Here is a 71,076-nt window from a genome sequence, read left to right as displayed (position 1 = left end):
TGCCAATGAAAAGTTCAAATGCCCATTTTCCTACAATTATCCAGGCAAGGTTTCAGCAGACAGGTAACCTCAACCATTAAATAATCAAAATCTCTACAGATATTTATAGGCCCAGTCTTCAGGCTATCTCAGACCAGTGCTTCTCAACCTCTTTCCAATCTTGGCCCCTTTTAGACCTTGATTTCCCCCTGTGACTTCCCCATCCTACTGCTTATTCCTCTAGTCTCATGCCATGGCCGCCCATCTATACATTTTTTCAACTGTGGCTCCGTTGAACTATTCTAGGGGGTCTACTAGAGATCACGTGACCCCACTTGATAAATGCAGCTCTAGACAGCCTTGAATAGAGCAGCGGTGAGCTCTCCCATCAGGTCCTGTGAAAATCCATAAGCAAGAGCCCAGAGTTTAGCTCAGAAATAGAAAAACATAAGTTGCATGTAAGAGATCCTGAGTTTTCTATCTGGCACATACAATAAAAAGATTTATAAGCAAAATAAATATAATTGCTGATATTAGTCCCTTGATTGGGTGATTTGTTTTGCTGCCATAGTAACTTGTTTCAGTAAGCTTTGGAATTTCTGTCTTCCTGTCTGTCCCTTGTTGAATACATGACCCCTTGATTTCTGATGACCCCAAAGCTCTGCTTCCTTTGTCTGGTCTCTTCATCTCACTACTACCCAAGCTGAGCACTTCTGGAAAATCAATCTCTCATTTATCACGCAGCTTCTAATCCATGAAGGATAATTTAGAACACTCACATCACTTCCAGAAAATGCAATGGGAGAGAAAATACCAACATGTATACACCAAGTGAAAAATATAATGAACAGCCAAAGATGAAGCTATTCTGTTGGGTCAAGTACAAACTTCTAAAGTTTTATTTTCATTTATTGGCACAATGAAATGTGGAGGGTCAAATCTGAAACATCACCCTCTCACTGCCAAATCTTAAATGTAGAGAGTCATTCAAATGCGCTATTGTCTGGAACCATGTAGACGTCATTCCTTCTTGAATCATTCCTATCCAAGACCTGTGAGTACTTATATTTCCAGGCACACCCTAGAACGCCATTGTGGAGTGAACCTCATTCTCCATTACCAGAAAGTTGGCAATATGTACTCTCTTTCTTGGTACATTGGCAAGAGGAAACCTCTTGGACCTCACCCTATTTTATTTTATTATTTTTTTATTATTGGAGGGGCCACACCCAGCAGTCCTCAGACCTAATGGCTCTCATAGGTCACCAGGGCCATACCAAGTGTACTGAGAATACACGGGGCCATTTTGGTGTTGGGATCCAACATAGGGCCTCACACATGCACGTTCTGTGTTCTCCCCCTTGAGCCACATTTACAGCCCTCCCTAATTTAAAACTTCACTTACTCACTAGCCAAAAAGTTTATTTACATTTCCTATTTCTAAGGAGTGTTAAGAAAGATCCTGGACAAACATCCCTGCAGACAGACTACCTTATCTAGAGCAACAGTCCTCAATGTGTAGCCCCTGGGTCAGTAGCATGAACATCATGGAAATCTGCTAGACATACAAATTCTTGGGCCCATCTGGTCCTACAGAATCAGAAACTCTGGGCTGGCCCTGAAATTTCTCTTTGGACAAGCCCGAAAGATCATTCTCATGCATAATTGAGTTTGATGATTTTTCATCAAATCAGGAATCATCAATCACCATCAATGGTAGAAAAAAGTAGACAATAATAGCAAGGACTGTCCATTGGGTATGAAGTTCTAACTTGAAAACTGAAAGGCAAAAATGAAGCTCCACAATTTCAAAGAGATTCTGGAAGAAGCCGCAAGCAAGCTTCAGGCTAGGGGGAACAAAGGGAAGAGACTGGAAGTACTCAAACTTTGATGCTTCTAGGAGGAGCTAGGTTCTGCAGAAATAGGAAGGGACCTCTGAAAAGGCTTTAGGGCTCAGCTGGTGTTGTTTTCAGGACTCAGACATCAGCCGACCAGGTATAGGATGCTTCTGTGTGGTAGACCCCTGATTCTAGTGCCCAGGTCTTGAAGGAAGCACCTTGAAGCCAGTCCTGTGAGTGTTGAAAAACTGTAAACTACAACTCTTTGTTGCTACCACAGAGGACAACCTGAAGCAGGAAACACTATTACCCCTTTGCAGGTTGGCAACCTCAATTTGTAGCCACTGTTGGCAGCAGCTGGCAAAGTTGACCAGGGATTAACAGGGTCTCAAAGAGCAGGTAGAGGATTAGAGTTGGGAAGCAACAATTTAATAACTGGCAATGATGAAGTTTAATGAGAAAGGGAATGCCCCTGTAGAAAATTTTCTGCTATGAGTGTTATGAGAATGGACCCAGGACCGATAGAAGCTAATCCTCTCAAACATTCTGCTTTTCTTGTCTCCTTGCATGCCTGAAACCCAGTGGAGAGCTCAGCCATCCTCCTAGTTAGGAAATATAAAACGAAAAGGCTTCCACCTTCCCTTTCAGAGAGCTTTCTCCAGAAACTAAGCAGAATTGTTTTTTTTCTTTTTTGGGTCACACCCGGCAATGCTCAGAAGTTACTCCTGGCTCTGCACTCAGGAATCACTCCTGGAAGTGCTCAGGGAACCATATGGGATGCTGGGAATTTTACCCGGGTTGGCCACGTGCAAGGCAAATGCTCTACCCGCTGTGCTACTGTTCCAGTCCCCTAAGCAGAAATTTAAAAGGGAGAAAAACAAATCACTGCCAGTGAAGCATAATGATTTTTTTCCTGAGGCTCACAAAAATGCAGAGATACCTTCAGACTTTTCAGTCAGTTCTTCCCTCACCCCTACCATGTTCTTTAAAACCCTAATAAGAACATATTAGAAACTAATGGTAAGGGGCCAGAGTGATTGTACAGCATGTAAGGCACTTTGCCTTGGATGTGGCTAGCCCAGGTTCGAAACCAGGCACCCCATTTAGTCCTCTGAGTCCTACCAGGAGTGATTCCTGAATGCAGAGCCAGAAGTAAGCCCTGAGCCCTCTGAGTGTGGCCCAAAACAAAACAACAACAACTAAAACTATTGTAATAAAGACTTTTTCCGTAGGAAAATTAAGGTTAAAAAGGTACTAGAACTCACATCCCACGGCTGCCGTGTAAGCTCATCTACCAGCCCTGTTGCATAAACTCATAAATAAATCTTGAAAGAGATCAATTAGCCATAAAAATTCCTCAGATATCCAGTCCAAGCTGAGAGCTATGGGGCTATCTGAGGAGGAGTGCGGGCCAAGTCCCCATCTACCAAAGCCCCAGAAGTCTCACTCACACCCCAACAGCTGCCGTCATGCCTACAGCTGGCCTGCCGGTTAAATATTCTGGATTTTCTGGAACAACATCTCCAAAGTCTACAACACTGACATCCCAATAGCAGCACACAAAATTGGATGGGAAATAATGTAGAAGCCAACTAATCTCGACTAACAAAAACATGAATACAGAAGGTTGAACTTGCAACAACAGCTTAGTAAACCTTCAGACAAGGACTTAATGTCCCCATGGTAAGGTAAAAAATTTTCACCAATTTTCTCTTACTGAAATATTTCTTGATCATTACATTAGCCATTTAGTGATAATAAGCAATATAAAATAAATCACTGTGAGTCTACTACAGGGGCAGTCTTGAGGGGTGGTTGGGAAAATGAAGACAATGTGGAGGAAAGTGACAGTGCCGGTAGGATTGGTGTTGGAATATTGAATGTCTGTAATTAATCATCATGAAAAACTTTGTAGACCACAATATTTAATTAAACTGGGAAAAATGATGATAGAAGATTTTTTAAAAAGATAATACACGGGGCTGGAGTGATAGCACAGCAGGTAGGGCATTTGCCTTGCGCGCGGCCAACCCGGGTTCGATTCCCAGCATCCCATATGGTCCCCTGAGCACAGCCAGGGGTAATTCCTGAGTGCAGAGCCAGGAGTAACCCCTGAGCATCGCTGGGTGTGACCCAAAAAGCAAAAAAAAAAAAAAAAAAGATAATACAGACAGCCACCGCCATGTTGACTTATCCATCGGTCCTGCTCTACTTGTTCCTGACTAAATCTCTGAGGAGATGCATGCCAAGCAGCTAAAATCCATGGAAACACAGGTCCCTGCAGCTGAAAACCCTGGGGCAGCCTCAGAGGCAGGATGATCACCTGCTCTGCAGAAGCCCCCGCAGCCACAGCCACACCAATGGCTTCACTAATATTCTCTGCAGAGATGCTAAACTGTGAATAATTTCAGGTACTCCAGTGTCCAGATTGAGAACTCTGGTGTCTTCTCAGAGCAGAGATGGACAACCGTCCCCTACCCAGCCCCAAGTACTTCTGAAAGCCCCGCCCACTTTCCATAGCTGCTGCCATGTCAACTCATTGGCTCAGATCATAGATCTTGATATTTCTTTCCTCTTTTTTTTTTGTTTTTGCTTTTTGGGTCACACCCGGTAATGCTCAGGAGTTAGTCCTGGCTCATGCACTCAGGACTTACTCCTCAGGGTGCTCAGGGGACCATATGGAATGCTGGGAATCTAACCTGGGTCGGCAAATGCCATACCCTCCTCTGTGCTATCACTCCAGCCCCAATACTGACATTTCTAAACTGTGTGGCGGTCCTTCTAATCCCTCAATACTAAATTCCAGTAGGAATACACCAAATTAGATGGGAAAGTGACACAGAAGCCAACTAAATTCAACAAACAAAAATGATAACACAGAAAGTTACCGAGCATCAAATAGCTTAGTAAATTCTTGGATGAGAACTTAACAACCCCATGATGAAATATAATATTGATTTTTATACTTATTAATTTTAATATTGGAGCTTTGTTATCTAATCAATTTCAACTTGAGAATTGTATCAACAGTTGTGGCTTTTGTCTATACTAAAACAAATTTTAAAAATATACTTTAAAATCTACAAAATAGAATATAAAAATTAAAAGTTATATTTCAATTTGAAAAAAATACATTGCATGCTGGACCTTGGTTCATCTTTTCTTGGAAGTTCTTCCAACTCCGGTTTCTCTTAAGCTCTAAGATTGATGCCAACTTAGAAAGTTGTCTTTAGCATATTTGATTTCATATAGAACTGCTTTGTCTACATTCACACAACCAAAATAAATTTGAAAGATTTCTTACAAGAGTCTGTGTACTACTTCTACCCAAACTGCCTCTTTGTAGAAGGGGAATTTTCAGGCTAGTTTGGTTTTACAATTACTCAACTTTGGAAAGCGCCCTATGGTTGGAAGCTGAAGTACATCTTGGCATTCAAAGTTCTTCAAGTCTGGTCATGAACATCACAATCTTCCCTCTCACTATCACCATAACTATGTCACCTAAACATGAGCGACATATAATTTATGTTTGAAGGCTTTCTTACAGTTGCCTTTTTCATTTCCTTTTTATAATGCTCTTCACCCTTTCAGCCCCATCTACTATATAAGGTTTTCCCCAACTAAACAGCCCACCTACGGTATCTTTCCTCTTCTTTACTTATTAGCATCTCTCTGTAGCATATGTGAACAATTCTAATGATAACTAACACTTCATCTGTGTTTGCTCTTCAGTGAAAATGTGACATGCAAAGGCAAGAACTGGGCTTTACAGGAACCCCTGAATATTTAGTATTTTAAAACTTAGATTGTAAATAACAGAGCTCTTGGTTGCAAACAACAGAAACACATTAACAAAAAAAAGCAAGGTGTTTAAGTCTAACAAAAAATATATAATTATTTTATAAATTCTTTATTGGAGGACTCTAATAAGTTACTGTAATACACAAAGAAATATGCTATGTTCATTAAAGGGAAAACAATATCTAAAAGAAAGAGCAATGTGTAAATTAAAATGCAATTTTAATGCAAGTCCAATAAACATATCCACAAATTTCTTCAACATTCATAAACACATAATAAAGACCATCTTGAAACGAAGAGTCTCAAGAATAGCCAAAGCAGCAGCCCCAAAATTGACTGAAAGGCCTAAAGCACTTGCCCAGCAAGCATAAGATCATGAGTTCCAACCCTAGTGCTACCCACTAATGCTGAGATAATGAGTTCCAACCCTGGTACTATCCACAAACGCTGTTTTGGATCTCTGCTGAGTAAGGACCCAGAAGACACATGGTTCAGTCATTTGAGTGCAAGCATGAGTCACTGAACTTAATCCCCGGTATTGCACATGAGCTAAAGCATGATCTGGGGTCTTCAGCAAAGAAGAAAAAAAGAGAGAAAATAATCAAGAAATTTATAAATTAAATGTCTAATGTCTGAGAATTGTGATGAAACTAAGTGTGACGTTGGCGCACTTTAAATCCTTGACACAGGGATTTTAAAAAATAAACAAAAAGGTCAGTAGAACAGAGACAAGATCGTTGTCTCTGAACATTCTCATTCACAGAGAAAAATGTGACATGTTATAGAAGAGGCACAATTGACCATTGAGGAACAATGATCTATTAATGTTGCTGGTGGGACAGGTTGTTACGTAGGAAATGAGATCTGTGCAGCATAACATGCACAAGAACCTATTCTAGGTAGCTGAAAGCCAAATGATGACAATGTAGGAGAATCTGCTTATGACTAAAGAGTAAGGAAGATTTTCTGAACAGCATTAAAATAAACCCACAAATTGTAAACTAGAGATTTAAAACTTCCACTGCGTTGAAAAGTCATATTTTATATAGCAGAAAATCATAGGCTGGAGAGATAGCTCAGAGGACTAGAGTGCATGATTAGCATGCTGGAGGCCCAAGGTCACTCCCTGGTGTATGTGCCCTGAGCACTGCCAGGCACAGACCCCCCCAAGCTGAGCTAGAAGAAGCTTCTGAGCGCTGTCAGGTGTATCCCTCCCCCCAAAAAGACACCATCAAAAGATAAAAAAAAAGTCGCATGCGTTACTTTAAGGGGGTATTTTTAGTGTTGTGATGATAAATATGTGCTATCTAGAATGTATGTCATTCCTACAAATCTGTAAGAAAATACAATTCAAGTAAAAACACAAGATTAGTAGGAAATATGATTTACCAAGAAGAAACCCAAATGTCCAGTAGTTACCTATAAAAGTAATCAATTTCACAATTAGGAGAGTGCAAATTGAAGCGGTCACATTTTTCACCCATCAAAAAGTTTAAGTGTGATGGTAGGAAGAATATGGAACATGGGGCACAATTAATGTATCCTGTGATGGGTATATAAATTAATAGAAAACCTGAGATGACCTAAAATTCTGTTCAGGGGGAAATATCTCAGGTAATTCTCCTAGGTGTTATAAATGTTGGTTAAAAAGCAAGTTTCTAAAACTTACTTAACAATGCTGGTCATCAATTTTCTCAAAAAACAGGGAGAAGAGATGAACAGAAAATCCTCAAAGACATGCAGATAGTTATAGGGATAGACAAAAAGAAAATGCTCTGCATCACTTATCATCAGAAAAAAGCAAATCAAAACAACCGTGAGATATAACCTCACACCCATGAGATGGCCACGCATCACAAAGAGTGAAATAACTAGTGTTTATGTGGAAGGGAAATGTGTGGGTAAAAGGAACCCTTATTGACGGCTGGTGGGAATGACACTTGTTCAACCCTTTAGGAAAACAACATTGCCACTTCTTAGGAAATTAAGAATTAAGTGTCTACATAACCCAGAAATTCCACTTCTTGACATCCACCTCTAGGATCCAAAATCTCTCTTTAGAAAATATATTTATGCTCATATGTTCATTGTAGCACTGTTCACAATAGCCAAAATCTAGAAAAAACCCAAGTGTACAAAAATAGATGACTAGAGTAATAATGGAATACTACTCTGCTATAAGAAAATATTAAATCACGCAATTTACTCCCCTACCTGGATGAATCTAGAGAGTATCATGCAGAGTAAAGTGAGTCAGAAGGAGAGGGACAGATACAGAATGATGTCTTTCATATGTGGGCTATAAAGAGATATAACAAGAGAGTAATAAATAGCAAAAAAGGAGCAGACACTGAGAACATGTCTATAGATTTGAGTTTAAAAGGAAGTAGGTTGGCAAGGGGGGCGAGGGGGGAGACACTCTGGCAGAGGATGTGCTATTGGAATACTGCATGAATAAAATCCCATCATTAACCGTATTATAAATTATGGTGCCTAAAATTAAAATTAATTAATTAAAATTTAAATTATGGTCAATTCCCTTTTCCAGAGCTAGAATCTCAAGAAAATGTCTACTTCATATCTCAAGTTCTTCAAAGCAGACTCTAATACCACCAAGCACCCATTCTAATGATCCTCAAAAGAGTCTCAGACATTTAACATTGACAATAACCTTGATTTAAAAATAATAATAATAATAATTATCACACCTTATCTTTAATTGTTGCATAGCAGCTCACTATCAAAACCTAGGCATGATTTAAATAAGCTTAATCCCCAAGAATAACTTATACTAAGAGTGCTTTTATAACCTCCTAATAACGATGCTCCAACTGTAATTTTAACCCAAATAAGATTGACACTAGGGGAAAATGACAGGCCCTGAAGACAATGTCATTATAGCAACAAATTTATATCTGTAACTCACCTGGGAACGTTTTAATAGAATCAGGTATTTAAGAATGAAAAAAGTTTGGTCTTTAACATTCAATGCTTAAAAAATAATTTGGGCTTCACCTTTACAGCCAATAAATTAATTATCCTCTCCACTTTATACCAAGAAAGAAAGAGCAAAGATGACTGCAAAAGGAAAACTGGGCAAGATTTCCAATGAGGGGCCTATCTTTTGTCCATTGCTTTTAGTGGCTTCCAATGACCTATTAAAGGTATACCCTCAGCCCGAAAAAGAGGGAAAGAAACTATAGCTTTGTATTCCCAACTCATGTATCTTTGCTTGCAATCTTGCATTCAATTTCAGTGTAATATGAAGAGGCCTATTCTTTTACAGAAAGTTCCCTCTTCCCACCAGGCTTGTTTGTTATTTTATGTGTTTCTGCATCATTTGTAGGCTTGGCTTTGATCTGCATTCCTCCTGCATGTGGGGTTTCCTTTTCAGCTACCAAAAGGAAAGCTGGTTTGTTTGAAAATCTGTTTATTTGAATTTTTTTGCTAGCCCCAAGTCCCTGTCTTTATCAGGATACGCAGAGCTCTGTGTCTGCCGTCTCAGACATTAACTTTTTGTCCCTAAGGAAAAGGCCAGTTGGAAATAATGCAGCTTGCCCGTTTGTGTTTGGAAAATTCTGAGAGAGAGGTTTTAGAGGCTTCAGTGTGGAGCTCAGAGAAGTGATACTTTACCAGATATATTTAATCGGTAGTAAATCTTCCATGTTTAAACATTTTTTTAAAAAAAGGAGTTTTCTCTCTCAGTCTTTCTCAATTAGAAATATTCTTAGCAAGTGTGCACTCCACCAAGGACCAGAACCAAACCAAGGACCATTTACTAGTAAGAGGCGCATCTTCTGTGAGTAAGGATTTCTACAGCAACATGGCATTACTCTGCCTGTCAAAATCAAGTTGGTCGAGCAAATCGAGATAAAAAAAAAAAAAAAGAAAAATCAAATATCCGGGAGCTGGAGTGATAGCACAGTGGGTAGGGCGTTTGACTTGCATGCGGCCAACCCGGGTTCGATTCTCAGCATTCCATATGGTCCCCTGAGCATGGCCAAGAGTAACTAGAGTGCACGAGCAAGGAGTAACCCCTGTGCATTGCTGGGTGTGACCCAAAAAGCAAAAAACAACAAAAAAGAAAAATCAAGTATCCACAAACGTGACACCCTTGTTAGTGTCACCTTGCCCAGAATATTTTCCTTTTGAAAGAAAAAGCAGTGCTTGATCAGGGTGCAATTAGCATCCTCTCTGATTAATGAGCATTGGCCAGATGACAAACATTGGGCCCAATGGGAAAAAGTAGCAGTGATCATCTAATTCGGAATGCCTTCCATGGCCTGGGAGAACATGGTTTGTTCAGGCATCAGTAGGAGAAGACGTCTAAAGGCCCACTATGAGTATGTCATAATGATGGAGGGAAAGGAAGAGGTTTCCTTGTGGGGGACAAGGTCAGAGGTTGTTTAAACCATTGCCATGGTCGACTTTTTATTTCCTTTAAGTGATATTGGCTCTCAACCAAAGTTTCCAAGAACAGTTCTTCTTAGAAGAACTTAAGCAGTCTATAGACAAAACAGAGAGAGGAAATAAAGGCTCTCTGAATGGGGGAAGACAGGAGACATCTCCTACATCCTCCTAAAGCCTCTTTGACAGAGAAACAGGATGTGTTCCCCAAGGAGCTTAAGAGACGGTCAGCTCCTGGGATGGCAGTGGACAGGACCCTCTCTTTGGAGGGTTAGCCAGCAGGACTCATTCTGGGAATACAAACAAACTTCGGAAAACAATAGGCAGGACCAGGAAGGAATGGGAATTATTTGTCTGTTTTTAATAGAATCCTGCCTTCAAATTGTAGCTTTGCTCTAGGAAAAAAAAAAATCATGCTTTTCTTTAAAGTTACACATGAACAGTTTCTGGCTTCAAAAGATAGAGATCAAAATAAACTCCAGTTGTTGCCTAAAACCACCTCTTTTGCAGGGACGCTGGGCCTTATTCAATTTAGGCTGTCTTGGGACAGGTGGCAAAGTCTACAAAATAAAGTCAGCTAGGTAAAATGACTCCAAACTGAGATTTTTCCCCCCATCAATTTAAGCAATTACAAACTCCAAATGGGGATGACGGTGGACTTGTTTGCATCCAGTTCTGGACTGTTCTGCCTTCTCAGATTGGCTGTCTAAACCGAGTCTTTTGCACATCGTCACATCAGAATGTTATCCCCCGCTTCAGTCACCAAGCCTCAAAGTCCACCTGTTCAAAGTACCCAATACTATGTCTTAAACCTCAGGGACTTTTCTTTGGAAGAACATTTAGATTAGACATTGCATATACTTCTTTTCAAACAAGATACAAGTTCACATGATGTGTTATTTATGAGGTTCAGCAAGAGGGTAAGTTGTGATCAAATTGAATGGAAGGTTTCATCTGGGGAGACCAGGAGCAGCAAAAGGACTCTGTTGAAAGATTTGGATTTGAGATTCAGACTAGGAGGTTGATTGTCACTGTCATCCCGTTGCTCATCGATTTGCTTGAGCGGGCACCAGTAATGTCTCCATTGTGAGACTTGTTGTTACTGTTTTTGGCATTTTGAATACACCATACGGGGAGCTTGCCATGCTCTGCTCTGCGGGCGGGATGCTCTCGGTAGCTTGCTGGGCTTTCTGAGAGGGGCAGAGGAATCGAACTCAGGTTGGCCACATGTAAGGCGACCGCCCTATCCTACCGCTGTGCTATCGCTCCAGCCCCAGGAGGTTGACAATCCTGACAAAAGATAAAGATCATTAAGAGGAGGGAGGATTGGAGAGATAGTACAGCAGGTAAGGACAGCCTGAGTTAGATCCCCAACACCCCCTTGGGAGAGTCTGCCATGGGTGATCCCTGAGTACAGTGCTAGGAGTACACCCTGAACACTGTTGGATATGGCCCCCCAGAGACAAACAGAAAAAGAGGGATAATGTCTTCCTTCCTAACAAACCCTCAGGATAAGTATGTTGAGGTGGGGGTAGGTGTGGGTTCTGGTAAACAAATTCTCCATGTGTAGTTTTGTGTAACATATATCACTTTCAGGTCTTTGCTTCTCATATGTTTAGGTGTAACACAGATGGTGGCTTTCCTTGGAGGGACTTTGATACCACTCGCTGTTTTTCATCAACTCTCCAGCCAAAGTACCAACATTTGAGTCCTTTTAATGAAATTGCTGTTGAGGGAGCCCAAGAGATTGTATAGTAGTAAGGTACTTACCTTACAAGTGGCAGACCAGAGTTTGATTTGCACCACATATGGGGGGAAAGAAGGCATCGGGGCTTCAGTTAGACTGATGGGAGAGTGGTACAGGCAAATATCCAAAGCACAGATTCAACAACACTGAAAGCATGGATCAAGCTGCATCCACTGGAACTTTGCAATGTGCCTGTGAAGTTGACAGGTGGGGTTGTGACAGGGGTTTGAGGATGAGGAGGGAATACAGGAACACTGTGTATGGAAACTGACACTGGTGGTAAGATTGGTGTTGAAATATTATATTCCTAAAACTCTACTATCTATAACTTTGTAAATCTCAGTTCTTTAATTAAAAAGAGAAGAAATAGAAGAAAGAAAAGAATTCCCCCTGAGGCCTTAGTTCCAAATAAAATTCCCTAGAAAACTTACTAAAACTTATTCCCTTTCCTAATGAGATAAGCAAAATCATATATTCAACAATCCTGAGAGGGGCCAGGCAAAGCTTTTGAAGTGTGAATCATACACCACCAGCAGTAGCAACTAGAAACCTGATTAAAAGGCCAACCCACAAGCCTCACGCCCAGTTTCTGAATGAATATTGTGGTGAGCAAAAGGGAGAAAATCTGTTTAACACATTTCCAATGTGAGTCTTGTGCATGCTTAATTGTGAAAAGCACTAAGTTAGAGAGATCGTAGAGAATTATCTAGCAGTTTTCTGAGAGGTCTTTCCTGAAAGACTGCAAATGCAGGGTGAACACTGCATTCGGGCAGGCAGAAGACAGTTGGTGCTGGGAGTTAACAAAGGGGGCATGTCACCACCCATTCCTAAGAAGAGGTCATAAAATCAAAAATTGAATTTTTGGTGAGATGTGAAACTTTTCATACCACCCTTATCCATTTTTAACAGTCACAAATATAAAGGATACAAAGGAAGAATAAGTTCAAAGGCCAGAATCCTAAACACACCCTAACAAATATGGTTGAGCTTCATGCAGCCTCAATGTAAGCCTACCTTAACTTCACTCATCAACTACCCATTTCATTCTATTGTAAAATATCCAACAACCACTCAGACAGACATGCAGACAAAGACACACAGACACACACACACACACAGACACACACACACACACACACACACACGATCTTCATCTCATTCATCTTGTTCCTCTTTCCCCAGGACTTCCCAAAGGCCCAAGGACTTTGTCACTAATTTACTTTATCCTTCCACCCAGACTTTGTCTCTCATCTTCAGTCCAAAGGTTGGTCACTCTTGTCCCAGATGCTTTTGTTGCAATTCAAATCAATCCAACAAGTTTTTCAACAGAGCAACTATTATATAACCTCCTGACTCATACCACAGTTACATTCAATTTCTCTTCTTCTGAATAGTCCATGCGATTACATCTCCAGAGATAAATTAAGCTTCAGAATGCGAACATACCAACCCTCAAGTCTTCCAAAAGAAAAGATAAATCCTTTGACCTTACTTTCTAGAATAGTTTTATAGTGCTTACTCAGCCCATTGAGTTAAAAAAATATTTAATTTTCTTTTTCTATCCCTGGATTGAACTTTACCTTATGTCTCTTCCCATCCCTAATATCAAGGTCATGATAATGGTGATGGAAGTTTAAAACACAGAAAAAACTTACCATGTTCGAAATATTGATTGGGCTAAGTATTTTATGAATTCTTTAGCTTTCCCAACCACCCTAAAAGGAAGGTACTGTTATTATTTTCATTCTACAGAAAAGAGAACTAGGGCTTAGAGTTAACAACTTTCCTGAGATTATGAGTTTGGTCAGTAGCAGATCTAGGTTTCTAACTTCTCTTCCTTTCTTTATACTTATTGCCTCTATAGCATAAGAGAAAATATAAGGGAACATAATTTTATCCATTAAAAACATTCTTGTAAAGACTTCACCTTTATTTAATCCTATTTCCATTTGACAGGTGTCATATGGTATTTTCTTAGTTTCTCTTTCACCTCAACTGCAGATCCCTGTCTTAATGTACGTCTTAAAGCTTCCTTTGACCTACCTAGCTTTCCTGCCCCATAGCACCTTGTTGCAGATATCTTGTGCCTTTTCTCTGGGAAAGAAGGTTCTAGCAATGTTGTCAGTAATGTTCACCTGAAGACAGAGACAAGTTTAAACCATAGCTATTCATTGAGAGATTTACAGGGTCTCTGCCCAGGGTTGTAACCCAGACCCATTAAACCAGCATGTGGGGGTGAAGCCAGACAACAATACTTTTCAAAGCTCCCCAGTGATTCCAGTGTGCAGCTAAGAACGTGATCGTGGACTATTTAATCACCCTGCCACTGTACTACTTTTTATGTACCTACAATAATAAAGCCCTGCAGCATGGCCCCATCTAATTGTTTTTGGGGTCGTTGAGGGGAGGATTATGCCATCTAGACCACCCTTTACTCAGTGGAAGCTTAAAAATGTTTTCTGCCAGGGGACAGAAATTTCAGTGAGGTGGAGTTATGGTCTTACAATTTCCTTCATAGAGAAATCATCCTGGGCTCATTTATTCTCCATACCCTACTTGGGTCACCACATAAACCAGAGGAATTGATTCTTTGTGGTATGGGTAAATTACCTTTCACTTTCTTTGTAATTATACAAAGTATGATGCTGTTATGAAAAAATCTTTTTCTACATGGAAAGATCTGAGAAAAAATCTGAGAAGCAGTTGCAAGTGAAAAGAACCGATGAATTCTGAAGTGAAAAGAGGAAGTCTGGTGCTCATTCTTATAACCACATTTATTAAAATTAGAAAACTTGACCCATGCTTCTTGATAGCAGGAAGGACCCAAGATATTAGGTTATGAGGATAACAGGGTAAATTATCTTCAGTTTTATTTTGCCATGTTTAAGATATGATGTAAAAATTTTGGTAGATCCATAAGTGAAATAATCCATAGGGGAAAGGTGACTTTGCTCTTTAAGCTAGTCTTACTTTACCTGTGATCTTTTGCTATCTTCTCTGAAATGAATGCACAATAACTTAAAAAAAAAAATTTTTTAAGTTTCTTTGGAGGCTGGAGACATAGCACAGGCATTAAAGCACTTACCTTGTGTGCTGCCAACCCAGGATCCATCCCAGGCACCACATACGTTCCCTTGAGTATCAGCAGGAGTGATCCCTGAGCACAGAGCCAGGAGTAAGTCCTCAGCACCAAAGCCTCAGTTGCAGAGGTGTTGGGCATAGCTTCAAAACCAAAAAGAAAGGAAAAAAGAAAAGAAGAAAAAGCGACTTTTCCTTGAAGACCTTATTTTAAACCACTACCAAATGGGGGTTGTGAGTGGAAGCTTCAGGATTAGGAAGAGTCAGCTTTCTGGGTTGCATGTCAACTCATGTGACACCTTTCATGTCCTTTCTAACACATGAACTAAGCCCAGGTTTGCCTCCACCAGCCCCACCTCAGTGAGAGAGTGAAGAGGATTTTCCACAGGATTAAATGATATGAATAGCTTTCAGGTTTCCTTTGGGGGCAGAACTGGGGTGGGGGGGGCAGATTGTTGTTGCTGCAGCAGCTGCACAGAAGAGAGAATAAAGGATTTACTGGCGCTTTTGTGACTCAGTGTATCTGCTGAGGATTGATCTGAGGGCCTTTATTAGCCTCCTTTGGGGGAAAGGGGAAGGACTTTTTTTCAAAGTCTTATTATCTGACAATACAAAGCCTGAGCCCAGAGGGTGTTGCTTGGGGTGCTACAGACTTGCTGGTGAGAGGTAAGTTCAATGCCTCTCTGGAGGAGGAGGCACACCGGCCTCAACAGATGGGTTTAGATGCTGGGAGGGGCTAGAGGAGGTCAATGCATCTCTGACTTTCCCCCAGCTTCTGACATCAGCCATCTCCGGAAGGGCTCCTGCCAGCCTCTTTCTTATAGCACTGCCAAAGCACAGGCCGACTCCAGCTGTTTGTGTTCAGAAGCTGGCAGCAGTGAGTGGCACCTGGTTTAGAAAGACACTTGGCTGCTTCTGGGAGCAGTGCAAAATGGCACAGTCATTCTGGAAAAATATTTTGGTGGTTTCTCATATATACGTGTGTGTGTGTGTGTGTGTATGTGTGTGTGGTATATGTGTATAGTTGTTATATAACCCAGCAAGTTCACTCCTAGGTGAACAAAATCTTACCTATGCGCATACACACACACACACACACACACACACACACACATACACATACACTTGTTCACAAGTATTTACAACAGATATATTCATAAGAACTGAACTAACATAAAGGTGTTTTCCCCCAAACATCTCAAGTTTGGGGGAAAAAAGGAATAATACCATCTCTTTCATTGGTAGAGTAATATTCCAGTCCATAACTATAATGCAGCTTCTTTATCTATCATAAATCTGAGTCCATATTCTGGGTATTTTATTTTATTTTTTTTTTATTAATAGTTTATTCTGGGTATTTTAAATCATGTTATTATAAACAGGGAAACAAATATGTTTTCAAAATAGTGTTTTAATATCCTTGGGTTAAATCCTATGATCATGGGATCATATGAAATTTTTCTTTTTTTTTAAGAAAGAAAAACCTCATACTGTCTCTCAGAGAGACTGTACCAGTTGACATTCCCATCAACAGTGCAGAAGAGTTCTTTTTCTTAGATTCTTGCCACATTTGTTGTTTTTATTCTTTTTGATATAGAACATTCTCATGAGGTATGAGGCTATATCTTATAGTGGTTTTAATTTATATTTCCCTGATAATGAGATGTTGAGTATCTTTTCCAACTGTCTCTTCTTTGAATAGTATCTATAAAGATCCTTTGCTCATTTATTTGCTTGGGTTACTTGCTCAATTTTTATAGTTGAGTTTTGTGAGTTCATCACAATGTGTATATATGTTCATTTATGTAAATATAATCATCATCATTATCATAATCATCATCATCATCCCGTTGACCGTCAATTTTCTCGTGTGGTCTCAGTAATGTCTCCATTCATACTAGCCCTGAGATTTTAGAAGCCTCTCTTTACTCATCCTTCTCAATGCTGCCGCATTAGAGGCTCTTCCAGGGTCAGGGGAATGAGACCCATCATTGTTACTGTTTTTGGCATATAAATATGCCATGGGGAGTTTGCCAGGATCTTCCATGCGGGCAGGAAACTCTCGGCAGCTTGCCAGTTTCTCTGAGAGGAAGAACTAGGCTATAAGATGTTGCTTCCAAGAGCTTGGTTTTATAGTCTCTGAATGTTGGCCGTTTTGGGAATTACAGAATAAATTTGATGTAGTCCCATTTATAGATTCTTGCTTTAATTTCTTTTGCCAATGGATTTGAGGCAACAAATATATACATCTCTAAGCTGAAGTCCTAGAATATATCAATTTTGTTCTATGTATGTTATGGTTCAGGTTTAATATCCAAGTCTTTCACTCACTTTGAGATTTTTGGATTGTGTCAATGCTCTATTTTCTCCTTTCTTTCTTTCTTTCTTTCTTTCTTTCTTTCTTTCTTTCTTTCTTTCTTTCTTTCTTTCTTTCTTCCTTCCTTCCTTCCTTCCTTCCTTCCTTCCTTCCTTCCTTCCTTCCTTCCTTCCTTCCTTTCTTTCTTTCTTTCTTTCTTTCTTTCTTTCTTTCTTTCTCTCTCTCTCTCTTCCTTCCTTCCTTCCTTCCTTCCTTCCTTCCTTCCTTCCTTCCTTCCTTCCTTCCTTCCTTCCTTTCTTTCTTTCTTTCTTTCTTTCTTTCTTTCTTTCTTTCTTTCTTTCTTTCTTTCTTTCTTTCTTTCTTTCTTCTTTGTTTTTTGCATGTGACTGCTCAGAAGATACACTTTTTCCATTCTGTATTGACTCCTTGATAGATTAAATGTTCTCATATGTGTGACTTTATTTTTTTCTTACATTGGGGCCACACCTAGCAGTTCTCAGGGCTTACTCCTGGCTCTGTGCTCAGGGATCACTCCTAGCAGGCTCAGGAGAACATATGGGGTGCTAAGGATCAAACCCTGTTTGGCCACATCCAAGGCTAGTGCCTTACAAACTGTACTATCACTGTGGCCCCATGTGTGACTTTATTTCTTGCCTTTCTATTATATTCTGTTGGTGCATATGCACCTTTTTTGTACTTTTAAATAATATTGCTTTTTAATGTAGTTTGAAATCAGAACGTGATCCCTTTAGTGTGTCCTCTAAAAAGTGCTCTGTTAATTGGGAGACCTTGGGTTTCTTATCTCTAAATTTGAGATATTATTGTTAACTCAATATATTTGATTCACATTAAAAATTAACATTAACTTTACATTGCATAAAATAAGAAAACAGTGCTACTGTGCCTGGACAAAGTATACATAAGTTTAAATATCCCAGTTGCTCCATCCCACTCTTTAATTAACCATCCGCCTCAGTATATGTTGCCAAAAAATTGAAATAAAATTCCAAATCAAATGAGACATTTAGATTTAATGAGCTGAGGTGGGCCAGAAAGATAGTATAGCAGATAGCAGATACAGCATTTGCCTTGTGAATCCAACGTGAGTTTGAGCTCAGGCACTGCATTTGTGCCCCAGAGCACTAGCTGGAATAATCCTTGAGCATAGAATCCATAATAAGTCCTGTGCACTGTTGTATATGGCCCCCAAACCAAAACTTAAACAAAACAATAAATGAGCAGGGGTGAAGGGGCCAGTTGATCTTGGAAACTGTCTAATTCCAGAGTATGCTACCTCAATGGTGACCAAAGTTTGGTCTCTGGAATAGCATTAACTGGGTGCTTGTTAGAGAAAGGAATTTGGAGGTAAGACCCCAAACTATTTAAATAGAAACTTTGTAATGAAGCTTCACGATCAATAATAACTGGTTATTATGATACATGCTAGTGAGAATTAACTGGTTAGCACCCAAAATATCCCATTTTGATCTTTGTTGAATATCTAATATAAGGAAGCAACATTTAAAAAGGCTTCTGGAAACCAAAGCCATTCCTGCAGATTACTGGTTTTCAAACTGTATTAAAACATACTGGTGTGTGAAGACATGTCTGATTGGTTATGATATATACTGCCAGAAATTAGCAATCAGTTCGTTTAACAAATTCATTCATCAGCTAGTTGGAGAGTGTCTATATGCCTCAGGCACTGCTCTAGGTTGCACTAACAGAAAACCTTAAATGATGTAATCAGAGCCAGTAATTGGTTGGTTAATCAAAAATGCTGGCTAAGGATGGAATCATAAAACATGGCACACTAAAAATGTGTATTCACATAAAACACAAATGGATATTTACTTGTTCATCTTTTGATTCAAGACAAAAATGGGGTGGGGCCATAGAGATAACGCAGGGGTTAAGGAGCCTGCCTGACACGTGGCTGACCCTGGTTCCCTCCCAGACACTGTATATTATCCCATAAACCCCACCAGGAGTAAGACCTGAGTACTGGCAGGCATGGCCCAAGAACAAACAAAATAATTTTTTTAAGTTGCCAGTGTTGCATCCTATCTCATCCACAACACAACATTTGTACTTTTTAGTTTGCATTTAAATTAAAAGACACTTTGGAAAACAATCTGCACATGAGTGCTCTAGATTTTTTTCCCTACTTTGTAGGCTTTTAAAGTTGTCTGCTCAAATTAATATGTGAATTTATTTTTAGTTACTCACATTTATTTTCATCAAGTTATATTCAACTTAGTTTGCATCAAAGCAACATCTTTCTTTTAGCACTCACATTTCATCAGTTTATGTAATAATGGATCAAGTGATGTAATTACAATAACAAGTACAGCTAGCATATACAGGTTTGGGAACCCACCCAAACCGACTATTGGAAGCTATAACATTCCGACCCCTCTTTGGAGCAGAACTTTTTCTGTAGCTACAAGAGTCTTCCATGCTGCAGGTAGTAGGGAGTTTTGGAAAGGGGTGGAGAACATAGGTCAATGCATGATTAGGTTTAGTATGGAGAGTTAAATTATAGGGGGTGGCAGGGGAAAAATCCTGCTTATGAGACCCCATTGGGGAGGTTTCCTGACCTTTCCTCTTCTCTTAAGTAATATCTATTTTGAATTCAGCAGGGAGAAGGTGGAGGGAGAGGATGGTTGTAAGAACCTTTCCTGGTTATTTAAGGAAGCCCAAACTAATTCCTACATGTGTAAAGTAGCTTGGAAGACAGTACAGGATCAGTATACTCAATCAATCTGGGTACTACATAGCCCTTAAGTTGTGTACAGGCCTGAAGCCCGCCCTGCAGAAGCAGGTGTGGTCCTGGATATCTCAGAACTCCACATGGGTGGTCCAGGTGATCCCCTCCCTGCAACTGAGCGGTTCAAGAACCAATAGTCTGGTAGGTTTAGAATAGTACAGTATAGCCCCTGGGCTACTGTGCATTACTTGGCAACATTCCCTGCAAAAATAAAAGCATACATATATATATATTTAATATATATGAGTGAATACTATTTCTGCAATACACCCTTTTGACTCACATTTCATCTGTTTTTCTCAAGAGGAAGCTACAGAGCTAAGGTTTGTCGGGGGCTAGAGAAATAGTATGGCAGGTAGGGCATTCCTTTTCAAGCAGCCCACCCAGGTTCAATCCCAGGCATCCCATATGGTCCCCTGAACATGCTAGGAGTGATTCCTGACTGCAGAGCCAGGAGTAATCCCTGAGCACTGTCAGATGTGGCCAAAACCAAAAACAAAAACACGAAAAGAATTAAGGTTGGTCACCCAAGTCAGGTTACTAACAACATTAGTAACATGTTGTTAAAGGTTGAGCCTTGTGTGCTTATATCTGTGATGTGTGGTGGTGTATGTGTGTATGTGTGTGTATGTATATATCCCCCTAAAATTGGTTCCTTCTACTTTAAGCCCCATCAAATGTGGTATGGTACCCTTGGCATATTGGTGGTATAAAGTATGAGATGTCCAGGCATAGACTCACTCATGGATGAGGATCATCTGAGCATGTGGGAAGCAGCGGTGAGCATGTGATCATTGAGTTCTGGAGGTTTTTGGCTGCCAAGGCTTGCTCTGTTGGGGTGGGAAGGGACCTCACCCGAGGGGACACAACCTCAACACCTCTGAGTTGCCCCAAGTGAGACAACCTGGCACCGGGTCTGGAGGCATGGCTATGGAATCAGCCATATTCTTTTTAAACTTTTCTGAGAAAGGTAGCTGATTTAATTAATTTTTATTTTTTGGCATTTTGGGTCACACCCGGCAATGCACAGGGGTTACTCCTGGTTTTGCACTTAGGAGTTACTCCTGGTGGTGATCAGGGAAGTATATGGGATGCTGGGAATGGAAGCCAGTCAGCTGCATGGAAGGTAAACACCCTACCCACTGTACTATTTCTCCAGGTCCATTTAAAAAAAAAATTTTTAAGGTAGCTGATTTATTTCATTATTTCTGTGCTTGCAAAAGACTTTGGGTCAGGGGAGTAGAATCCTCTAAGTAATGCACAGGGAATCTAGGGGCTAATCCCAGTGGTATATGCCCAGCTGACTTTGAGCTCTCCCCAGCCCTGGAGAAAAGAAAAAAAAATTTGTGCTTTTTATAAGTTCCCTACCTCACTTAAAAAGAAATGTATAGCCCATTTATTGTACTTTCTAGAGAAATGTTTACGGTTTCATCAAAATTTGTACATTTCCAGGAAAGAGAGCAATGGAAAAACAAAAAATTCAAATCCAGTTTTCTGCTGTTCACATAGTCACAACCATGTCAGCTGGGAAATTAGTAAACTCAGAAAATCTGTGTTATTAGAGCTTCTAAAGAGTGAATATTTTTGAACATGAATGATTGAATCGTTAAACATTTCATCTGTAATAATTTCCCACACATGAGTATTTATGTAGTGATTCACTAAGGAGTTGCTGAGCAGCTATTAAAACACAGAAACAAAAGGCCAATGCACTAAAGCCACAGCACTAGATAGTCAGGGATCAGCTATGGATTAAGCGAAATTATCAAAAAGATGTGCACATAAAAGCATAAGATCTTTCTTCCCCTGCTACCTCAGCCCATCCACAATGCTTTGTTGAGTAGTGCTTTGTTGTCAGGCTTTCAATCTCTGTGTGTATCATACTAGGAGTTGCATTTCTCAACATCCTCGGTCTATAAGACCCAAGCCCCCACTAGGGTTTATAATGTCGTAACCCCGCACGTAGCACATGGGCATTTTTCATAGCAAAATGCAAGAAGGCCCAGAAAGAAAACATTAATGGCTGAGTTCATGTTTTTCCTGTTGGAGGCCCCAGGTTTGTTTGGCACTCTTTGGTCCTCTGAGCACTGGTGGGAACTCTCTGAGCAAAGTCAAGAGTGGTCTCCAAGCACCACTAGGTGTGGCACAAAAACTAACAAACAAAAACACCACGGAAATCTTTGCTTCATATGCAAGTTAACCTAGTTGGCTGATGTATTTTCTTGGTCACTTAAATTATTTGAGTTTTGCAGTCAGTGATCAAGTCAACTGTACTGTAGCTATGTTTGTCACCTTTTATTACTCTTTTGCTCTCTCATTTTTTTTTTTTAGATTTTTGGGTCATACTTGACTATACACAGGGGTTACTCCTGGCTCTGCACTCAGGAATTACTCCTGGCATTGCTCAGGGGACCATATGGGATGCTGGGAATCAAACCCAGGTTGGCTGCATGCAAGACAAATGCCCTGCCCACTGTACTATTGCTCCAGCCCTATGCTCCCTCATTTTTATTATTTTTTTCAGACTTGTGAAATTAATCCAGGGATTCACACATGCATAGCAAGCACTCTGCCTCTGAGTCCCCTTTCTCTTGATTTTAATCATAGATCTTCAACTCTATCTTTCTGGATCCTGATAAATGTATATGGATAGATAGATAGATAGATAGATAGATAGATAGATAGATAGATAGATAGATAGATAGATAGATAGATAGATGTATACATACATATATGGGCTGGAGTGATAGCACAGTGGGTAGGGCATTTGCCTTGGATGCAGCCAACCCAGGTTTGATTCCTCCGCACCTCTCAAAGAGCCCGGCAAGCTACCAAGAGTATCCCACCCGCACGGCAGAGCCTGGCAAGCTACCTGTGACGTATTTTATATGCCAAAAACAGTAACAACAAGTCTCACAATGGAGACATTGCTGGTGCCCGCTTGAGCAAATCGATGAACAATGTGACGACAGTGCTACAGTGCTATATATCTATATCTATCTATATCTATATCTATATATGTGGGGCTGGAGCGATAGCACAGCGGTTGGGCATTCGCCTTGCACGTGGATGACCCGAGTTCGATTCCTCCGCCCCTCTTGGAGAGCCCGGCAAGCTACCGAGAGTATCGAGCCTGTGCGGCAGAGCCTGGCAAGCTACCGGTGCGTATTGGATATGCCAAAAACAGTAACAATAAGTCTCTAAATGAGAGACGTTACTGGTGCCTGCTCAAACAAATCGATGAGCAACGGGCTGACAGTGACAGTGATATATATATGTACTGCGATATATATATATACACATATATATACACATATATAGTGCTACAGGGCTATATAGCTATATATATACAGCTCCCTATATAGTGCTATATATGTATATATATAGTGCTATATAGCACTGTAGCACTGTCATCTTGTTGTTCATCAATTTGCTCAAGTGGGCACCAATAATGTCGCCATTATGAGACTTGTGTTACTGTCTTTGGCATATCGAATAGCCATGGGTAGCTTGCTAGTCTCTGCCGTGACTATATATATATATATATATATATACATATATACATATATACATATATATACACATGTATGTATACACAAATATATATATTTGAAACCATTTTTAATATCTGACATAGAAATATATACTTGGATAAGTATGAGAAATTCCTATTACGATACTGAACTCATGATAGAGTAATCAGAACGTAGATTTGATCAGCCAGTACTTCTATCCAATGATACAATACTGTAACCATTCCATGGAAAAAATGTTTGAGAACTTTTACTCAGAGTGGATTGTTTCTGTCCTGGGTGTGAATCTGATGACAGCTTCTTAAAGTTTTCCATTTTCACTCAAGAAATTCAGGAACCTGCAGCCAAGTTTCCATGGGGTCATGACCCACACTTTAAGAAACTAGCTCAGGACTTCTTCACTCTTGATGTGCATACAGATCACTGGGAATCTTAGAGGATGACAGATTCTGATTTAGAAGTTCTTGGTCAGGGACCTAGGAATCCAAAGAACTATCAAGCTCATAGGTAATGCCAGGGATCCTAGTTCTCTGATAACATTCAGAAGAGCAAGAGTTTGTACAGCATTATTTAACTCTTTTACACCTGCAAACTGGCACCTGCGCTACATACTGGTCCACAGCCCAGCAGTTGCAACCAAGGCAACAGTCCAGTTTTCAGCATTCTACATTTGCAGACTGCACTGGTTGATGGAAGTTAAATGCCACTGAGTTAGAGTTCATAATATCCAGGGTTATGATGAACTCAGCTTTTGGTTGTTGTTGTTTTTAGACAACACCTCATGGTGCTCGGACTTACTCTTGCCTCTGTACCAGGATCACTCCTGGTGGCACTTGAAGTCCAGGGATTGAACCCAGATCAGCCACATACAAAGAAAGCCCCCTACCCACTATACTACTGCTTCGAGCTTATAATTCTCCTTGTGGGTATAGGCCTGAGTGCCAATCTTACCCATTTATTTTTTCATTTTTCATAAAATATGGTTCCCAGAAAATCACCCATTTTATCCTGGATCGTGTGTCTCTCCCCACAGTTCCTGACAGATGATCCCAGCAACCTCTGTTTGATTACCTTCACTATCTCCAAGGCAGATGATGACGCTAAGGAACAAGTCTTGGGAAAACACTGTGTGTCTTTCTGCTGAGTCAAAATCAACGTCCTTCTAAACTACCACTGAACCAAGGCTACTATCTGCAACAGTTCAAGTCTGATCCCTCTTACTCAAATCCACCTTTGCAGCATTGCAGACAGCTGCTAAGCCTCCTTTCCCTTCATCTACAATTAAGTCTTCCCAATCCTTCAAAGGTTCCGCTTAAAGGTCTACAGTTTTAGATCTTTCATCAGCTGTTTCTCTGTGTGGCTCAGTTTGTCGATATATACCTTTTAAAAGTGATGCCTATTATATACCCAGAGTATAAGCAGAGATTCAGGGAGACCTCTGCAGACCTTTGCTCATAGCAGCTGTATTCACATAGCTCAAAGTATGGAAATAGCCCCAATATTCATCAATAAGTGGATGGATAGACAAAATGTAGTCTATACATACAATGGAATATTCCTCTGACACATACCATTTACATGAATAAAAGTTGAGGATATTTTGCTAAGATTAGAGTTACAAAAGGACAGATGCTCTATGATTCATTTATATAATGTATCTGGATTAGTCAAATTCACAGAAAATAGAATGGTGGTTGCCAAGGACTGGGGAAAAAGTAGAATGGGAAATGGTTTATAGGTTCAAGAATTTTAATATAAAATGATAAAAATGTCCTGGAGGATTGGTTTCATATTATTGTGAATGTACTAAAATATTGGGCTGGAGCGATAGCAGGTAGGGTGTTTGCCTTGCACGCAGCCAACCCGGGTTCTATTCCTCCGCCCCTCTCGGAGAGACTGGCAATTTAACGAAAGTGTCTCGCCCGCTGGGCAGAACCTGGCAAGCTATCCGTGTGGAATTTGATATGCCAGAAACAGTAACATCAAGTCTCTGCAATGAAGACATTACTGGTGCCCGCTCAAACAAAATCGGTGAGCAACGGGATGACAGTACTAAAATATTGAAGTTTATACTTAAAAATAGTTATGATGGCAAATCTTGTGTGGATTTTATAACAGTAAATGGTAGAGCTAATCACAACCTTTCAATTGTATTAAAGATAGTGCCAAAAAATCTTGGGATACAATTTTCCCTTGATTGCTAACTCCCTACATTTCTAATAAAGGAGTTGTATTGCACTATTGCATTATTAAGCACATCGCCACTACTTATATTGTGCACTATTACACTACTGCACATTGCACTATTAAGACATATTACATGTGGTCTATTAAGGCCCCTAGATCCATTTCCCATGAATTTCTAGCAAATTACCCTAAAATAACAAAAAGATCTCTTTAGATTTTACCTTTCTTTGAACAAAATAATCCCAGAGAAGTTGATAGCTATCTTTGGAAATTAAACTTCTTCCCTTATAATCATTCTAAGTTTTCTATGCCTTAGTTTTATTTCCACGGGAATGGAATTTTGATATGTTCTCAAATCATCTCTAAAGTATATATGTGACTATTTCCATGTCAGTAAGCCTATGTTATGATGACTATCTAAGAACCTAGATTTATAGGTTGTACTTCTGCCAATATTTCTGTATTCCAGCTAAATTTTTTTGCCATCTTTGAGTGCTCTTGGCATAAAAATAATAACAAAAACAACAACTATTTACCTTCCAAATGAAAAATGAAACATAAACATTGCAATCATCGACTTTTTATGTTTTTAATAACTTCTAATTTAGAGAAAGCCATCAATAAAGAAAACATTGGCTTGAGAACAAAAGTGTCAAACACAGACACAGTCTTGTAATTTATTGAGACCCATTAACCCAAACATGAAATACTGATTCGAAAGCCCTGTGGCTTTGTGTTGCTGGCAGGTGTAATCACCTTCGTCTGACTCTCACATTTATGTATATTTTGAAATTTTTTCAGATAACTAGATATATTTAGCTCTCTTTTTCCCAGGCTCTAGCGACTAATTTTTTTCCCCCCAGATCTGGAGTCAGATTTGGTTTTCAAATGTTTGGAAAATTGAGTGTAAATTTTTTCATCTCAGTGTAAATGAGATGAAAAAAATACCCACCAAGTGAACTGAATGAATCATGGTGATTTCCAAATGTTATCTCCTTCTGAAAATGCAAATTCCAGAGCTTTGAAGAGATTTTTTTAAAAATGTGAGTGTTCAATTATACTTCACAATTAGACAAAATTGTTGAGTTTGGAACATTCAACTGTACAAAATGGACTAGGTTGATTTATCTAAGGGCCAAATCATACAAATATCAAAGTATTTACAACAACATCATCTCAAAAATGAGGAAGAATTATTTACAATTGCTTTGAGAATACTATTTAATTGTAACTTACACTTGGGAATTAACATTTTTCAAGAAGTTTCTCAACAAGAAAGAGCATATTTTTTAAGTGTATTTTTAAAATCCAGCTCCAATAAAATTATGAAAGCTCATAAAGAATAATCGGTTTTAATTCAGGTAGTAAAATGAGGAAATTATTCCCACACTTCCTAGATTTTACATCTTGAGAATGTGTCAGTCTGTGTGTTACTTTCTGTGATTGACTTGCTAAAGATGCGACATATAACTGTACGTGACCACATAACGATCGCAAGACAGGATTGGCTAGACAGGCAAAAATATTACCAGAGCATTAGGCAAAACCAAAACAATGTTCAAAATGAAGCTTAGGGCTGAGGACTTAGTACAGGAGGTAAGATGCTTTGCTTTATATATGACAGACAGTGATTCAAATTCCCTGTACCACAAGAGGTCTCTTGAGCACTGTCAGGGGTTACTCTTGAGCACAGTTAGGAATATCTCCTGAGCACTGTGTGTGAATTTAAAACAAAAACCAAAAATTAAGTTCACACAGTTACTATTGACAATGCATAATATTCATAGTTCTCCTTTTTAAAAAGCTCAGATTTCTTCCTATATGTTAAAATTTAGTTTTTTAGGGAAAATGGTTAAATGTATTCAACTTATGCTTGAATGTATGCTTCTAGTTTATTTATGGTTGCTGAAGGAATTAAAACTTATTACAGGTTTTTTAATGTCTAATTTGTTTCCCATAGTGTTTTCTTTAGAACTTCTTGTGATGTGGAAGAATGAAAATTATTCATGGGAATAGCTAAATATTCAGAAGCTGTGTTTTCTTGGGCAGTTAGCTGACTGAGCAGAGTTTATAGGGGCTGACTTTTTTCTTTTTGAGACAGTACTGTGGCGGAACAAAGAGAAGAACTTATAGGACATATAAGGATCTCTTGACTCTGGAAAAGACAGAATATATCATATGTTTTTCCAAGAAAGAGTTGGTTGAATTGTTTTAATTGCCTTACAAATCTGAAGCAAAGTGATATTAAAGGGTACTTTCCATCTCTCCTTATATCTGGATCTTCCTATATTAGTGAAAAAAATGGGGTGAAAAAGTACAAGAAAAAGGCTCTGCTTGCTGTGTTTACTACTACAATCAACAGTTATTATCCCTTACATGAATTGCTTCCACTCAGTTGTGCTTAAGTCTAATATTTTGGTGTTGACAGCCATATTCTTGGCACCCTATGCAATTCCTGGCAAAAATTCCCCAAACATTTTGTAATAAAAAAAAATTCAAGCACAGAGAAACTATTAACCAGTTTAATAAAACCATTGCCACCATGAGAATATACCTCAAGTGTATCCCAGTTCATTTTTACCCTTCCATCTTTCTAATCACTCTCTCAATATATTTTGGCTATGGATTAGTTTTGCCCTTTCTAGAAGTTTATATTAATGGATTCATACAGACTAGATTTGCCTTTAAAAACTCAGCATGAAACTTTTGATGTCATCTATGTTGCTCCAAGTAGCATAGTCTCAATAAATATTGACTTGCTGATTTTCTTTGGTGTCAATTAACCAGTACCTTATGCATTAAAAATAGTACAAAATTGAATTATAACAGCTTGAACACCTTTTATTGTTACTGGGACAATAAAACTGTTATTTATTGGTGATTCACTAAAGAGAGGGAAAGTGTTGTAGAAAAATTATAATGAAGCAGCGTTCTGCTCGTTTGCTTATTGGGGGGGCAATAACCTTCCGAAACTTAGGGCTTATTCCTAAGGCTGTGCTCAGGAGTCCATATGGGGTGCCAATGATAGGACCCAAGTTGGTCAAGTCCACATGCAAGGATCTTACCCATATTCTATCTCTCTGGCCTCAAGGTCACATCTATTTCAAATTAAAGGTTCTCAAGGATGGTTATGATTTGAACATGAGACAGACCAAAAATTGACCATAAGCCCTTCTCCATTTTGCAGTTGTAGCTGTGCTAAACACGGTCCTTCTTGCAACGAATTTTCATTTACTATAAATCCAAAGACAGGTACCACCTGGCAAAGGCAGAATCTGTATTTTCAAATTCTTTTGCAATACTTCCTCATTTTCCCGGGAGAGAGTCTGAGAACTGGTTGCGAGGAAATGCAGAATAAATCTTCCACTAGATGCATGTTGCAGTAAGTGTGGCTGGCTTTGTGGGGGTTGGGGGGAATATTGGTTCATTAGAGGATTCCCAGCTGAAGATTTTCAGGTGAATCCCCTCCAATCCATAACTGTCTTTTCTAAAAGTGAGCGCTCATTCTCAAGCAAGGTGAAGGACATGGGGTTATCAGGCAGGAGAATGTTGTGTTTATTAGTGATTCTACATTCCTGCTAGGGTTAATCAGGCAGTTAAAACACAGCAGATTCCTATGTTTACTTATTAGTCCCACGGGCCACACTCACCTGTGGCCTGGGGGCTAACCCATGCTTACCTGCAGCCCAAATCAACACCTGAAGGCACCTGCAAACCTAGGTAGCTTCCTGGGATGAAGTAAGCTAGGGATTGGAGCTAAATTCACGGAGACATTACTGAACCCAACATTCAAACAGACCCGGGCAGTTCCAGTGAGTGTGTTTTAGGATCTCACCAGCTTACAGAAAATGTGCTCCCCCGACTCCAGCATTTTGTTTTAAAACTAACTGGCTGTCTAACGAGGGGGAAATTTGGAGGTAGAGGTGAATAGGGATAGACAGGTGGTGGGGAGACATTCGGATGGAAACTCTGGAAAGAAAAATCCAATGGAATTATAATTTCCAGTGGGGTGCCTTGTATTTAGGATAACTGGGCAGAGCAAAAACACGTTAAAAGCCCCCACGGTTCCTAGTGCTCAAGCCAGCAGTGAACTTGTTCATAAGTCCTTTCCCAAACACAAGACTGTCAATTCTTTTGCCAAGTGCCATGAAGATGGAACACTCGTAGGACCATTTCTTGGATTCAGATGCTCCATTTTGGTGGCTTTGAGCTAAAAAGGGAGGGCAGTTGGCTAACTTATTTTACTTTCCAGAAGGATGCCATCTAGTCCTGGAAACACTGTTCATCGAGACCCCCATTAAATGTAGTAATAATGATCACTGACCGGCCCTTTCCTCTTAGAACCCAGCACGTTGGACACGATTTCCCCTTGCCTGGCGGCAGCCCACCGCGCTCCCGCAGCTGCGGAGAACTCGAACCCCTTTCTGGGCCTGGAGTGGTCCCGCGTTTCCGCAGGTACGCCCACGGGAGGGGCCAAGAACGCTGCCCACCTTGCAGCAGAAACCAAATCCTTCCCCTAAAGCTGTCCCTCAAAAGCAAGCGGCAGGTTAGCCGGCCGGGATTGGCAGAGGCTTCCGCCAGCCCGCGGCTTGCTTTGACCTTGGTTATGACCGGGAGTGTCGCTGTTAATTGCGAGGCCCGCCTCAAGGTGGAAGAGAGCGCGGGTTTCCATTTCCACCCCCCACCAGCAAGTTCTGGAGCGTAGCGAAGGCTCCCAAACTGCCTTCCAGGCTCCTCCCCAGCCGCGCCGCGAGCAGCTCGGAGGCCGCCTACAGGTGCAAGCCCGGCACTGCGGCCCCGAAAGCGGGACGAGGAGGGGGGCGGGGTGAGCCCGAGCCCACCAGCATCTGGGCGGGCGCCTCCCCCCACCCCCACCGCGGGCGCACAGTGCCCCCCGCGCGCCCCCGCCCCCGCGCCGCTCGCTCCAGCCGGGCGCGGTTGGGAAGGGCCGCCGGGAGCCCCGCGAGGGCCGTCCGGGCTCAGACGGGGGCGGGGGTGGGGCGAGGCCGAGGCGCCCCCTCGCCTCTGCGGCAGGCCTGGCTCCGGGAAAGTTTTCCCAAGTTCCCAGCAGCGCCAGCCCAGGTCGCCTCCGCGGGGCGAGCCGACGGCGGCCAGCGCGCCAGCCCCGCCGCCGCCAGCAGCGCGCTCGGGGCGGCCCGGCTCGCGGGAACGGGCCGGACTCCCGGCGGGCAGGCCCTCCTCTGGGGGCGAAAGCCGCAGCTGACGCAGGCGGCTTGGAAGGCGGAAGCTGTCCCGCTCCGGCCGCTCCGGCAGCGCCGCGGCGCCAGCACCTGGGGCCCCGACGGGCGGGCAGCGGCGCCCGGCCCCGGGCGCCCGACGGAGGCGGTCCGCGCCGCCCCCCGGGTCTTCCACCTGGCACTGCGCGTCCCCGAGCAACGGCCCTGGCCCGGGTCCTCCCCGCGCCCTCCCCTCCACCGCGCCTGGCCCCAGACTCCCCGGAGCAGGGTGTGCGACGGGGTCCGGGAACAGCGAGCAGGACCGGGCGCGTCTGACGCGTTCCTAACCCCCCAGCCCCTTCCAAGTTCCTATGGGCACTCCCCCTCCCATCAAACGGAGGAAAGGGGCGTGCCCGGATGGACACGCCCCTCATGAATATTAATACACGCGCATGCGCCTGTCTGGTGCGCTGGGTAGAGGTGGCCAGCTCGCGCCGCGGCTCCCAGACGGGCTCTGCGAGTCCCTCTCCGAGAGCCGGGTGGGCACGCGTCATTGTGTTACCTGCGGCTGGCCCGCGAGCTGGGCTCGGGTTTTTTTTTTTTTTCCCTCCCTTTCTCCTTTCTATGCAGCTGATCTGAAAGGGAATAAAAGGCTGCACATAACCATAATAATAAAAGAAGGGGAGCGCGATAGAAGGAAAGAAAGCCGGGAGGTGGAAGAGGAGGGGGACGCCTCAAAGAAGCGATCAGAATAATAAAAGGAGGCCGGGCCCTTTGCCTTCTGGAACGGGCCGCTCTTGAAAGGGCTTTTGAAAAGTGGTGTTGTTTTCCAGTCGTGCATGCTCCAATCGGCGGAGTATATCAGAGCCGGGACGCGGCGGCCGCAGGGGCAGCGGCGACGGCAGCACCGGCTGCAGCGGCGGCGAGAGCAGCAGCGCGAGCACCAGCGGCGGCGGCGTCCCGAGTGCCCGCGGCGCGCGGCGCAGCTATGCGGTCCCCACGGACGCGCGGCCGGCTCGGGCGCCCCTTGAGCCTCCTGCTCGCTCTGCTCTGCACTCTGCGGGCCAAGGTAGGAGTCTGCGGGGCCTCCCTCCCGACCCGCCCTCTCCGCTCCCTCGCGGCGCGGGACGCCTGCGGTGTAGCGCCCCGAGCCGGCTCCGGAGCCCTCGGGCGCGCGGCTCCTCGGCGGGCCCCCGGCCGACGGGGCTGCACCTCGGCGGGTTAGAGCCCTCGGCCTCCTCCATCGCGCCCTCCGGGCTGGGCAGACGGGCTCCTGTTCCCGGCCCTCGGGGCTGGCGTCGGATTTCTCTCGCCGGTGCTCGTTAACGCTGGGAAATCACGTAGAGTCGTGGCACTCCGTTGGCCGAAATTGTTTTCCCTGAGCGCTCGGGGGTCTTGTTGGGGCGGGCGGGTCCGGAGTTGCTCTCCCCCCCACCCCCTCGAGGAAAACCAGTTTCTCCCTCGCTCATCTCCCCCCTCCCTCGCCGGCAGGTGTGCGGGGCCTCTGGGCAGTTCGAGTTGGAGATCCTGTCCATGCAGAACGTGAACGGGGAGCTGCAGAACGGGAACTGTTGCAGCGGCGCCCGGAGCCCGGGGGACCGCAAGTGCGCCCGCGACGAGTGCAACACGTACTTTAAAGTGTGTCTCAAGGAGTACCAGTCCCGCGTCACGGCCGGGGGGCCGTGCAGCTTCGGCTCGGGGACCACGCCTGTCCTCGGGGGCAACAGCTTCAGCCTCAAGGCCAGCCGCGGCACGGAACGCAACCGCATCGTGCTGCCTTTCAGTTTCACCTGGCCGGTGAGTGGACGGGGCGGGAGCGCCCGGCGGCTCAGAAACTCGTGACCGCGCCGGCTCGACCGGGGCGCGGGGGATTTACAGGCTTGGAAGTGTGGGCGCCCAGGGGGCACGGCCGGGCGCGGGCGCGGAGAGTCTCCAGAGGGGTCTCGGTAGGCCCCATCCCCACCGCTGATTGCTAAGCGCACGAAAAATGTGGCGACCCCCACCTCCCCCCACACCCCACCCTCCGACGTTGTGAAGCGCAAAAAAAAAAAAAAAAAAAGTTCCGAGGAAGGCCGGTTTCAACTCGCCACGGGAAGGCCCTGGCCGGGAGTTGGCCCTGGAGCCGGGAGGTCATTAGCGATCTCTTTGCTGAACCAATTAAGCCTGATGCGCCGGGGAAGGGGCCGGGGCGCAGTTCTGGCCTCCGCCACGCCGTCCAAATTGGCACCCTCCCCTTTTCCGTGAGCGGCGGGGCGGGCGGGTGTGTCCTTCCTGAAGGGTGTGTGTGGCGGGGGGAGAGTCCGTTTCCCGCGGCTCCCCGGAGATTTTGGTGCGAGTGGGGGCGCGCTCCCGGCTGAACCCGGGGGTGGCCTCCGCTAGGGGGCGGGGGGTGTCTCCGCGGCTCCTCGGGAGCTGCGGGCCCGGGAGCCTCCGCCCCCTGCCGGCCCCTTCCTGCCCTCGCCCCCGCGTGCTGGAGCCCCGGCCGCCTCACTTCCAGCGGTTCCCGGGCTCTGGAACAGCTGTGTTTGCAAACTTCCCGGGGAAGGGCGGGGGTGCGCCCTCGTCCGGCGGCGGCACGCCCCCCCCCAAAACTGGCATTCGAGGGGCGGGAGGCGTTGTGCCAGGGTCTGGGAGCAGCAGCCCACTAGAGGCAGCTCTGGAGGATGCCAAGTGCGTGGACCCTATTTCCCCGCTGGAGGCCCGGCTCCCACCGGCCAACTCTGCAGAGAGGCCCTTGCAACACCCCGAAAGGGGTGGAAGGCAGATGAGAGCGATTGCAGAAGGGGAGGAAAGGGGAAAATGTTGGCGTCCTCTGCCCCACTTCTGCTGTCCAGGAGGCGGGACTCCTTGCCAGGACTGGGGTTTGGCGCGGCCGCAGCCGGGAGGGGCGGGGAGCGCGGTGCTCCCGGGAGCACGTTTCTCCACGTGCTCACACGGACGGGACGCACGCTGCTGCCTCCCGCTCCGCTGAGATTCGAGACTCCGGATGGGGAAAAGTCCACCTCCTGCGTGAGGCTGGCTGGGGGAGGGGGCGGTCTCCAGGCCCTCGCCCACAGCGGCTGGCGTTATAAGGTGCTCCCTGCTGCGGGCGAGATAGCGAGTTATCAGAAAGGCCACTAAAAAGAGGCTTACAAAAACCTGTGGGATAGAGTTTTCTTCGAACGCTTCTGTTGTGTTTTTTTTTTTTTAACCATGTTTTTTGTTTTTTGTTTTTTAATCTCGTTTATTCAGTCCTAGCTAGGAGAACTCGAAGTTAAAGAGGTCAGCCGCTTTTTAATTGCACTGGGCCTGAGCTGACTGATTCCTGGTGCCTGGGAAGGGGCCTGCAGGTGGTTCCACCCTCTGGTGGATCCCTGTGCAGCCCCTCGCTCTTCACAAGACCATAAAAGGAATCTTATTTGTGATGTGGAAAGGCTGCCGGCCTGGCTGAGGCTTGTTTGGGAGAGGAGGGTCAGAGAACTCTTGGCTGGTTTGGAAGCTGCAGCCTTACTTCCCGGGCTGGCTTGGGAAGAGTGGCCGGGAAGGTGTGTCTCCTTTTGACACTTGGCAGGGTTCTGGAAGGGGACCGAGCGGAAGGGGCATGCAAGGGCAGGGAGGCAACTGATCTGCCGGGTCTCTTCTGTGGCTGCAGGCCCCCCAGGTCACTCACCATGACACCCTCTCAGCCTGTCTCGAGAGGGGCTGGGCCTGGGGTTCCCACTTTACCGTGGTTCTTTTGAAGTGGGGCCAATTACATGTATCTCTCATAAACTCAGCTCCACCCCGCTGCCCCAAAAAGGCCTCCCGTGAAACATAAGTCTGATTTCCCGAGGGGCATTGGAGTTTTAGGTGTGTTTTAGTTCACTTTCCCGCGTGTGGTTGGAGAAACACCCCAGCTGGGAACTCTTGGAGCGTGGTTCCAGGGCGAGTGTAAAATGAAAGTACTCGAGGCAGCTGAGGGAGAGAGCACCTTGGTTTGCTCTGGCAGTTGCTGGTAATCGGAATGTGGATTTCAAACAGCTGCCTTTCAATTATTGCTAAGTAGACTTGATGCAGAATTCCAGGCTTCATGCACCAGGGCTATATAGTTTGGGGGCTGGAGAGATGAACAGTAGGTAGGGTGCTTGCTTGCAAGTGGCTGATCCGGGTTTGATCTCCAACACTCCGTAATGCCCTGGGCCCCACCAGGGGTACTTCCTGACTGAACACAGAGCCAGGAGTAAATCCTGAGCACCACTGGGTGTGGCCCCGTAACAAACCCCAAAAGATGCAACTACAGTGGACTTGAAGCCCCATAGTGCATGGCCCTGTGACTCTAAATCTGCTGACTGTAGTTCAGAGTGCATGGTAGAAGGTCATTTAGAAAGTCATGTTACTGATGGCTCTTACTTGGGCTTATGACCACATTCGGACAACTAGGCTTGTCCTGGGAGAAACGAATTTGTCCTGATATGAAATATAATCCCAACTCCAGTGTTCACGCGAGAAGCTCCATAGAGGTGGGTCTGCCTGCATGCCAGATAGAATCTGCTTATGTCTCAGCCCCAGTCTGGGCAGCTTTCAGCCAGCCCTTGTACAAGGGCTGCTTCTGGGGACTTAACTTGAAGCAACTAGCTTGATTTATGATCCCCTAATGGGGGGGGGGGGGACACTGATAAGAACAAGGTGAGGTAATTGGGCACAACAACAAATGATTTAGGAATAGCCATGTGTAAATCACTAAAATGAGTGAGTTGCACCTCCCCCAAATCAGTGCAAAATCCCAGTAGTACTTACTAAAAATCCATTAGTGTAATTAACCACGCCTCAGCAACAGAGCTGTTTAAGACCGCCAGAATCCTGATTAGCAGTATTGATGGATTGCTGGCCCTAGGGTGGCAGGAGTCTAGAGAAACTTCGGGAAAGCAATTGAGGTATCTCCTATCTCAGTCTCATTATCTAAGTGCCTTTGGCGCTGATAAGGCCTGCTGCTCAGCTTAATTTTTTAAGGAAACCCAAGTGTGATTCTTGCATACCAGAAGGGTGCCTGCTTTGGCTACTTTACACTTGAGGCCTGAATGGCCAACTACTAGGATTTTGGGGTGAATCAAATGCCATAGGGTTAAACACAGAATGTAACAGAAAGGTCCTTGCCTTGATGCCTTCTACTGTGTTTTCTGGTCCTTGACCCCGTGTGGATGTTTGGACACGGTGAAGGGTGGAGCAGTGGGGTTCTCATTTGCGCTCGCTCCTTTCTGCAGCCAGTACGCACGACTCATGTGGTCATCTTGCAAACAAACAGCACATGTGTGTGAAGTGCTCAGAGCTAGAAATTTTCTGCTTGTGGAAGAAAACCTATCCTTGGCTCTCAGATTCCCACTTCAAACTGAAGTGGGAGTGACATCTGCATTGCAAAACCAGGCTCCGGAGAGCGGTGCGGTGCTTGCTCCGGGCTCAGTTCTTCCCAAGCCTTCTCAAGTTGAATCTCCATTCAAGGCACTCAGTTTCTGCTGTTCCAGGTGTGACCTCCTTTCTGTTTTCTTCCTCATCGAAGTTTCTTAGCAACTCATTCAAACCTCCAGGAGTCCTTGCCTGAGATTGCAACCAGCCAACCAACTCCACAGTCCTAATTGCTCAGGGACTTCAGAGATTTTTTTTTTTTTTAGGGAAGATTGCAGCTTTGGGCATCAAGGCTGTTGGGGGAGTTTGGAGAGTAAGGAGGAAAGCCATTTCAAACATAGCTTCTCAGGAAACAGAGGCTCAGAAGACTACCCCCTGAAATCTTTGCAGCCAAGGGGTGTGGTAAGGGACCTTTGGGGTGAAAGGTATGTGAAAAGTTTGGGTGTGGAAGGAAAAAATGTTAATCCAAGGCAATAGAGGAGGGGTCTTTTATGTGGCTGATCTGAAACCAGGAATGCAGAGGCCTTGGCTGGGTCCATAGGAGCCTCGAGCCCATTAGAGAAGGGTCAGAACTGGCTTCCATTGTCAGGCTCTCCAGATTAATTTCAGTGGAAGAATGCCTTGTCTCTTGATGCATATGGGATTAACATGATCATCTCTAAGGACAGATGTTTCCAGGACTTACCCCCCTTGGTCAAACTGGAGGCATTTTCCTACCCTCCCACCAACTCCCAAGGGCACATTCCCAGCTGCTCAGAGAAGTGACACCTGGTTCCACCTTTTCAATACATTTGGAAAAGAAATGAGAACAGAATCCTATTGATCCTCGTTTCGACATGGGAGTCTGTGTTATGGTGCAGGGGCAGCGATGATTCGTGTATGTTTTTAACAATGGTTCGTGAAGGGTTGGGGGGAAGGTTCTGGGTTCTGGTCTTGCACGCCTGCTGCACCGTAGCTGGTGGAGCCAGGTGGTGATTTCCTTGCTGGTTTCTGGTGACGGTGTGGACTGCTAGGCCTTGTAGTGGCATTTATCACCGTGCAGTTTGTGTGCAGGGAGGAGATCCCATGATGTGGCTCCCAGTGGTTCTAGTGGTATGTAAATAGTCAAACAGGCAGAACCCTCTACCAGCTCAGCCCAGTTTTTATGCACTTTTGGTAAATAAGTAGAAAGGCTTCTTGTTCAGGCTTGCTGTGTGTGAACTGGACCGTTGTGCTTGGCTGGCTTCTCGGTATTCTATCTATTAACCTCGCCACCCTTTTGTAACTGGTGCATTTAATTATCAGTGGGATGCTTTTCAAACAGGTAAGGGTAATGATGGGAAAGGGGTGGGGGGCATCTCATTGAGGCTCCAATCTGGATATGAGCTCTGGGGCCTACTGGGTGAGTCTTTGAGGTGGGCTTTCATGAGAAAATCACCCTTTGTAACCAGATCGGACTCTATTGAAATGTCAAGCCCTGCCGACTCAATTGCTTTCGAAGACCGCTCTTAGATGCTGGGGGGCGGCGGGGCGGGGGGGGGGGCTATGTTGTCCATGTTCCGTGCCTCACCTTGCCAAAACGCAAAGCGAATTGTGTGTGTGAATGGACGGGCGCCCACCCTCGAGACCTCGGAAGCCTTCATTTTTGTTCTAATGTTCCGTGAGCGGAATATTTGAGACTTGGGCCACCCAGACACAGTCGGGACGAATGTGTGGGCCGAATGGACTGAAATGAGGATTACAGAGAAGAATGTGGCCTCTCCAAAAATAATGCTAATCCAGGCCCAGCAACAGGAAGCGCAGTTGAGTCAGCAGAAAGAGGGCCCCAGACAAACCCTGGGCTGACTGGCTGCGCACAATGGCCCCACGGGCACATGGGGCATTCCCCAGGGCTGCGTTCTTCTGCCTGTCGCAGCAGCCCGGGTTTTGGACGCCACTCGCGTGCCGTTTGGATGGCGGTTTGTTTGTGTCCGTCAGCTTGGCAGGAGTGGAGGCAGCCGCTTGCTTCTCAGGACTTGGTTTGGCTGCCACTGTTGCCAGGAAAAGGAAGCTCCCAGCTGCCAACACAATTACCTTTGTTTCTTCCATCCCCCCCTTCTTAATGTGGCAATTAAGTGCTTACCACTGTGCCCGGTGCCAAGGTAACCACCGTGGAGCAGAATGGGCACACAGCACAGCCCTCCCCACGGTCCCAGGGCCAAGGCCAGGAGGTGGCCTGGGGCCGCTGTGGGCTGTGCTGGCAGGGGCCCCCCCTTGCAGATAAAAGGGGCACCCATGCCCACCCCCAAGCTCATTTGGAGAGAGCTGGCGGCTCCACTTAGCTGCAGCTTGGGGAATGAGAACCCCAGTCCTCCCCCCACCCCCGCCTCCGGATTGTTAGACTTCCCGGGGCCTGGAGGTGGGAAAGCGCAGAAATGATTCACTCTGCAAACCCAGACTGCAGATGTCCCGACTACTCAGCCCGCCGGCTCTGCCCACAGTGCCTTGCTCTGGGGGAGATCTCAGGAAAAGCCGAAGGGCAGGTGACTAGTGGAAACCATGGCAAATGCGGGCCTTTGCTCTGCGGGCTTTGCGGATTTCCTCGTGGGTGTGATTGTCTGCACACTGGCGCGCGGGCGCCCCAGCTTCTCTGGCATCCCTTTCGGAGCCCTCGGGAGGCGATTTGGCCTGGCTGGCCCTGGGTCAGACCCGCCTGACCACCATGCTTCTGGTAGACTTGACTTCAGCCGGCTTCAACCCTGCTTCGATGGCCTTCAGGTGTGCGTGGTCTGAATCCTGAGTGGCGCTGCAGAGTTGTGGGATGTACAGAGGTCAAGCGTGGGCCTGGGAAAAATTAAAGTGCCCTAGCAACTAATAATCATTGCTAAATTATCTTGATTGTTGATCTATGGTGTGGGGACGAGTGGGAGGAAGAGTGCCTCCTAATAGGAGCCTTGGAGGGAGCCGTTTCCTCTGAAGGCTGGGTGGAGGAATCCTTCTGCCCCAGGAGGCGAGTCCTAGAGCTTGGAGCCCTGAGAGAGAAGGCGGGGGGGGGGGGGGGCGAGAGAGGGGGGATCAGGAGACTGCTGCCAGCATCGAGCTCCTGTCCTCACCCTAGCCTTGCCTCTTGGAGGGTGTCCCTGGCAACGCATGACAGCTGCGTCCAGAGTGAGCTGTTTGCCGCCCTTGCCCCTCCAGGCGGGGTGGAGTGGGATAGGCCGGGAGTGAGGATGCTGCTCCTGGTAGGTGGCGTGGCCCTCCAAGTTCTTGTGTAAGCGCAAAGGATGTTTCTCCTTCCTCAAGCAGTGAGCCCGAGCTGGGGGTTGTGGGTATGATGTGCTCAGCGCTTGTGCAAGTCTGTCAAAACTCGGGGTATCAATGCATTTAATCAGAGGATTAATTACAACAATATGTGGAAGTAAAGAACGTGGGTCTCAACGTGACCGGCAAATGAAGGGCTTAATTATCCCGGCAGCTTCTCATCTGGCCTCATTCTGCCTGGGCTCTGGCCGCCAATCAAGGGAGAAATGTAATTTCTTTCGGCTCTCAGGGAAGAGTCCTGTAATTTGTCGGAAGTCCTCGGAAACTGGGAGGCTGTAAATAAGGTGTAACTTTCACTAATAAAATATTAACGAGGACAACAATGAATTTGGACTTGCGGCCACTACCAGGACAGAGCTGGGTACGTGCCCTGGCTTGCCCGGTTCTGCTTGTCGTTTGCAGCATTTTCCCACAGTTCTCAGGGCACGCAATGGAATCCTGCTCTGCTTGGAGTATGAAACATATTTCGGCGAGATTCCAGAGCAGGATCTATCACCAGATACTTTTCTGTTCAGAAGGTGGCCGTGTTGCTGTGAGGGCAGAATGTGGGCCTGGAGTTGTGAATGAAGCTCCCCCTTTTCTGGAACTGTTGCTTGCTTGCCCCTGGAGGTGCCCGCTCTGGGGAGCTGTTTCCGGCAGGCAGGTTTTATTGACTCAGCATGCACCACGGTCAGTGATGTATTCGGTATCTGAGAGCGGCAACGCAGGGCTACAGAAAAGAATTCCTGGGCCTCTTCTCCCCGGCCCCCTCATCTGGATTTCTCCTGGGTCCATAGAGCCAGAAGGTTTATTTAAACCCGGGTGTTTTGTAAGATTGACCTCATTCTAAATTACAAATGAAGATTTGAGTAAAGGCGGGAATTTGCTAATGGCATGGATGGGGAGGGGGGAATGAGAAGGGGGTGTTGGAATGCTGAGATAAGCCTAGAAGATAAAAGGTGCCTTCAGTATAATAGCTGGCATCTTGCCAGTGTCCAGAGAATTTGTTTAGTTAGTGGCTTCTGATAATTCCCGGAATGTTAGATCTTATTGACAGATACGTTCATCAATAAATACAATTCCCGCTTGTGTGGCTATTTCTCCCTTCTGTAGTTTTGTGCCTGGGATCTCCCCCACCACTCCAGACACCCCCCAACGAAGTCTGCTGCCTTTTCTTAGGAGTCCCTCTTCTCTTTGCACCTACCCCCCCACCCCTGCTTCCTAGAGTCACCTGATACTTGTGGGAGCCGAGATGCTCTCACACAGACAGGGCTTTCAAAGGGGTTCTGAAAAGGAAAAGGGGGCCTCCCTCGGGATTGCCTTGCTGTGGCCTAAAATGTAACTTTAGCAATCTCTGGCCCACCTCACTGGAAGCAGGACCCCTCCCTATGCAAATACCTGGTTAGGTGAGCTTAGAGTAATACCTTTGGGGTTTTTGTTTTTTTTCTCATGCATTAGAGAGGGTCTAGGAACTTTGGGGAACTTGTATGTTCTCCACAGCAGACCATCACCCCCATTACCCACCCTGTGAGAGGTGTCAGTCTGGGGAGAGAGGGGGAGGTACTTGGTGTGAACTCAAAATACCCTAGCTTCATTTGGAAGGCAAATGCAATGTTCATTTCAGCTCTCTGGTTTCTTGGAGTGCAGAGGAGGTGGTGTAGTGAGCGGGGGGCAAGAGTGTATCACAGCTGAGAGTGGACTCCCGGTTCTGAATACTAAGCTGTTGTTGATGTCTTGCAGAGGTCCTACACTTTGATCGTGGAGGCGTGGGATTCCAGCAACGACACTCTCCGTAAGTATCGCGGCCCTTGACTTGACACGAGGTGTTCCCCAGAGGCACAGTGCTCTGTAGCTGTGTGTTATCGAAGTCCCCTTGGCCCTCTGGAGACCTTCCACTATCCCCGTCCACGCAGCCACTCTCCAGCCATGCCACACTCCCCAGCTCAGCTCAGCTCAGCGGAGCCTTTCCTTTAACCGCCCCTTGCGTTTCAGCTTGAAATATTAAGTGGCCAAGACTGATTCCCTGGATATGGGACCTAGATCTCTATCTTTGGGATAGAGATCTTAATGGTTTTACAACTATCAAACCTTGTCACCTGCTAAAGGATCAAAGTCGTGACTTTTTAAAAGTCCATTTAAACGTTAAGTGAGTGAGTAATCTCTCATCGGAAAGATAAAGCCAGCAAAGGTGGCACTGGGCTCTAAAGACCGACCTTGAATTTCACTGGGGAGCAGGTGAGCCTCCAGCTGCTCTGGCTTTCCCACACTGTGTCGCACAAGCCTTTCATTGAGGCAGGATTCCAGGCTTCCCAGCCCTTGCTCCTGCCCATCCCCTCCTGAAAGTTGACTCTTGTGAGTGCGGGTTGCTTTTCAGAGCTGCTGGGCTTGGGTTGGCCGGGAAGCCACAGGGGCTGTGCCTGAAGGCTGGCGGCCATCTGGCTTTGCTTGTTGTCTGCCCGAAACGGCCAGGAGGGTCTGGGGGTTGGCATTGGAACACTTGATTCCCACTGACACCCATTGGTCTGTGCAGGAGGAGGAAGTGCGGATCTGATGTTTGGTCCTTGGACTCCATTTCTCTGTCTTGTCTTTGTCTCTCTACCTCACTGATCCTTTCTTTTGTGTTTCTGCCCTGAAGAACCCTGTAGCCCCCTCCACCTTTTGATCACGCTTTTGAGTGAACATGGTTGTGGTTTTGGTGGGAGGGAGGAGGAGTGGTGCAGGCGGGGCGGGGGGTGGTACCCAGTGGTGCTCAGGGCTTCCTCCTGCCTGGCCCTGCACTTAGGGATCAGTTCTGGTGGGGCACGGGCACCTGAGGCAGTGCTGAGGATCGAACCAGGCAGTTGTCCTACTCGCTGATGCATCACTCTGGCCCCTCTTGATTGAATCTGAAAAGAGGGTCCCGAGCTGCTGCTGTGAGGACCTGCTCTATTAGTGCTGCTTCTGCACTGTGGCTGGCTTGTGGGGTCACCTGGTGGCCACACAATTGTTGCTGAACCCTACTGTGTCAGGGGCTCTGGTGCCTTGGGGCCACTCCTGTGCCTTTGGCGTCTGAACTCCAGGTCTTCACAAGGGACACACAGCCCCTCTGAATGGTGGTGGTGGGCTGGTTATGGAGAAAGGGGGAGTGAGTCACCCACCTTGGATGCAGCTCATGCCAGCCAGGGTTAGACGCCTGTTTGTTCTCCACTCTCCCTCCTGCCACAGACGCGGGGGGCTGTGTGAGTGCTGTGTCACTGTGACCTGCTTACAGTGGTAACTAAGCACTGGTGGGAGAGAGCGGGGTGGGGAGGAGCAGAAGTGTTCTACTTACTCACTCTCGGAAACGTTCAAGCCATTTTGTGGGGTGAATGTTCTTAAGATTGATCTTGGGGTGCGGGAAGGGATTGAGGGGAGTGCTTGGGACCTTGCACACCTGCAAGGGACTCTCCTGAGTCCTACCGACACGCCACAGGCCGGAGCGCGTCCCCCTTTGCAGCTGCTCCGTGGTCTTCTCTGTCTCAGCAGGTCCTATCTGGGGCTCTGGGGCGACTCCTCTTGCTAGGGGTAATGTGTATTGTTGGGGGGACAGTGAAGATTTGGAGAGGGGATTACAGGGCTTTCACATCCCTGCTTCTGGAGATGGGGTCAGCATAGGGTGGCCCATTGAAGGTCCCTGTGTGAGCTTCTGTGAGGAGAAATGGGGATTTGCTGATCTGGGTTTATTCACTTGCTCGTTCAGTTCCTCTTTGGCAGCACCATGTGAATGCTTAGTGATGAATTAAGATATGAACCAGATATCTGGGAGTCCCCCCAGGCTCCCTCCTTTTTCTCGGAATCCATCCCCAATCCATCACCAGTTCTTTCCTTGGACCCCCACACTAGAATAAGTCATTTCTGCCTGTCGCCACCTGACACCCTAGTTGCCGTCCCCTCGGCCTGACCTTGCCTTTGCCAGTGATCGGCTCCACCCCTGCTGCTCTGGCGTACTCCAGGTGTCTGCCTGCCATCCTGTTCCCATGTGAGTGTAACATTGTGTTGTCATCTGTCCTTTAAGCCACTCAGAAGCTCCTGGTTGATCTTGGGATAGTATTTTTTCTCTTTCTTTCTTAGGGATTCCCAAAGGCCTTGCCTCCTTGTCGTTTCCACCTTCCATCCCACGTTGTCATTCATCATTCGAGTCCTTCCTCAGCACTCGCCTTTCTGTCTTCAAACTCCTGCCTCAGGGCTTTTGCACATGCTTATTCAGCCTGGGATTTCTTGCTCCTTCCTCTCTTCACCCTCTGCTCTGCCCATGGGGCTGCATTTCATCAGGGCAGATGCTGAGACTATGTGGCAATTGAAGTGGAACCGGTGACTCTTTGGGGGCATAAACAGGCTGAAGACATCCTGGCTTGGGAGCCAGAATTCCAAGGACTCATCAACTGTGCAGGGAATGTTCCTGGGCAGAGCTGGGCCCCGGGGAACCCACCAGCCCTGCTGAATGTCTGAAAGTTGGCTGAGGCGGCTCATCCTGGCTTCAGTATTATTTCTGTTGCATCTCGGGATTGCCCTTTGGAAGGTTCAGATTGCCTTTTCAACCGTGGAGCAGATGGTTTGTTTATTGTAATGTCTAATAGAACGTAAGCACAAATAGACATAACTTAAGATCGGGTTTTCTTTAGGCCTTTGCCTTCCTGGCAAGGCTTTGGCTGAGATTTCTGGATTATGCTTTGACTCACTGTTCCTTACCTCCCCCTGGCCTGAAAAGCTTTGTGGGTGCTTTGGGGTTCCCCTTCACACTGTTGAGGATTTCGGGAAAGCCTGGTCACATCCTTTCCAGTCACCACCTCCCCCTCCCCGGTCCCCACGCTGATAGTAAGCAAGATTGGGGAGGGAGGTTTAAAAGCAGCAGGCACCAAAGAACTTTCTCTAACCCAGATGAAAGCATGTCACAAGCAGTCAGCTCCTGGACTCCTGACTGGTAGAAAAATTCTGTCACACAGGTGTGAAGTTACTCACACCGATCTCCAAGCTGCATGGGAGATATTTACAATGCTTTCTTCAGAGTTTTCTAGAATCAGTGGAAAGCAGGCTGAGGTATAGAAAATAACGTGTCAGTCTGCACCTAGAGGGTTGCCCTGGACCCAGTCTGAGTTGTTTGTTGTTGATTGCTGCTGGCAGCACACTGGAAGCTTTTGAGCTCTGGTTAGTGTGTTTAAATCATTCCCTCATTAAGCTTTCATAATCACATGGTAATAGCCCACTACATCTTAAAATTGAGCCAGCAGAGCAAACACATAGTTAATGGAGGAACATTTTTGTCATTCTTTGGCCTCTGTTTGTTTGCAAAGTTAGTAAAGTGTTATCTGCACTTGGTTCGGTGCGTGCGTGCTTGGGTGTAAATCTGCAGGTATGTGGGCTTGTTCAAGGCTTGTCTGGCCCACACAGCAGTTAAACCCAGAGGGTGAGTGTTCGGGCTCTGTTGGAAGTAAAGAGGATGAAGCCGCCTGCCCTGGAGTCTCTTCTCCTGGGTCCCTTGAACCTACCAACTACAAAGCCTTGTAAATGAGCTCAGGCCCTGGGCCTAGAAAAACAGGGTTGTGGGTGGGTAAGAATCACAAAGGCATTACAGGTAGGCCTGAACCTTGTAAGACAAAAAGGTTTCTCCCAGTGGCCTTGAATTTGACAAGGCAGTGCAGCCTGGTGCTGGCAGGTTTAAGCAAATAAACAAGAGCTGGCTGGGGTGCTAACCCAGTGCCTTGCTTGCTTTTTCCATCTCTCCCCTGAATCACTGGCACCTGGTGTTCAGAGCTGGTTCTGTACCTGCTTCTCAGAGGTATAAGTGACCTCAGGGCAGGGACCACTTGCTCTTCCTGAGAGCTGGCAGCAGCTGTGGGCCTCTGCCTCTCCCCATCAGGCCTTCCTTTAAGGACTTGGCTGAATGCAACCCTGCACTACTTATCTGTGAACTGGGCTGAATTAGTTTCCCACCCACCTTCTGGCCAAAGGTAAGAGGGAAATGCATCAAGTTCACGGTCTTGCTACTTAAATGCCTACCTAGAGAGAAGGGAGAGACGTCTCTCTTCCCTCAGTGAAGAGTTTGAGATACAGCTCTTTGTAAAGGAAGAAGCAAAACTCCAAAGCCAAAAGTGAAAGACTGCTCATTTCCAAAGCAGCATTCCACATGGGACTGCATACTACATATAATATGTAAAGAGTCTTTGCAAGTTAAGATGACTGACAGTGTTTTAGAAGAGCTGGAAGAGGACAGAGGTTACAGTTCACAGTTCAACAGTTTTGCAAACATGTGAGATTGAGGTGCACTGTCACTTAATACAATTAAACCAAGAGATGTCAGTCTTTCCTATCAGACAAAGATCAGAAGGCTCAAATCACAGTGTTGGCCTTGCAGTTGGGGGAGTCTCCTTACATGTGGAAGGACAAATTGATGGCTTTCAGTGGTAGTGGAGAGAAGGATAAGTTTGTGTTCATCCTTTTCCTTCATTCAGCACTTCTGTGTCTAGAATAGTCATTGCAATTGGCACCACACAGGCACATTGACTCAAGGACGTCTGCTGTGACTTTGATAATGAATGACCAAAAGAATCTAGTTCTTCTGCTGGGGCCTAGGTAACACATTTAATTGTGGAGTCCAGGCCATGGAATACTACACACCCATCTAAAGGATAGGCCATGAAATACTACACGCCCATCTAAAGGGACAACACTTGTGCTTGTGTTTGCTTCTGGGAAAGTGGCAAGCGATGAGCTTTTCATTTTCTGTTCTTTGGGCTCTGAATCTTGTATGCATTTTTCTCTTATTCAAGATAGCCACGAAGCTCAGGATAGGAAGTCCTGGATGTGAGTTATAATGCATTCTCTCTCTCTCTTTGCCTCTAGAACCTGACAGCATTATTGAAAAGGCTTCTCACTCAGGCATGATTAATCCCAGCCGCCAGTGGCAGACGCTGAAGCAGAACACAGGGATAGCCCATTTTGAATACCAGATCCGCGTGACCTGTGATGACCATTACTACGGCTTTGGCTGCAACAAGTTCTGTCGACCTCGAGACGATTTCTTTGGACACTATGCCTGTGACCAGAATGGCAACAAAACCTGCATGGAAGGCTGGATGGGTCCTGATTGCGACATAGGTATGTGGGATGCGTGCCAGTTGGGCGCCCCAGCCCAGCCCTCGGAAGTCGCTGGGACTTTGGGTGTCACATTCTCACCTCATTCTTGGTCAGGTCACCTGTTGCCCACTAAAGGCAGGGTGAGATTTTTGACTGATGCCTCGTTTGGCAGCGGGAGGCTAGGGACTATCTACAGGACCCATGGGTGTTCTTTGCCTAGCAATAAAATGTTAACTGCTGACAGCGCCCATCTCCTCACAGGGAGCACTGGCCTGCCGAACAGGCACTGCACACTCTGGTTCTCTAGCCCAGAGTCTGAGTAATTGATACGCAGTCCAAAAGGCCAGCCGCTTTGCCTTTGCTCTGTGACCCAAAGCTTCCCCCTGGTCCAGATTGCAGTCAGACTCCAACAGAGATGAAGTCCCTACCTCGTTCCTTCCTCGGCCTTGGCCGCTTCCCCCAGATACCTTCTCCTGTACCCAGATCTCTGGGTTGGTTTCTAAGGAGTCTGTTGTAAACCAGATACCAAATGGCACTGGGTGTGCTAGGTCAGTGTGTGACCAAATGATCTGGTAGAAATTGGCAGCCCCTGAACATAGCGCCTTTCTGTAAGTTTTCACCAGGTGCCCTTGGGGGAGTGTGACTTGGGGGTGGTAGGGGCTAGGGAGCTTGAGTAGTGAGCCTGAGCTTTCATCCTGGTGCAAAAGTGAACCCCTCCAAGTAGCAGACACTTCAGATACGCTATTGTTTACTGCCAAGCCTCTTCTAGAAGTTTGTGATTCCAATTCATAGAAACTTAATGGGTAACTCTAGTTAGCCATGTAATGGGACTTGATGAACATTCTTGTACTCGAGTTATTTCACTTAATTAGGTAAAGTCTTTCCAGATAAACCCAAATTAAGAAACAAACTTCTGAACTGTGACTGAGAGGCAGGTCACATGGGAGAAGAATTTCCAGCTCTCCTGGACAATAGTGCTTTCTCTTGGAAGATAAGAGGAGCATTTAAAATAATAATAATAATAATAATAATAATAATAATAATAATAATAAAGGCATTTCTGGCATCCGAATGAAAAAATTGATAAGTCGTCTTCAGATCATTGGTGTTTAAAAATCAGCAGTGACTTCCATATGTACAGTTATCTTAAGCGTTCAGAGAATGTTTAGTGGAGGCTGAGATGCTTAGCTGGGGTGCTTTGCAGAAGTCCGCCACCAGATTTGGCCACTGGATGAATCTGCCAGATGAAGCCAGCCCTGATGACTTTTAGTCCCGAGGGATCCTTGAGGCACCAGATGTTTGTTTGGGGAGAGGCAGGGGCTCATCTCTATGGGCCTCCTGAAGGGACAGTGGGTGGGTTGGGGAAGGATCGCACCCCTTTCTTCTGGGGAGGATGGGGAATGACGGGTAGGTAGCAGAACACCTCTCCTGGCCACTGCCCTGCATGTTGAAGAATTGCTTGCGTGGCCCCTTCAAGCCAGGTTTGCTCTTTGGTACCTCCCATCTTCCTCTCCTTGACAATGGACTTGAAAGGAAATCTCCTCAGATCCTATGGTCTGTAGGCTTCCTGGAAGAGGCCTTCTCATGAGCAGGGCAGTGCAAGAAACAACAGTCTCCTGACACATCCTTCTGTTTTGTTTTTTAACAGCTATTTGCCGGCAAGGCTGTAGTCCCACGCATGGGTCTTGCAAACTCCCAGGTGATTGCAGGTAAGTGACCACACCATTTCCCTCTTTCTTTATTATACATGTGAGTGGACTTTTTTTTTTTGTAGTAAGGGGGTCGGGGAGAGAGGACAAGAAAATGCTTTTTAAAAAAAATCCAGATATTCACATCCGAAGCTTATTAAATTAGACCAGCTATTATACCAGCTGTCCTGTGGAATGCACACATTTCTCTCACAAAAAAAAAAAATAGAAAAATTCTTCTGGGCCTAGTCAGTGACTTCATGTATTAACTGTTCCTGTAAATTGATAACACATTTTTATAAATCTTCCTCTTAAAGCACTAAAGGACTCGATGGAGGAATATGGGTCTGTTGCTATGTGGCTCTGGCCCTCCCCCGCCCTGGCTCTCCGTCTCCCAGCCCTCCCCCCTGGTTCCCATCAATAGGCGAAAGTGGAGCATTCTTTAGAATGGGATTAGTACAATCTTCCTGGCCCCTCTGCCGGCGGGAGCCAGGCCGGTGCTGAGAGGTTAATGGCTGTGCTGGAATCTTGTCAGTTGAGCCTGATGAATGTAGACTTTTGCTGCTGGCCTTTGAAGTCTGTGTTCTTTTATGGTCCCGGACAATGCAGAAGCCAAATGGGAACTTACCCGGACTGCCTCATGATTACAGTTTTTGGAACCTCTTGAGATGTGTACGTGGTGCCAATTTGGGAAAGGCTCGTTTCAGGAAATATTGTCGGTGTCAGAGGCCCTTTGACACAATCTCATGTTTTATTCTCCCTCCTCCCAAATGTTAAGGTTTCGCAGATTTAATGGGACACTAAGTGGGCCCCTTGGACCTGTCATGATTTGCCCCCAACCTACCCTGTTCAGGGTCAAGGGAAGTGGATGAACCTGTAGTCTGTGCTTAAGCTTTTCCCACTCAGGGTGCCTGGGAATACTTGGGGCCCCCTGGGAATAGAGGTATAGGTGTATAAACTAGGTATTCGGATAAAACTGATAATCCTAGAGCACCTGACTTTGAAACAAATCCTAATGAATCTTATTTTGAAACAACTTTGTAAGAGTTCCATCAACCCAGCTTGGTCTGTGAACCATTTAAGAAAGTGGACTGTGGCCCTGAGTAACACACAAGGCTTGCCTCGCACATGGCCAGCCCAGGTTCCATCCCAGCACCACATGCTACCTCCCGAGCCTGCCACGAGCACAGCCAAGTGTGCCCTCCCCAGTACCCTCCCCCCCAATAAAAGAAGAGAAACTAGCATCTAAATCAGTGGGTGATTAACCTCGGCTTCCACAGGCCTGTGCTACGCCTGGATCTGCTTCTCAAATGTCAGAAAGCAGAATGCCACCGCCGCTGTCTGTTACCCATGGCTCCAAGATAATAAAATTCTGCAGATTCTAATTCCACTAGTCTGAGGTGGGCACAAGTTCCTGCACTTCCAAAAGCTCCCGAGTTTTGCTGCTGGTGGTGGTAGCCCCCTCCTCTGGGATGCGCTGCCCACAAGAGTCCGTATTTAGTGGGATTCCCTGCATCATCAGGGAGTGGTACAGATGCAGATTCCCAAGTCCTCCCCCACTATCTGCTCCTGCCACGTTGCCGCAGGAACAGAGAATGGAAGCTGACGTGGGGGTAGTTGGAAGTGTCACCGGTGGGAGATGTGACGCCCCCTCGCCCCCCGCACCAGAAAGAGCAGGGCTCCCTGGAGGCTTCCGTGAGAGGGGTTGGGACCTCAAGATGAGAATCCGAGGTTTCCCTGGGAAGTCTAGGAGTGCTGAGAGACTGGCAGTCCAGCCCTTGCCCTTACCAGCCCCACAGAGTGGGCCTTAGCCCGTGCTCGAGCTTTGCTTGTCCCGCCCAGCCTGGGGATTGATCCCCGCCACCTGATCTTGGGGAGCGATGAGATCCGGGCTTTAGCGAGGAACTGCTCTTTGCAAGAAAAAGTCAGTCCTAAATCTTACCTAGGCTTCTCCAATCTTCTTGCCTTTCTCTCACAGAAAAAAGGACTTTCAGAGAGGAGTCGTGAAGTTTATTTGGGAAGCAAGGGGGAAGGAGAGAGGTGCTGATGAGAAAACACAGATTTGTCCAGGTGGAGAAGCCTCCCACTGTGGCTTTGGGGGGGAAGGTTATGTATGAATATTCCCAAATTCTCAACACAAGGAGAATATGGGGCTTTTCTCGGGAAATGCAGTGAATTTTTTTGTTGTTGTTAAAAAGAAATTTGAATCATCATGAATTACAAAGTTACTTATGATTGAGTTTCAAGTGAACATACAGTAAGCGTGGAACTTCTGATGGTTCATTCTTGAGTTCCTTTGCACAGCCTTTGTTTGTGCTTCCCTGGAGCCTGTGGGGAGGGGGGGTTCATGCACACTCATTTGGAATTCTGCATCTCAGTGGTTTTCCAGTCTCCTAGAGGAGTCTTTGTATCAAAGGCCTTCATCTTGTTGGGCTGGGTTAGGTTTAAGACTGTATTTTCCCCCCTAATGTATAATACCAGAGCTCACTGTTCCCTCTCTTCCTGCAACCAGAAATAAAAAATAAAAATAAAAATATAAACCAAAACAGCTCGCCCATCCTGAAATACCTCTTCCTATCTTTTGGAGTGTTTATCTTTGGAAAAGGACTTGGAGTGTTAACTCTCTTGATGGCAGACGGCTGGAGTATTTGACAGTATTCCTGTCAAAGGTGGCGCAGGGATCCACCTGCCTTAACTCTTTCTAATTACGGGTGTTCTGGAGAAAGATAGATCAGCGCTGCGCTTAGCCACGCTGGGGCTGCCCTGAACTCTGATGAGTATCAGCACAGGCCAGCTGGAGCTTTCTGCTACTGTCATCAGAATAAACACACAGTGCTCCGGGGAGGGCCCTCTCAGCCAGAACAACAGGCTTTGTATCCAGAATTTAGCCCTTTCTCTTTCGAAGGCTCACCTCCCAGGCCCTGCCCAGACACGCACCAGTGCCTTATTTACTTAAGGTGCCACTTTCCCACACCTCATTTGCATAGTCTCCCAACTCATCTCCTCCTGCTTACCTTGAAAGAAAATGAAAACAGAACCTTCTAGCTAGGGAAGTGCTCCTGAAGTAGTTAAGTGGCAAGTTAGTTACCTGTAAGTTGTCTTTTGGATTATGTATTACAGAGGGGTTTTTTTTTGTTTGTTTGTTTTTCCCCCTCCATGTGAAAACTTTACTGGTTTTGTGGTTCCCAGGCCGACTTAGATTTCTCTTCCTGGGCGCACATGCGTGCTTTATGGCAAGCCTGCCAATAATATCAAACTTAATTATGAATCATCATATGAGGAAAGTCTCTTCAATTTCTCATGAGAACCTTAATCATATATTATTAAATGGGGATAACTTTGCGGATGCCTCTTTTAGGGTCAGTATTTTTATTTGTTTTCTTTTGAAGTCATCCATGGCCTCTTGTGGTTCCTTTTTTATGCTTGGGGATTCAGGTCTCATTAATTAAGAGGTGAGGTTGGATCCTCAGCTGCCTTTTCTTTTATTAGGCAAATTGAAGAGGTGTAGAGATCTTTATGTTGGGAGGGAATAAGACAGTAAAAAAAAAAAAATTCCAAATCAGTTCCCCTTTTCACCTTTTCAGTTTGTGGTGCCAATTGTTACTAAATGAATTAATTCCCCTTCCCTCACCTTTCCCAGAATTTTGAGTATCCACTTTAGAAAAATTTTCTAGCAAAGTAATGTTATTTTCTGCCTTAGTCCCTTTCTTTTAGACTGTTTTGTCTGACTCGGATCAGAATCCTGATTAATTTAAAACCACACATTCTGGAGGTTCTTTGCATTTGGGTGTAGACAGGCTTGTTTTCAGAAGTTAGGAAGTGGTTAGTCAGTATTCTCATGGGTCCGGCTGATTCTCTGCCCTGGGTGATTAGCCATTAGCGCGATCCCTCTAATTTTCCCATGACAAGGATTTGGTAGCCTGCCTCCAGCTCTCTGGAAACCCAAATGCCTTTCCTTCTGGGGGGAGGGGAAGTCTTTTCCAGAGTTAACAGTTGACTGGCTTGGTGGGGGGAGGGCTTGTAAAAATAGGGGACCAAAGGGGTGTTGACTCTGACCATGCCTGTTCCCTGGTCCCATTCTGAAAATGTCTACCCCAGCTCCTGCTCTTCCTTCATCCCCCATCTGGCTTTCCCTAGCTCCCCTCCTGTTTGCAAAAACTAGATTCTTGAGAAGGCAGTTAAAGTTTCAGGGGGCTTGAAATTTGAGGGGAGGAGTGGTGGAGACCCGGCCCTGATTTTCCACCCAGGTGAAGGTTTATGTTTGTGTTTTTGTTTGGGGATCAAAGGCACTCTGTGGCCCGAGAAAGTGCAGTTAATGAAGTGCTTTAAAGGAAACCTGACTCCCTTCACAATACTAGATAAACCGAGCTGACCTTTTTTTTTTTTGGGAAAGTGAGAAATAACTACACAATAAATTAGCATGCACCTCCTGGGCTGCAGGTCATACATTAGCCATGAAAGTGGTTTCGGGTGCTGCTGCCTCCTCTCTGCGGAATCCGGGTGAGAGACTTCCTTCCTCTTTGCAGAAAGGAGGCGGTTGCCCCTTCCCTGGTGGCTTGAGTTCCCAAAGCCCCACTGAGAGGCAGTGTGCTGTGGCACTGGGTGTCTCATAGCATCTTGTGCACTGGGGTCCCGACTTAGACAAAGGGTCCAGCGGAGCTGCTGTGTTTTTAAAAAGGAAGCTGCCAAAGTGCTGCATTTTTGCAACCTTTGCCTTCGCCTGGCTATTGTCACTGAAAGTACTTTCCTGGGATTCACACACACGCACGCATGCCCACACATACATACCCCATCCCTGCACACACACACACACATCCCTGTGAGCCTGACTGAGAAGAGAGTGCTTTGTGAAGGGCAGTCTCAGGGGGCTTCTTCCCAACAGCTTTCCTTTTGTCAGGAGTGGCCAGGGAGGGGGTGCTTAGCCTGACTCTGAAAATGTTTGTCGAGGCGGATTCCCCCCTGACCTTGTGAGTCCAGCCTCTGGCACTTGACAGAGCCTCATAGCAAAGGCCTGGACGTCTTTCTCTTCTGTGTGAATGGCCCGGATGCCTCGGGGAGCTAAAGATACTAAAGCTGCTGTGTGCTCTGTCCCCAGTTGCCAGTATGGCTGGCAGGGCCTCTACTGCGACAAGTGCATCCCCCACCCGGGCTGCGTGCATGGCACCTGCAAGGAGCCCTGGCAGTGCCTCTGTGAGACCAACTGGGGTGGTCAGCTCTGTGACAAAGGTACGCCTTCAGGGAGGGGACCCAGGGTGGGCCCAGGCCCTCTGGAGGAGCTGGAGGTCCTGGCGGGTAGGGGAGTTGCCATTTGGGCTTTATTCTTATGGGCGAGGATCCTTGGGTTCTGCATCTCCGTGACTCTGCCTTAGCCCTGTCGTTATGCGTGTGCCTGTGCATTGTGTTATATTCTTTTCAAGAGGATGGGGGGGGGGGGTGTATGTGCACATGTGCAGCTCTGTGTTTCATTATGGCTTAAGGAGTGCATGTTTCAGTGCCTGTGAGCGAGCCAGGGCTAGGAAGGGTAGTGGTTAGCAGTCTTTCCCCAGCGGCTCTGAAATGACTTCTTGGGTGTCCTTATTACCAGATCTCAATTACTGTGGGACACACCAGCCCTGTCTCAATGCGGGGACGTGCAGCAACACGGGCCCTGACAAGTATCACTGCTCCTGCCCCGAAGGGTACTCGGGACCCAACTGTGAAATTGGTAAGTGGTTCAGGTAGAGCAAGATTCCTGCGTTGACGTTGTTTCATTTTCCTTAAGCCCAAGGACTCCACATTTCGTCCCCCTTGAGAGTCCCGCAGTGTTGGCTGGCATTGGCTCCTTCTGGTCGCTCATGTTTTCGGGGGTGGGCTGGAGTGGAGGTGACCCAGATGCGGAGATTTCTGGGGCTGTGGCTGCCGAGCTGCCTTGCTTACTTCCTGGACGCCACAGGCTGATCTCCGGCATGCCTGTGAACCATGTGTGCCCAGGGTGGGCTCCGATGCAGGGTTTGGGGGGCGTGGGGACTGACTCCTGCTGACTGGCTCCCTGGTGCTTTGCAGCGGAGCACGCCTGCCTCTCGGATCCCTGCCACAACCAAGGCAGCTGCAAGGAAACCTCCACGGGCTTTGAGTGTGAGTGTTCCCCAGGCTGGACCGGCCCCACGTGCTCCACCAGTAAGTCTGGGTTTGGTTCTGTGGTCCTGGATCGGCATTTAGGGATTGGGGTGCAGCTTTGGGCTCGGTGATGCTTCTGCCTCCGAGACAGAGGGTGGGAGTCTGACTTCAACTTCTGTCCTTCGCCCAGGCAAGGTTCCCCTCTGCCCTACGCCCCTGGCAGAAGCTTCTCAGGGACTAGCGTATTCTTTGCTGGAACTGAATCTTGATCTCCTTGCACTCAGACAGTCTGCCTGCAGGGGAGCTTGTCACTCCTTAGTGTTTCTCCTGGGGAGGCAGGGGGTCCTGAAAGAGGGGTTAGGAGACCTGGGCACCTCAGTATATTATGTAGATTTTGGAAGTGGGGGGTTCCCTAGATTCCCTCTGGAGTTGGTGAGGCCATGATCTTCTCTAAGTTGATTGAGTTCTGAAGTGCAGCCAAGCTCCCCAAAGCACAGTGGCTACAAAGAGCACCAAGCACGGTTAAGGGTTGGGGGTCCTGGGGCCAAATCACGTGGGCTGGCACCAGGAGCTCAAGCGCCCCATTTGGGGAGATGCAGGCCACGTCACCTCCTTTTTCCCTATCTTAAATGGGGTGGCAGCAATTCCCACTCCGTGAATTCATGAAAATGAGCCTGGCACCTCGTGAATAAGTGGGCTTCAATAAGTGGGCAGCAGATGAACCGTTGTTAGGCAGCCTTTGCAGTCTGGTGAGAGAAGAGGGGTGGGGAAACAGGGTGTGTTTTGGGAAAATGCTGTGAGCAAATGAGATCAAGGTTTTAGGAGCTCTGATGAAACTTATCTTTATATATGTGTGTGTATATATATATACACACACACACATATGTGTGTATGTTTTGGAGGGGTGGCTTGTGCCACACCAGGCAGTGCTCAGGAGTTACTTCTGGCTCTGTGCTCAGGGATTACTCCTAGTGGGGCTTGGGAGACCATATGGGGTGCCAGGGATCAAACCCGGGTTGGTTGTATGCGAGGCAAGCACCCTGCCTGCTGTTTCCGCCACCGTCCTTTATTTTATTTTATTTTTTTTTTATTTTTGGTTTTTTTGGGTCACACCCGGCAATGCACAGGGGTTACTCCTGGCTCTTCACTCAGGAATTACCTCTGGTGGAGCTCAGGGGACCATATGGGATGCTGGGATTAGAACCTGGGTCAGCCGCGTGCAAGGCAAACGCCTTACCTGCTGTGCTATTGCTCTAGCCCGCCGTCCTTTAAAGAAAGGCAGGGCAAGATCCCTTGCAGTACCAAGGTTGGTGTGCAGGCCATCCAGCTGTCTTCTCCCTGCCTGCTTAGGTCAGGGATTAAATGAACTGGGGCAGTGGCGGATTTAAAGCTAAAATCAGACCTTCTCGGCACCGGAGCCGTCATGGAGAGCAGGTGTCTGGCTTGCCAGGGCAGCCCCGCTCTTGTGAAGGGTGGTATTAAATGGTCTAATTGTCCAACCAATTGAGATCAAATTGCGATCCCTCTACCCTTTGTGTCCCCTTTTTTTTGTCCAACAGACATTGACGACTGTTCCCCAAATAACTGTTTCCATGGGGGCACCTGCCAGGACCTGGTGAATGGGTTTGAGTGTGTGTGCCCGCCGCAGTGGACTGGCAGGACGTGCCAGTTAGGTAAGCGACTTCTTGCCCAGGTTGTCCTCGAGAGTGGGCTGCTGGGGGGGGAGGGTCGAGGGGCCAGCGGGCCTGAGCAGTTCATTATGGAGAGTCCGGAGGGTCTTCGGGAAAGAGCCGTATGCAGATGGACTGTCTCTTTTCGGCCCTGTGGGAAAGTCGTGGGATTCCTTTAACCATGTCAATCGTCTGTCCAACGAGTGTTCAGCTGGGTTCCGAACGGGGATGATCTCATGAGGAATGAGCTGTCTGCATTCTTTTTGCCACAGTTAAATCCCGGCAACTAGGCAGCGCTTGGTTTTACACAGAAACGCCTTGTAGCTTTTTGCTGTTCTGGTGGGGCCTGCGGGTTGGTGACCAGCAGCTGGAAAGTTATCAATTAGCATTCCTTATTGGATAATGGCGAGGGGTGAGGGATCAGATGTTCGAAATCTTGGGAACCTCTTATTTAGCTAGCTAATTAAAATGCCTCCTTGCAGGCAGAAATGCTTGGGTATGGTGTGGGGTTTTTTTTTTCTTTCTGGGGTGCAAGGGGTCGGTGGGGGTCAAACTTTCTCACTGCTCATCCTCCGTGTCTTTCAGATGCAAATGAATGTGAGGCCAAACCTTGTGTAAACGCCAAATACTGTAAGAATTTGATTGCCAGCTACTACTGTGATTGCCTCCCTGGCTGGATGGGTCAGAACTGTGACATAAGTGAGTGACTTTGCTTCCGTGTTGCTTTTCCTGAAACTTTGGGCGTCAAAGGCAGGTGCCAGAGCCAGGAGTCAGGGCCAGTCCCGAGACTTGAGGTTAGAGAAGGAAAAAACGTTAACGGAGGGAATGTTTTTGGAGAGGGAGTGATCGGGGCAGAAATGAAAACATGTACTTTATCAGGCTCATTAGCTGGGTAAAATGGCCATATTCTGATAAGGTGACTGAAACAATGATGTGAAGTTTCACTTGCTCAGTCGGGAAGAATTAGGGAGGGTTCCCACCCAGCCTAATAACCTTATCTCACAGGAAGCACACAGGAAATCTGATTGGAAGCTTTTATCTGTCCTGGGCTGAGAAGGCTTTTCAATTAAGTCCAATTTCAATGTAAATTGCCTCTTTAATACGATGACTTGTTTATTTTCTAGATATTAATGACTGCCTTGGCCAGTGTCAGAATGACGCCTCCTGTCGGGTATGTAGTCCTTTGCTTGAAAGAAAACCTTAATGATTGGCCACAGAGCTTAACATGTATTTGATGTGGGCGAGTTCTGCTCCCTGCAAGACTGAAAAGTGCAGGTTTGAAAAACTGAGTCTAGAAATTTCACCTGGGCTCATGTGACCCCAGCCTCTGGGAGTCCTCTTGAAAGCAGGCATTGCATAAATCACAGCGGCTGCCTTTCAAGAGTCTGGGCGTTTGACTGTTTGGGAGAGCGAGCCAAGGCTGGAGCAATAGCAGGGTGGGTAGAGGGGCTGACTTTGCATGGGGCAGACCCAGGTTTGACCCCAAACACCACCTATGATGGTCCCCAGCACCTGCCAAGAGTAATTCCTGAGTGCAGAGCCAGGAGTAAGACCTGTGCACTGCCGGGTGGGACCCAAAAACAAAAACAAAAAGTGAGTCCTGGGAGCAGCAGCTGCGCAAAGCCCCTGAAGGCCTGTGTTTGTGGAAGGCATAGAAGAAAAAGCATGTGTTTCTCCCTCTCCTTCTCCTCTTCCAGGATTTGGTTAATGGTTATCGCTGTGTCTGTCCACCTGGCTATGCAGGCGATCACTGTGAGAGAGACATCGATGAATGCGCCAGCAACCCCTGTTTGAATGGGGGTCACTGTCAGGATGAAATCAACAGATTCCAGTGTCTGTGTCCCACTGGTTTCTCTGGAAACCTCTGTCAGGTGAGCGGAACTGGAACCTCTGGTGTTTGAGGATGGCTGCCTCCCCCACCTCCTTCCTCCCGTCTCCTCGACGATCTGGCGTCTTGGGATGCTGTTAACCTCCTATTGACTGGGGATCCCTGCTAGACAAATGCTGGTGGAAGGAGGCCGATGAGTGATTTTCTTGGTAGCGTCAGGAGCCTGTCAAGGGGACTGTGCCCCCTTTGTCCCAGGCTTGGATGCTCCCATGGTGCACTGTTTGGTGATGCTTATCTGGACAGGCTCTGGGACATAGTGCCTATTCTGCAGGGTCTTTCCCCAACAAAACAGATGCAGGGACCCGATTCCAGAGTCTGCCCCCACCCCCAGAGGGGGGAACCACACCTTTCTTACTATTATTACTGTTCCTTACGATGAGAGGTCCACCCTGTCCTGTTCCTGGTCCTTACAGCTGGACATAGATTACTGTGAGCCCAATCCCTGCCAGAATGGTGCCCAGTGCTACAACCGTGCCAGCGACTATTTCTGCAAGTGTCCTGAGGACTATGAAGGCAAGAACTGCTCTCACCTCAAAGACCACTGCCGCACCACCCCCTGTGAAGGTACTCTCCACTGGCCCCTGGACCCAAGTTCTGGCCATTCTGATGGCTTGGCCCCCTGAGAGTCTCACAGGTGTAGTGTACATGGGGAGGGTGGAAGCCCGTAGTTCGCTTCCAGAAGCCAGGACATGTGGGAGCAATCTGTTCAAGCCCACCCTTGGGCGAACCATGTGTGGAAGTAGCCTAGGGAGAGAGATGTGGGATTCAGTCAGCATTCTTGTTCTGGGCCGAAGGGGGAGGGGAACTGGTGGGCCATGTTGAGACAAATTCCTCAGTGCAAGCCTGTCAGAACTTTCTGTCACCATGGCAACATTCTGACAGCTGCAGTGTCAGGTTTGGTGGCCACGGAGCATTGCAAAATGCGACGAGGCTGACTGGACATCCTTTTTCATTTCATTTCAACAGCCAGACATGACTTGTGGGTGCTGGGTTAGTGGCAGAGCCTGGCCTGTCCACTTTCCTATGTTTTCCGTCTTACTTCAGTGACACTTAAGTAGAAGTAAATCTGGTTCTTCTTCTGAGCCACCCAGTTGAGAACATGTCAGAGGGAGGAAGAAGGGGGAGGCAGGTCACAGGTAGAGCACTGGACTCACATGTGCGAGTTAAATCCAGGGTTTGATCCCTGCCACCACACACAGTTAACACTGGTGATGGGACTGATGTTGGAGTCTTGTATGCCTGAAACTCAATCATGAATAACCGTGTAACTCACGGTGCCTTACTAGAGAGCTTAAGCGAACAAAATCCCCCAGAAGCAGATAGACGTAGGCAGGAGAGATGTCTCAAAGGGCCGGCGTACATATTTCGCTCCTTCCAAACCCCTAAAAAGGAGGCACGCAGGGCCACAAACATGTAGCCTGCTTGGCTACTTAGGGGGAAAAGGTCTTTTTACAGAAAACAAATCTTTCCAGCCAGAGTATTAAAACTCGTGTCACGGCCCGTGCTCGGGATCTTGGCCCTTGTGCTGCCTCTTGGCTCATTAGCCGTAGGTGCCGTGTCCAGGAGAGCAGGCTTGGCTAGGAGTGTCATGTCCTGTGGGTTCGTGGCTGCGATCTGATCCGAGTTTGTCTCCTAGTGATTGACAGCTGTACGGTCGCCATGGCTTCCAATGACACGCCGGAAGGGGTGCGGTACATTTCCTCCAACGTCTGTGGTCCCCACGGGAAGTGCAAGAGTCAGTCGGGAGGCAAATTCACGTGTGACTGCAGCAAAGGCTTTACGGGGACATACTGCCATGAGAGTAAGACCCTGCCCGGGGGAGGGGGGGGGCTGTCCTCTTGCCCAGTTTGGGGGCTCATCTGGTTCACTTGAGAAGAGCAAAGGTTTAGCATCTGAAATCGAGGTGGTGCTTCACGTATAAGCTCATGTAGCTGAGACAACTATTTTAGAATGTTCTGGAGTCGTCGCTAGATTGAGTAGTGACCCCCCTTGCTTTCACCCAGTGGCTGAGGGAGGGGAAGCCTGAAATAAAACAGACGAGGCATTCTTTCTGTGGACCTCTCTGGGGGCACTTTTCTAGAGTTGGAAAAATAGTCCGTGGAATTGGAGAAACAGTTCAGATGGAGCTAAGAATGTTGGGGGCACCGGAGTAATTCCTGGGGGGCTGCGGGGAAGCCCACAGCACAGTGGCCTTGTCTGAGGAAGGGAGAAACAGCACAGTGGGGGATCACCTTGTATGCGGCTGATGCTTACAATTAGCAGCATACATACAGCCAGGCAGGGCCCCCACCACCCTGACCCCGGTAACAGTAGCCTTGTGTGTCCTTCATTTCCTGTTTTGTTTCTCTTCCCTTCATAGATATTAATGACTGTGAGAGCAACCCCTGTAAAAATGGAGGCACTTGTATCGATGGTGTCAACTCCTACAAGTGCATCTGCAGTGACGGCTGGGAGGGAGCCTACTGTGAAACCAGTGAGTGCTTGGCACTCGTGGGAAGATACTTCGGGGTGTGGCGGGGTGGCTGGACCGTGCTCCCACGGGGGGAGACTTGTGGTTCTGCTGGAACTCTCTGGAGATTCCCGGCCATTCCTGCAGATGGGGCAGTCTCGCCTGTGTCCTGTTCGCGTGTGTTAGTGCCCAGGGCAGCAGGAAGGAATGTCTATTGAGGGCGCTGGAGAATGATCCTGTTTAATTAGGGGATAAATCTCCCTGCGTGTGGGGAAAGGCCTCATCTTCCGGGTCTGATTATCATCCCTCACTGTCATGATTTCACTTTCCGGGGGAGTGACATTGCTGCTCCCCGTCTTGCCTAACTGGCATTCATTAAGAACCCGGTAGGGTGGGTGGCAGTGGGGGTGGGGGGCGGAGGGTGCTCGGGACTCCGGGAAAAGGGTGAGTAAGTTCAGGTCTTGGCGTTGTTCTCTGGGTGCTGGGGGTGGGAGGCGAGGGAGGTAGAAGTCAGGGTGGCCCCGGGCCAGGTGTGGCTCTCCCTTGATCCTCCACTGACGGGGGGTCTCTCCTTCCCTTCCAGACATAAATGACTGCAGCCAGAGCCCCTGCCACAATGGGGGCTCATGTCGCGACCTGGTCAATGACTTCTACTGTGACTGCAAGAACGGATGGAAAGGGAAAACCTGTCACTCCCGTAAGTGCCCAGGGAGGGGCCCTGCCTCGGCGTCTTCCTCTTTTGGTGTCTCCCACGAGCGGAACCTCACACAGAGATCTTCCTCCTCCTCCAGGTGACAGCCAGTGTGATGAGGCCACCTGCAACAATGGCGGCACCTGTTACGACGAAGGGGACACGTTCAAGTGCATGTGTCCAGGAGGCTGGGAAGGGACCACCTGCAACATAGGTAACTGGCTGCCCTGCCCCGGCACTGTGGCGGGAGCTCCCCGCTTTGTTTCCCCCCCCCCCCCCACCCCCAGGCTCTCTGAGTCCTCAGCAGATCGTGTCCCTGTATCCTTGCCTTGTAGCCCGGAACAGCAGCTGCCTGCCCAACCCCTGCCACAATGGGGGCACCTGTGTGGTCAACGGCGAGGCCTTCACGTGCGTCTGCAAGGAAGGCTGGGAAGGGCCCCTCTGCATGCAGAGTGAGTGTCCCCCATCCCCGGGCCCCGACCCCGCCACCCTGGGGCCCTCGCAGTGGCAAGCAGCAGCAGACTTGTTTGATGTCTGTTTTGGGGTCACCTGACTCTGTTCGAAGGCCGGGATGGGATGCAGCCCTGACCTGGGCCTGAGAAAGTCTCCCCGAGATAAGTGGAGACAGATGGCGTCTCTGTTTCCAGCGCTGGGCTGACGGGCAGCCAGGCAGGGCCTCTTCCGGTGTCCGTGTGTCTCACGGTCAGTGGAACAAAGTGGGACAGGTCTGCTTCCAATTGAACAGAGGTCTTAGGTGCCTCTGCTGGCATTAGCCGCCACATTATCATTGTGAGGGGATTCTGGAAAGAAGGGCGGCTAGGACTTTCCCTGTGGGCAGTACCACGATTAAGTTGGTTTTCCCTCCCTCCCCCTTGGCAGATACCAATGACTGCAGCCCTCATCCCTGGTAAGCACATCTACTTGTTGGCCTTCGTGTGCGTGTGTGTGTGTGTGTGTGTGTGTGTGTGTGTGTGTCAGCAGTGTGCGTGGGGCTGTGGAAAATGCAGGTTCTGGTTCGAGAGGTCAGGGTGGGGTGGCGGCCCTTGCCTTTCTATAACAAGCTCCCAGGCGATCCCCATCCTGCCGGTCTGTGGACCCGACTCTAATTAGCCAGGTTGTGTCTTCATTGAGAGCAGAGATTCTCAGCCTGGGCTGTGCGCGCCAGTTCCCTGGGGAGCTCTTAAAAGTCCCAGCGCCTGGGCTGCACCTGTGAAATGAGACTCTCTGGGGGTGGGGCCCCAGGCTCCGGGTTTGTCAGGCTCCTGTGGCCTCGAGAGAGGCGCTGCTGGGAACCTGCAGGGCACTCTGTGGGGTCAGCGGTGGCCAGAGTGGAGGAGGGAGTAACCAACGCGCCTTGCTTTCTTCCCAGCTACAACAGCGGCACCTGTGTGGATGGAGACAACTGGTACCGGTGTGAATGTGCCCCCGGATTTGCTGGGCCTGACTGCAGAATAAGTAAGGACTGCCCCGGGCCGACCCGCTCCAGCGCCGTCTTCCCCACTCCGTTCTCAGACTTTGCATCTTTCAAACATTCCTCACCACAGCTCCTTCTGGCCCTGGTGACCAAATAAGCTTCTGTCTCCAGATGGGCTTAAGGTGGGGTCGGAGAGAGAGTATAGTGCCTTTGCATGCAGCTGACCCAGGTGCAGTCCTTGGCACCATGCACAGACCCATGAGCTGGCCAGGAGTGATCACTGAGCATCGCCTCTCCTCCCCCCTCCAAAACAACAACTGAGTAACAGATGGCCTTCAAATGCCCCTGAATAGGTGCTTGTCCTCACCAAGGTAGATGGCCACAGATTTTTGAGGATAGCTCCTGAGTCCCTGAGGGGTGTCTTTCCCGTAACTGAAATGAAATTGTGGGTAACAGGATGTCATCCACACTTCACTTGGCACAGGACAGAGCTAACTTGTTTGGGAGGAACTGATTTTCAAGGGCTCAATTAGGCCTCGGAGAAATTATTTTAAAAAGGAGGGAAGGTGTAAATGCAATTTAGTTTATTCTGTGTGTCTTCCCTACTTCTTAAATATATATATATATATATATATATATATATATATATATATATATATTTTGTGTGTGTATGTTTATGGACCCGGATTATCTGCACGTTTCTGGTGTTTGAGCGCCTGAACCCTGGGCTGGCAGGATTTTAGCTCCCAGAGAGGAGAGCGGTGCATTTACTTCCTGTTTCTCCATCAGCAACAGGCAACCTGGAGGCCCAGATCTGCTCTCTACCTGCTTTTGTAAATAAAGTTTTATTGGCACAAAGCCACATTAATTCATATACATATTCTCTTGTGATATGCCCAGTGTAGAACAGATTGAATAGTTGAGACATGACTACCTGACCTACAAAGTTTAAAATATTTGCTCCCTCATCACTTTCATGAACGTGAAGAACTCTCTCTAAATGCAGTCAGAGCAGAAAGGAACTTTAAGCTGTTGCTCCCCACCCCCCTCAGAAATTTTTCTCCTCTGTTAAAAGTCAGGTTTTAACGGAGAATGTGCCCATTTCTCTTAGACATCAATGAATGCCAGTCTTCTCCATGTAACTTTGGGGCGACCTGTGTGGATGAGATCAATGGCTACCGGTGCATCTGTCCCCCCGGGCACAGCGGTCTGAAGTGCCTGGAAGGTAAGTGGGCCTGCTGGGTGAGCGGATGCTCCGGACAGACAGTGGGCCCTGCGGGGACGGGAAGCTTGGGGGCATTTCTGACAGCCAGGGCAGCTGTCCGTGTGCAGTGAGATGCTCCGTAACCAACCATCCACAAGCTCAGGGGCATGCTGCAAGCATTGGCTTCTGTGGCTCGTGGCACCCGGGGTGGGCAGAGCCACACGAGGTGGAGTCTGGGCACACGTCTAGACTGTGTTACCTCATTCTCCTTCCACCAGTAGCTGGGTCTGGAGCCTGGAGGTCGAGGTCCACGGGAGATTCTGCTCACAGCAAATCCCCTTTTGGTATTGGCCAAAGCAGGTCATGTGGTTCCAGGGCGGGGGAGGGGAGCGATGCTTGCTGGTGGTGGGAGAGCCGTATGGTCCCCTAGAGAAGGGCCTGAGTCTAACGGTTTCCTAGTGAGGATGGAGGGAGGGAGGGAGAAACAGGAAATGTTATCCACTCACAATGTGTCCCCTTGTAGTTTCAAGGAAGCCTTGCGTCACCATCGGGAGCGTGATTCTAGACGGGGCCAAGTGGGACGACGACTGCAATACCTGCCAGTGTCTGAACGGAAGGGTCGCCTGCTCCAAGGTAGGGTGGGGGTGCTGCCCGCAGCCGGGCTCGGGAGCATCCCGTGTGGCCTTGCTCTCCAGCTGCCCATTGTCTGTCTCTCCAGGTCTGGTGCGGCCCTCGATCTTGCCGGCTGCACAAGGGGCATAGTGAGTGCCCCAGCGGGCAGAGCTGCGTCCCCATCCCGGAAGACCAGTGTTTCGTCCGTCCCTGCACGGGGGTGGGCGAGTGTCGCTCCTCCAGCCTCCAGCCAGTGAAGACCAAGTGCGCCTCTGACCCCTATTACCAGGAGAACTGCGCCAACATCACGTTCACCTTCAACAAAGAGATGATGTCACCGGTACGGAACAACTTTTTTCCGTTGGGAATGATGTGTCTGCTTGTGCTGAGGTGGGCGTGTGACAGAGCGAGGGTAGCGTTAGCCTGAAACTCCTGTCTCACAGCCAAAGAAGTGTGGCGTCTGGGGGCCAGTGGAATGTCCACCCCGATGTGGACATTCTTGTGTGAATGTGTGTGGACTTTTTCTTTTTCCTAACATTTTAGGGTCTTACCACGGAGCACATTTGTAGTGAACTGAGGAATTTGAACATTTTGAAGAATGTTTCTGCTGAATATTCTATCTACATAGCATGTGAGCCTTCCCCGACTGCGAATAATGAGATCCATGTGGCCATCGTGAGTAGAAGCCCCCCTACACCTTTTTTGTTTGTTTGGGGGGACCTGTCACACAGTTCAGGGGCCTCTGAGGGCTACTCCTGGTGGTTCTCAGCTGACTGGATTAGGTGGTTCAGTGCATGGGCCCTAGGGTATAGATGCTGGGGCCCAGCAGAGCCAGAGACCCCCAGAGCCACTGTGTGTGAGTGGGTGGAGGGAGCTATGGTGCTGAGGTTCACACTTGGGTCCTGGTACCCCATGACCCAGTCTCTCCCTGATCCCAAAGCCCCTTCCCATTTAACTCCCTTGCAGTCAGGGATGCACAGACTCCCGTTAGCCCGTTTCAAACGGAGCAGAGACAGGGAAGGAGAGCTTCACATCGGAGTGTGTGTTTGAACTTGTTTCAAATCAGGGCGGCTCCTGTTTCTCTGACCCCCCCTACCCGACCCCTTTTCTTTTCCAGTCTGCTGAGGACATACGGGAGGATGGAAACCCTATCAAGGAAATCACCGACAAAATTATAGACCTTGTGAGCAAACGCGATGGGAATAGCTCTGTGATCGCCGCCGTTGCCGAAGTCAGAGTCCAGAGGCGTCCTCTGAAGAGCCAGACAGGTAGGTGGCAGGTGGGAAGGGGCCCTTGCTGTGACAGCCGTTTAACGGCCACCTCAGCTTCATGGAAACAGCTGCTCCAGGAGCATCAGTCAGTGCAGGGGTCCTCTTTTCGCGGAGCCCCTGTTTCACGGCCAAGAGAACTGTGGCTGGCTGCTCTGACCGGGGTCCATGGCGGAGTGCAGAGTTCACTCTGACTTCTCATACAGCGAGCTGTGTGCTTGGGAGCGGCCCCCAGCCACTCCCCCTGGCCCCCACTGCTCTGGGGGCTTTCTAGATCCGAGTCCAAGGGTGGAACCTGGCCTTGAGCCGGAGGCACCATGCAGAGCACGAGGTGGCCTTCTGGTGTCCAGTTACTGCCCACTGAGTAAGCACCCAGGGGGACATGCTGGTTTGACCAGTGGCTCGGTGGCCCTGCAGACCGGCGTGCAGCCTCCTGGTCCTCACTAGGCGAGACACCAGGCCCTTAACGGTGATGGGGACTTTGGCTCTTGCTCTGTCCACACTCTGCCGAGGCTGCTGGCTGGAAGCCTGAGCCTAGAATGTGCCAGGAAGGAGCCAGACCCTGCGTTCCAGGAGCCGGCAGCCGCCGCTGCCCTGCCCGGCTCTCTGAGGACAGCGCCGAGGCCTCTGGGGGCCCGGGGCTCAGCGCTTGCTGATCGGGCTGTGACGTGACAATCTGTGGCTGTGGGAAGGGACTCGTCTTAGGGGCCCAGGACAGGAGAATCCCTGCGGGAATCCGTTTGCTCCTAGGAGTGGCTCTCTTGCCTTTTTTTTCCCCCCTTTGAAGCACTAACTGGATTTGCGCCTGCCTCGCAGATTTCCTGGTCCCGCTGCTGAGCTCCGTCTTAACCGTGGCTTGGATCTGTTGCCTGGTGACTGCCTTCTACTGCTGCGTGCGGAAACGGCGGAAGCCCAGCAGCCACGCGCGCTCCGCCTCCGAGGACAACACCACCAACAACGTGCGGGAGCAGCTGAACCAGATCAAGAACCCCATTGAGAAGCACGGCGCCAACACGGTGCCCATCAAGGACTACGAGAACAAGAACTCCAAAATGTCCAAGATAAGGACACACAACTCGGAGGTGGAGGAGGACGACATGGATAAGCACCAGCAGAAGGCCCGCTTCGCCAAGCAGCCGGCCTACACGCTGGTAGACAGAGAGGAGAAGCCCCCCAATGGCACGCCGGCAAAACACCCGAACTGGACAAACAAACAGGACAACAGAGACCTGGAAAGTGCCCAGAGCTTGAATCGGCTGGAATACATTGTATAGCAGCCCGCGGGGGCGTGGCGCGGCCGCTCTAGGTAGAAGCTGAGGGCACTCCGGGGCTTGTAGTTCTTTAAAACTGTCATGGCATAGTCCGGTCTGAGGCGGTTACTGACTTAGAATCCCTGTGTTAATTTAAGTTTTGACAAGCTGGCTTACACTGGCAAGGGTAGTTCCTGTGGTTGGCTGGGGAACCGGGCGCTGCGTCTCACAACTATGCAAAAGCCAAGTGGCGAGGGGCTCCCGGTGGTCCCAGCGTGGAAGAGGCTCCCCGGAGAATTGCCCGGCACCCCCCTCGGCCTTGAGGCCCGGAGCTCCCACGGCTGCCAGATGTCCCGATGGTGATGCAGTCTTAGGTTCATAGTTTTTATTTATATTTATTGACTCTTGAGTTGTTTTTGTATATTGGTTTTATGATGACGTCCAAGTAGTTCCTGTATTTGAAAGTGCCTTTGCCGCTCAGAACCACAGCAACTATCACAAATGAGTTTATTATTTATTTTTTTTTATTATATGTCGTTGTTGTTGGGGGAGGGGGACTTTGAGGTCAGCCGTTGCTGGTAAAATGAAGAATTTAAAGAGGAAAAATGTGTCAAAGGTAGACTTCTGTATAATTCTGTAAATAATTCTTTTTTTTATTAATCACTGTGTATATTTGATTTATTAACTTAATAATCAAGAGCCTTAAAACATCATTCCTTTTTATTTATATGTATGTGTTTAGAATTGAAGGTTTTTGATAGCATTGTAAGCGTATGGCTTTATTTTTTTTGTTGTTCTTCAAACTTATTTTCTTATTACGTGTTGCCTATAAGCCAAAATTAAGGTGTTTGAAAATAGTTTAAGACAGTAGAGTGGGCCGCTGTGCCTGGAACACGTGGAATTTTTTTTGTACTATGTCAGATGTTGAAAACACCTTCGATAGCATCACTTTGAAGCACGTTCCAAGGACTGACTGAGGCAGTTTAAGAATTGATCTAGGACAGGTTCCTTCCCCCATCCCCTTCTGCGTTAGACTTGAAAAAGAAAGACAGGCAAGTGTGCTGCTACACGGCAGCTTAAGGGAACAAGTTGAGCCAAAATGTGAGTGGTTGAGATCATTAAAAAGATCGAATGAACTGTGTGACATTAGAAGCACACACCGGTTTTATTTATAAATTCTGATTTCTTTTCACCACCCCGATGCAATACTGACCCACTTGGAGATTTGAGTTTTCTTATCTACTGCATTTAGGGAGTATTCGAATAAGCTAGTTGAATACTTGAACCGTAAAATGTCCAGTAAGATCACTATTTAGATTTGCCAATAGAGTACACTGCCTGCCTTAAGTGAGGAAATCAAAACGCTATTATGAAGTTTAAGATCCAGACGGCTTAATATAAAACAGTAATTTCGTGGGTCCACCATTGAGACCGTGAAGATCCTTCGTATTGTCCCATTAGTGTTATATGAACATAAAAATGCATCTTTGATGTGTTGTTCTGGCAATAAATTTTGAAAAGTAATATTTATTAAATTTTTTGTATGAAAACCTGGAACGGTGTGGCCTCTTCTGAGCTTACGTATTTCCCTCTGCTCGGCTGTACCACCCCCGCCCCACCCCCGCCCCAACTGCTCTGGTAATTGGGGTTCTGATCAAAAGGCTGTGCTTGACAGGGGCCTCGAGGAAGACATGAAAGCCTTTTCAGCCAGGAAATGCACTGGAGGTTCTCAAATGGTGTGTGGGGGGGCGGGGGGCGAGGGGGCTGGCGCTGGGAGACCCCACCCAGGATTCTGTTACTCAGCAGCAAGTGTGAAGACAGCTCGAATAAACACCACCAGATGAATGGCCTGGAGTGTGAAGGTGGGTTGTGGGGGAGCATGTGCAGGAAAAGCCCACCCGCTCTGCAAGGTTTTCAGAGCTCTGGGCTGGTGTTGGGAGGGTGGGGGGTGGGGGGAGGCGAAGAGCCACCCCCGCATGGCTCTCTGGGTCAGTGCTAGTGTCCTGCCATCTCAGGCCGCCCTCTTGGGTTTGGGGCACACCGACATCTCCAGGGCTGCTCCCCCACCACACACCAGGAAGGACGTGCAGAGTTCTGGGGTGAGGGCCCAGGGAGGGGCTGTGCCGCCGGCCTCCCCCCTGCAACCATCACAGGCCCAAGGGCACTGGCTGCCTAGTGCCGGGCCCAGAGGCCAGCGAGGGTGAGCCCCGCCACGGCACCTCCAGTGAGGGCTGAGCCCCAGTGACGGACCTGGACAGCTGCCAGGAGTCGCCCGGCTAGGAAGCCGCAGCTGCTGTGCCTCACAGTTCCTTCAGGCCAGCCAGCGCCTCGTCTCCAGACTGGAACTCCAACAACAAGCAGGCGAAGAGCTGACCGGATATGCTCCTTGCATTCTTGGTAAACTTTCTTGCTACCAGACTGGGAGTTTTTGTTTTTCTTATTGGTATGGGACCGTGGGATCTGTTGTGTGTGTGTGTGGGCGGGGTGGGGGGGTCTCTCAGTTCTCCGGGGGCCCGGGGGCCCCTCCTAGTGATGCCTTGCCAACGGGCAGACGGGCAGATCAGGGCTAGGCCTGGGGGTAGGGCATGGCTCTGGTCCTGCAGAGCCTGTGCCGGGATTACTGGGGCTACCCCATGGTGCTTGGGGGCCTGCCAGGGCTCTCCCCGGGGATCATGTGATGCAGAGATCGAACAGAGGTGGCCGCATGCAGGGAGGGGCTATGCCTCCAGCCCAGTGTTAGCTCCCGGGCTCCAGGACTTGTGTTTTCTGTTGGGCATCTTGTTTCAGAGCAGACATGGGGGCCTGGGATGTGACTCAAGTGGAAGAGGGAGGTCCCAGCATGTTCCCTGGCACTGCATTGCCCTTGAGCACTGGGCAGGGATCCCAGGAACCCCATCCCCTTGGGGTGTGGCCGCTGCCACAATTAAAGAATCACGGGGCATTGCTGGCTCCTTACGAGCAGAGGCCAAAAGCCAGTAGCAGGAACTGTTGTGGCTAGCGGGGGCGGAGGCCTGGAGGATATGGATAGCCAAGAGTTGTATTCCCGAGATGTGTCCTGTCTAGCGTGGTACAGTTCGGTGGCTGATCTGCTGGTAGACTTCTCGTTTCTGCAAGGTGGGGTCATGACGGAGACACGCTCTCCTGGGACAGACCTAGCCCGCCAGGATAGTCTGGTTTCCAACGGCAGAATTGAAACACCATCCTTAAGCAATACCTTGCTTGCTCCAGGGGTTTGTAAACGGATTCTGCTAGACCCCAGAATTCCTTGGGTCCTTGCCACATGCTTTGTGCTGAAAAACAACAAGAAAAAAAGTTTAATGAGTCTCTGTGATTCTTTCTCCCAGGAGGAAAGTGATCTTTGAGACTCGTGTGTTGTTTTAAGGAGTCTCCATCCCGGAGACACAGTGGGTAGGCAGACTTCAGGCTCATCGGGCGGTGGCCAGAAGCCAAGACTTTCATCCTAACGGCAATGTTCTTCTTTCTCCAGGTAGAGGAATCCGGGCCGGGGAGCCTCGCTTATGTTGGACAGGGAAGTGAGAAAGCCGGGGCTTGACTTTCCCCATTCCCTGAGAACTTTCTGCACCCTCCCCTTTCTGGGAGGAGATGGCGTTTGGGACTCACCTGGCTGTGCTGCGGGCGAACGCCTGCCCTGTGCTTCAGGGACTGCTTGTAGTGGTATCTGGGGGAGCGTGATGCTGCCGGGAATCCAACCAGGGCAAAAGCCTTAACCTTGGGCCTTTTTCATGTGGTATTTGGAAGAGAGCATATTCAGTCCAGACACTTGGCTAACTAGACCTCCAGCATTAGGCTACCATGAAACTTGAGGAAAGAACTCAGGAAGTCTTAAGATTGTCTTAGGGGGGTTAAATGTCCCGAATTGCACTTAATAATGTAAAACCGGGGGCACTGGAGCCATAGAACTGTGAGTACGGTGGGTGGGGTCTTTCCTTGCATGCTGCCAACTGGGTTTGATCCCCCAGCACCCCATAGGATCCGCTCAGCCACGCTAGGAGTGAACCCTGAGTGCAGAGGCAGGAGGAAGCCCTGGGCACAATCAGGTGTGCCCTCCCCACCGCAAAAATGTAAAATCAGGATATGAAAGAGGAGGGGAGAGTGAGGTAGGGTGACAGCTTGAAATCATGTTTCTTTTTCGTGTATACAGGCCACCCCCAGCGGGCAGAGAACCTGGAGCCAGTCCCTGGCTGTCTGGCACAGTGATGCAGGCCTGAGTGTGCGGGCCGGGGGGTCATCAGGACCACACCGAGGAAATGGGGATTGAGCCCCGGGCCTCACGTATTAGGCGC

The 71,076-nt window shown here is 47.6% G+C and overlaps 1 protein-coding gene across 1 annotated transcript; it reads left to right on the top strand.

Moving 5' to 3' along the window:
* Positions 1–31,320: 31,320 nt before the first annotated feature.
* JAG1 (jagged canonical Notch ligand 1) lies at positions 31,321–68,329 on the top strand. Its single transcript, XM_004610921.3, has 26 exons — positions 31,321–31,903; positions 32,326–32,631; positions 41,191–41,242; positions 46,309–46,563; positions 48,191–48,251; positions 53,326–53,456; positions 53,815–53,934; positions 54,273–54,386; positions 55,886–55,999; positions 56,582–56,695; positions 57,121–57,167; positions 57,694–57,867; positions 58,298–58,448; positions 59,521–59,685; positions 60,244–60,357; positions 60,917–61,030; positions 61,125–61,238; positions 61,360–61,476; positions 61,904–61,931; positions 62,394–62,479; positions 63,550–63,663; positions 64,166–64,275; positions 64,361–64,594; positions 64,798–64,929; positions 65,372–65,522; positions 66,339–68,329. Exons 1-26 carry the CDS (start codon positions 31,823–31,825, stop codon positions 66,794–66,796), a joined length of 3,657 nt encoding a protein of 1,218 aa, XP_004610978.1. The 5' UTR covers positions 31,321–31,822; the 3' UTR covers positions 66,797–68,329.
* Positions 68,330–71,076: the final 2,747 nt, after the last annotated feature.

This window comes from Sorex araneus, chromosome 3 (genome assembly GCF_027595985.1).
Source record: "Sorex araneus isolate mSorAra2 chromosome 3, mSorAra2.pri, whole genome shotgun sequence".
Classification (NCBI taxonomy): Eukaryota; Metazoa; Chordata; class Mammalia; order Eulipotyphla; family Soricidae; genus Sorex; species Sorex araneus.
Note: the sequence above shows the minus strand (reverse complement) of the source record. Positions and strands in the feature narration are given on the sequence as shown.

Coding starts and splice junctions, on each gene's coding strand:
- JAG1 (XM_004610921.3), top strand. CDS start 31,823: ATGCGGTCCCCACGGACGCGCGGCCGGCTCGGGCGCCCCTTGAGCCTC. Junction 61,932..62,393: donor GACTGCAGCCCTCATCCCTG/GTAAGCACATCT, acceptor CTTTCTTCCCAG/CTACAACAGCGGCACCTGTG. Junction 64,276..64,360: donor GAAGGGTCGCCTGCTCCAAG/GTAGGGTGGGGG, acceptor CTGTCTCTCCAG/GTCTGGTGCGGCCCTCGATC.